Source organism: Linepithema humile, chromosome 8 (assembly GCF_040581485.1).
Source record: "Linepithema humile isolate Giens D197 chromosome 8, Lhum_UNIL_v1.0, whole genome shotgun sequence".
Lineage (NCBI taxonomy): Eukaryota > Metazoa > Arthropoda > Insecta > Hymenoptera > Formicidae > Linepithema > Linepithema humile.
Genome location: NC_090135.1, coordinates 270771 through 342655, shown reverse-complemented (window position 1 = coordinate 342655; position 71885 = coordinate 270771). Strand labels below are relative to the sequence as shown.

At 33.3% G+C, this 71885-nt stretch overlaps 9 protein-coding genes across 11 annotated transcripts in view; 3 read left to right on the top strand and 6 right to left on the bottom strand.

Moving 5' to 3' along the window:
* Positions 1 to 4122: 4122 nt before the first annotated feature.
* Positions 4123 to 9444, bottom strand: LOC137001511 (uncharacterized). The gene has a single exon (XM_067360505.1). It carries the CDS (start codon positions 9442 to 9444, stop codon positions 4123 to 4125), a length of 5322 nt encoding a protein of 1773 aa, XP_067216606.1.
* A 4671-nt stretch (positions 9445 to 14115) lies between these two features.
* Positions 14116 to 17892, top strand: LOC137001379 (proline-rich protein 27-like). 2 transcript variants are annotated; one of them, XM_067360122.1, is made up of 4 exons: positions 14116 to 15853; positions 15920 to 16301; positions 16485 to 16611; positions 16686 to 17892. In XM_067360122.1, exons 1-4 carry the CDS (start codon positions 15782 to 15784, stop codon positions 16693 to 16695), a joined length of 591 nt encoding a protein of 196 aa, XP_067216223.1. In that variant the 5' UTR covers positions 14116 to 15781; the 3' UTR covers positions 16696 to 17892. The 2 variants fall into 2 exon arrangements, with proteins under 2 accessions (XP_067216223.1, XP_067216222.1); XM_067360121.1 differs by having other exon boundaries at positions 14116 to 16301.
* Positions 17893 to 30002: 12110 nt separating this feature from the next.
* LOC137001380 (ATP-dependent DNA helicase pif1-like) lies at positions 30003 to 31874 on the bottom strand. Its single transcript, XM_067360123.1, has one exon. The coding sequence runs from the start codon at positions 31800 to 31802 to the stop codon at positions 30153 to 30155; it is 1650 nt and encodes a 549-aa protein (XP_067216224.1). The 5' UTR covers positions 31803 to 31874; the 3' UTR covers positions 30003 to 30152.
* Positions 31875 to 36747: 4873 nt separating this feature from the next.
* Positions 36748 to 45086, bottom strand: LOC137001510 (uncharacterized). Its single transcript, XM_067360504.1, has 5 exons — positions 43745 to 45086; positions 42875 to 43393; positions 40908 to 42694; positions 37189 to 37412; positions 36748 to 37123 (listed from the first exon to the last, which is right to left on the bottom strand). Exons 1-5 carry the CDS (start codon positions 45084 to 45086, stop codon positions 36748 to 36750), a joined length of 4248 nt encoding a protein of 1415 aa, XP_067216605.1.
* A 4637-nt stretch (positions 45087 to 49723) lies between these two features.
* On the bottom strand, positions 49724 to 51169 carry LOC137001601 (disheveled-associated activator of morphogenesis 2-like). Its single transcript, XM_067360711.1, has 4 exons — positions 51086 to 51169; positions 50700 to 51026; positions 50543 to 50614; positions 49724 to 50473 (listed from the first exon to the last, which is right to left on the bottom strand). The coding sequence occupies exons 1-4, from the start codon at positions 51105 to 51107 to the stop codon at positions 50397 to 50399; spliced, it is 498 nt and encodes a 165-aa protein (XP_067216812.1). The 5' UTR covers positions 51108 to 51169; the 3' UTR covers positions 49724 to 50396.
* LOC137001602 (disheveled-associated activator of morphogenesis 2-like) lies at positions 51112 to 52644 on the top strand. Its single transcript, XM_067360712.1, has 4 exons — positions 51112 to 51349; positions 51410 to 51736; positions 51822 to 51893; positions 51963 to 52644. The coding sequence occupies exons 1-4, from the start codon at positions 51328 to 51330 to the stop codon at positions 52037 to 52039; spliced, it is 498 nt and encodes a 165-aa protein (XP_067216813.1). The 5' UTR covers positions 51112 to 51327; the 3' UTR covers positions 52040 to 52644.
* Positions 52645 to 58197: 5553 nt separating this feature from the next.
* On the top strand, positions 58198 to 62182 carry LOC137001599 (uncharacterized). Its single transcript, XM_067360708.1, has 2 exons — positions 58198 to 61131; positions 61204 to 62182. Exons 1-2 carry the CDS (start codon positions 60816 to 60818, stop codon positions 62136 to 62138), a joined length of 1251 nt encoding a protein of 416 aa, XP_067216809.1. The 5' UTR covers positions 58198 to 60815; the 3' UTR covers positions 62139 to 62182.
* A 523-nt stretch (positions 62183 to 62705) lies between these two features.
* LOC137001600 (uncharacterized) lies at positions 62706 to 65330 on the bottom strand. 2 transcript variants are annotated; one of them, XM_067360709.1, is made up of 4 exons: positions 64602 to 65323; positions 64137 to 64404; positions 63836 to 63972; positions 62706 to 63485 (listed from the first exon to the last, which is right to left on the bottom strand). In XM_067360709.1, exons 1-4 carry the CDS (start codon positions 64689 to 64691, stop codon positions 62706 to 62708), a joined length of 1275 nt encoding a protein of 424 aa, XP_067216810.1. In that variant the 5' UTR covers positions 64692 to 65323. The 2 variants fall into 2 exon arrangements, with proteins under 2 accessions (XP_067216810.1, XP_067216811.1); XM_067360710.1 differs by lacking the exon at positions 62706 to 63485 and having other exon boundaries at positions 63505 to 63972; positions 64602 to 65330.
* A 4896-nt stretch (positions 65331 to 70226) lies between these two features.
* Positions 70227 to 71885, bottom strand: part of LOC137001509 (uncharacterized) — a 2839-nt gene continuing 1180 nt past the window's right edge. The window contains exons 4-7 of the mRNA XM_067360503.1: positions 71649 to 71774; positions 70872 to 71213; positions 70384 to 70709; positions 70227 to 70247 (exon numbers count right to left, since the gene is read on the bottom strand). Of these exons, the coding sequence (XP_067216604.1) occupies positions 70227 to 70247; positions 70384 to 70709; positions 70872 to 71213; positions 71649 to 71774 (815 nt within the window). The remainder of the gene's footprint in view (positions 70248 to 70383; positions 70710 to 70871; positions 71214 to 71648; positions 71775 to 71885) is intronic.

The following is a 71885-nucleotide window of genomic DNA, read 5'->3' as shown; positions in this document are numbered from 1 at the left end:
TGCCAGGCCCCATAGCTATAAATACGACCCTACGACTTATTTCATTTGATCTATAGGTAGCCATGCGGACTAGGACCAGGACTAGAAACCCAGCGATCCAGGTTCGAACCCGGTTTGGATTTTCTCAATTCGGAAAAAAATAAAAAGTTTACGTCATCCCGCGCCTGCCATAAATACGACCCTACGACTTATTTCATTAGATCTATAGGTAGCCCAGCAGACTAGGACCAGGACTAGAAATCCAGCGATCCAGGTTCGAACCCCGTTTGGATTTTCTCAATTCGGAAAAATAAAAATTTCCGCCATCTTGTCAACATCCGCCATCTTGTTTACCCGTAGCCGCCATCTTTTTTTCCCATCCCGTCAGAGAGGAGTGGGGGAATGTTTTGGCGCCAGACCCACCGCGGGGGGCCTAGACGGGGTAGGTGGTGGGGGTTTGTTGTGACGGCCCATACCTGCCAACATACTACTAAAGTTGTATATACCAAATAAAAATTCGCTATATATTCTGCCTATAAAAGAGGTGATATCAGAAAATGACGCCAAGTTTAAATAAAAAACCTTTCAAAAAAACTTGTATGTATATATTTTAAAAAAAGTTGTATATACCAAATAAAAATTCGCTATATATTCTGCCTATAAAAGAGGTGATATCAGAAAATGACGCCAAGTTTAAATAAAAAACCTTTCAAAAAAACTTGTATGTATATATTTTAAAAAAAGTTGTATATACCAAATAAAAATTCGCTAAATATTCTGCCTATAAAAGAGGTGATATCATCAGAAAATCACGCCAAGTTTAAATAAAAAAACCTTTCAGTAAAACTTGTATGTATATATATTACGAGAAAGGATTAATTTATTGCGCTTATTGCGTTTACAGCTTTTTAGCCAATAAGCATCGATAAGATTGTATTTAGTTATTTTTGCATCTTTATTTAGTTATTTATTTAAAAATTATATTCATATCTACAATTAGTTAATTTTTTTTTAAGTATACATTTTAAAATAATTGCATCTGTATCTAGTTACTTTTGCTTCTATATCTAGTTATTTAAATTTAAAAATGATATTTGTGTTTATATCTATCTAGTTAATTTTTCTTAAGTATACTTTTTAAAATAATTGCATCTGTATCTAGTTATTTTTTTTATATCTGTATCTAGTTAAATAAAATTTTTATATCTGTATCTAGTTAAATAAAAAAATAATTTTTTAAATAAAAGTATTTAATTCAAAAATAAAAAAATTTTTCAAATTTAATCAAAATAAAAAAATATTACAAAATTTCGCAAAAAACTTGGCGCTGCTGTACTGAACTATTAACTTACATAAGATTCGCATCGCAATACTTTAACATGCTCCTAATCATTCCAACATACTTTAATCTATAGTATATGTGACGTAATACTATAGTTTAGTTTGGAGTATTAGAGCGAGTAGGAGCATGTTAGAGCAAGCGTGCAAACAAATTTCGGCTCAAACAAACTAGAGCGACGAAGCGGCAAGTGGCGATGCTATAGCCAATCAACTTACAATTTTACCGTAAGAACAAGAGTTTAATTGGCTTTCGCGTCGCCGTTTGCCGCTCTGATCAGTTTGAGTCATTATAACACTTAATCATGTAAATTGTAAAATATTGCTCATTTTCATTCTCTATAATATTTTAAGATGTATTTAACATGTAGTTCAGTACAGCAGCGCCAAGTTTTTTGCGAAATTTTGTAATATTTTTTTATTTTGATTAAATTTGAAAAATTTTTTTATTTTTGAATTAAATACTTTTATTTAAAAAATTATTTTTTTATTTAACTAGATACAGATATAAAAATTTTATTTAACTAGATACAGATGCAATTATTTTAAAAAGTATACTTAAGAAAAATTAACTAGATAGATATAAACACAAATATCATTTTTAAATTTAAATAACTAGATATAGAAGCAAAAGTAACTAGATACAGATGCAATTATTTTAAAATGTATACTTAAAAAAAAATTAACTAATTGTAGATATGAATATAATTTTTAAATAAATAACTAAATAAAGATGCAAAAATAACTAAATACAATCTTATCGATGCTTATTGGTTAAAAAGCTGTAAGCGCAATAAGCGCAATAAATTAATCCTTTTTCGTAATATATATACATACAAGTTTTTCTGAAAGGTTTTTTTATTTAAACTTGGCGTCATTTTCTGATGATATCATCTCTTTTATAGGCAGAATATATAGTGAATTTTTATTTGGTATATACAATTTTTTTTTAAATATATACATACAAGTTTTTTTGAAAGGTTTTTTATTTAAACTTGGCGTCATTTTCTGATATCACCTCTTTTATAGGCAGAATATTTAGCGAATTTTTATTTGGTATATACAACTTTTTTTAAAATATATACATACAAGTTTTTTTGAAAGGTTTTTTATTTAAACTTGGCGTCATTTTCTGATATCACCTCTTTTATAGGCAGAATATATAGCGAATTTTTATTTGGTATATACAACTTTTTTTAAAATATATACATACAAGTTTTTTTGAAAGGTTTTTTATTTAAACTTGGCGTCATTTTCTGATATCACCTCTTTTATAAGCAGAATATATAGCGAATTTTTATTTGGTATATACAACTTTTTTTAAAATATATACATACAAGTTTTTTTGAAAGGTTTTTTATTTAAACTTGGCGTCATTTTCTGATATCACCTCTTTTATAGGCAGAATATATAGCAAATTTTTATTTGGTTATATATACAACAACTTTTTTTGATTTGGTTATATTTACAACTTTTTTTGAAAGGTTTGTTGCGCCTACTATGGTGGCGGTAAGCGCTGCGTATAGATTCGGCATTCGCCGTGCTGGTCAAGGGGGCTTTGGCTCGGAGAGTGTAGAATAATTAAGCACTTCTGAATATATATTTACACAAAAATTCATAAATGATAAGATCAGGCCAAGTTCCAAAAAAGACACTCCAATATGTTTATATTTTAATAATAATCTGAATTTTTAATATATTACCAACATGAAAAGTAACTGATATATTGTTCAAGGTGCAAATTCAAAATAAACATACATAAAATATACATAAAATGTATAAATAAAACTGATCATAATTTGATTCTAGAAAGTAAGTGATATATTATTCTTAGTGCACATACAAAATTTTTTAAAATTTAATTAAAATAACAAAATATTTATTAAAAAATACAAAAACACTTGGCGCTGCCAACGGGCTTCACCATCCCCCCTCCCCCTAGCGCAACCCCTTTACGCCATTTCCCCCTTTCCTCCCCTCCCCCCCCCGTCAAGAGGCTCCACCACCCCTCCACCCCTTTACATCTTTACACCTATAGTATTATGAAACAACGAAAATGAGTAATAATGTAATAATAGCATGATTAACTGACATCATGTAATTAATTGACATTATGTAAGTTAACATGTTGTTCGGTGTGGCAGCGCCAAGTGTTTTTGTATTTTTTAATAAATATTTTGTTATTTTAATTAAATTTTAAAAAATTTTGTATGTGCACTAAGAATAATATATCACTTACTTTCTAGAATCAAATTATGATCAGTTTTATTTATACATTTTATGTATATTTTATGTATGTTTATTTTGAATTTGCACCTTGAACAATATATCAGTTACTTTTCATGTTGGTAATATATTAAAAATTCAGATTATTATTAAAATATAAACATATTGGAGTGTCTTTTTTGGAACTTGGCCTGATCTTATCATTTATGAATTTTTGTGCTATATCACCTACTTTTTTACATTTTGTGCACAGAATTCTATCCCAGATTTTTCTAATTGACCGCCTAGGGCAAGCCTGAATTCAACGCTATTGCAGCCGTAAACGCTATAATTGCGAAAATAATTTTTGTTTGGGGCCCAAAAATAATTTTTTTAATTTGGCACCTAGGACAAGTCTAAACTCAGCGCTATGGCAGCCGATGTTTTAGTTCAGCGCCTACGGCAGCTTTTATGAAGCGCCAGAGCAGCCGATTAATTGTTATAATTTTCCGGATCTAAAAAATTCACGTAAATTTACTACAAAGAAATTCCGACACTTACATTCGAGGAAAGTGTCATTAAATGCAGTTATTTCCAAAATCACTTAATCTGCTCCAAGAACAATATGTACGCCCCTTGTGCTCCTTTGGGCCAGTTTTTCTTAATGACTTTCATGTCATTAGAGCAATACCATTCTGATTTTTTTTCTGCTCTCAACATACACGTGTAGTGACCACGATTCATTTCTTCGCCTTCGTGAAATATAGCGCTTATTACCTTGTACTTTTTTTTATCTATCGTGATATTATTCGTCGGTACGGCGTTAATCCGATTGTTGATAATTTTTTTGCAAACACCGTTCACAAAAGTGTATAAATTGAGCTGTATCACTAAGATGGATAAAGTCGATTCGATTACGGTTTTCTTTTTCAGAACGGAACCTTTACATGCGTTACAACTGCCGTCTATCGTTTCCCATTTGGAAAATTCCGAATCAATCAAAGTTTGTAACGTGACACCTCTTTTCCTTTTTAATGTCGATTGTATAGGTAATATTAGCAAACAACTTTTTTCCAACGTAGTTACCGTGTAATTACATTTGGCATTTGAGCAACATGTTACGTGCTTCAATTCGTGTTCCAATATATCATTGATTTCAGAATACGTCGACATTAGAGCCATGAAAAATTGCGAAGCATCTTGTTGTATTCGTTCTTCGAAGCATTCTCCGACAGATCTTCTAACCGCTTGAACGTTGCAATATTTACGCTCAGTATACGCGCATATAGCATCAGTCAATGCGTTCGATGCTTTATATTTTAGTATTTGTTGCCTGATACGCACGCAATGAAATACACACTGCAATATTACATTAGCGTAACACGAAACATTATCGTCATTAAGAAGGCCGTATATTTTCCACGTAATTACACTTTTTGATTCCTCGCAACCATGATTCTGTACATTATCAATGATACTAGGTATGGTCCATCGACGATCGTAAACTTTTATAGCCTTTTTCTTGGATAAATCGATTTGTGGCAGCTGAGATTTGAACAAAGATCTTAGTCGATTATATTCCGAAATGGCTCCTGAGTGTGCTTGAACTGATGCCGGATTGAAGTTTATCAAATGTAGGCCTTCCAATGTACTCACTCGAGACAAACCTACATAGGCTTGACCATCACTGAATACAGTCGTTCCCAGATCCATCATTGCATTTTTACACGTAACGCCTTGACTTTTGTGTATAGTTATTCCATAACTGAGGGACAATGGAAATTGTTTGCGATGTACCACTATTTTGTGAAATATCTCGAATTTAATGTCTACTCTCGTTATTGCGAATTCTTTGTTATCCGAAGTAACTAATGTGACGGAATAAATATTTCCATCAGCAGCACGATTAACCGCAACTACATTGCCTATTGTTCCGTTGACAAGTCCCAGAGTTACGTCAATGTTTCGTCGAATCATCACTTTAGCACCAATTTTAATCATTATTACTCTTTCAATGCCTGCCGTTTCTGAAACTTTGTCATCTTTATCTTCCAAGGTTTTTTGCACTTTTTTTCTCATTGCTGGAGCACAGTCGACATCATCTTCTGCTATTAGTAGAATTTCCTCGCCGTCGATTTTATTAAGCATTGCCGTGTTCAAAACCTTGCACAAATAACACGTAGGTAATAAACATATTGTATCGGTCGGTAATTGATTCATATAAGTGTAAAGTTCATTCAATCTTTCGTCGCAACTATTTTCTTTGAAAATGATTTTTCTTGATTCAAGTACATTGATGTCAGAATCCGTTATGAGACCTATTCGTATTCTAGAAAGTATATCGCGATATCTGTTGTCGCCTCTTTGTCGCATATTTATCAAGAGTTCGTCGTAATCAAACAATCTCCACAAGTCAAATCCACCCATGGTACCTAAATACTTCTGAACATCTGATCGAGACATTTTAACGAACGGAGGATGTCCTTTTACAGGAGGAAGCTGCAACAAGTCTCCAAACAAGAGAATGTGTTTTCTACCAAAGAAACCATCATTTGTATCTGTCGTATCAAAAATTTCACATAATCGTAGATTGATAAACATAAGTGTCACATTCGAAATCATGGATACTTCATCGATTATGAATAGTTCGACATTCTTCAATTTGTCTCTCAAAATTTTCAAGATTACGTCTGACAATTGCACGTACTTAGGCGTAGATTCATGAGTGACGGGTAGCTGAAACATTCTATGGATTGTCAGGCCATCGATATTGAATGCTGCAATACCCGTGGGAGCAGATATCGCAGTCGTTTTTTTCAAATTTATTTTGATCCAATGTTTGATCGTTTCAATAAGAAAACTTTTTCCTGTACCACCCTCACCGCTTACGTACAATCGTAGAATATGATTTTTATTTTGTAAAACTTGGCATACCCTGTCGAAGACTCTTTTCTGATCTTTGTTCAATTGCGACATCATTTGCGATAAATTAATCGGGGCGTCAATCTTACCAAAATCTTCCAGATTTTTCATCGCGTCGTCAGCTTGTACTGGATTGCAATCCAGTTCATCGTCATCAGATTTGTCTCCGTCTGCTATTTTTAAATCATTTTCACGCTTCTCGATCAATTCAGTAACATCCTCAAAAGCTTTCTGTATTTCTTCGAGCCTTTCGTGATATTTCATTGCCTTCGTCAATCCAGTCTCTGAATTCTTAAAGGCATCCGTGTAAGTTTCGTACGCACCTTTGAGTTCACTCGAATCTCTCCATGGTTTGAACAGAAGAAGCAGCGAGTAAAAGTACTTTTCGGGTTCAGTTTTTACATTGAATCGGTAATGGTTTATTAAACTACCCTTTTTTCGTTTCTTTACAAATAAACGCGATACCAGTTCGTAATATTCGACCTCGTCACTTTTTGGCATCTGTTTTACAATGTCCCAGAATCTAGTAAAATCGTACAAATTCAATGATTCTAGTTCTTTAGGTCTGTTTGGATAATGATCATCGATGAGCGACGGACAATAGATATTCGTAGAATTTTTATCGAGAGCTGTAATTTCATTGAATGTTTTAACTTTTCTGTTTCTCACTTCATTGACGTCGATCCATTTGATAATGGTATCACAATCCGTACCATACAAGGGATGCCCTAATAGTGTATCCGCAGCTTCTAAAGCACCGCATTCTCTGTTATTCAAACGACGCATCGCAAAATTCCACAATTTCGATGCCAAAGGCTTATTGGAATCTATCATTTCAAAGTCTATGTTACATTTTTCCGACTTTGTCGTGTATTTTGTTAAATACGAGTTTAAAAACTCTGATTTTTCTCCAACAAATTGTATGTCCATATTTCCCTCCCAAGCCAATTTGATAGCCGGATTATAATCATTAATAAACCTCTCCGACTTCTTGCGAGGAAGATCGTACAACCTGCTTCTACTGCGTAAATTTTTTCTACCCACTATTGAAGTGACAACGTCTCTTAAAACGAAATTTGTCGTAACTGATCGCGGAAAATCAAACCGACACTTTCTGTAAATATTTGTTTCGGTTTTCTTTGTACGCATGCAATACGAGTTATGTTTATGATTCTGATCACTTGTAACCGTTTCGTACAATGTTGGCGAAACGTTTTTATCTGGAATTTCGCACGTCACGTATTTTTGAATAAACGAAACAACTTCTTCATCCGGCGATTTTCCTAGCACAGGAGCATCTCTTATCCAAATCAAGCAATGCATGTGCTGGATACCTCTAGTTTGATATTCTAATCGCCAGAAGTAGTGGATTACTTCCCCTATTGGGTTATCAACTGAACGAATAAAATCAATCATGGCTTTGAATTTTATGCACATGAATCTAGACGTGCTAACAGGGTCATATGCGATTAGTTCGTTAATGCTTAACTTCTCTTTATCGGGATTCATGTCTCGTAAATATTCACCCAAATCGGACCATTTCCATTCACTAGGACTCAAAGTCAAAAACCACGTTGCTGGGCCGTAATGCAGAGTCATGCATTTCACATTATTGGATGGTTGTCGCCAAAATTGATCCGTATTTCTCAGTTTTCCGAAAATACTCATTAAATTCGATTCCAATTGTTCGTCTTTCAATTCGTTCAAGTATCTATCAGCAGTATATCTCTCTCGTGCGTTAGCAACCATCATCGTATAATATATACCGTTTTTCAATTGTCGGTTGTTGGTATCATGAAGAAGGAAAAACAAGTACTGCGGATTCAATCTGAATCTATTGTGTTTCGACATCAATCGCGTTCTGATGAATAAATATTCCGGTAATGCAAAATTTCTATCTTCTCGTTGTCCATTGATACCCTCTGGATATAAATCGGGGAAACACATGACATCCAGATATTTATAACGATTATCCATTGGAACATCTTCGATTTTTAACATTTGATAAAGTTTGAGTGCAGATTCGTTATCAATCCTTTTCACGCGCATTGGGTATATCGTATACTGATCATTAATACCCGAGTCTTTGGTAATTTGCGTCAGGAAAGCCTTACGTTTCAAAACGATTTGGTCATTATCTTTAATCTGCTGTACGGTGTCCTCAACCACCTCATCTATTTCGTCATTATTGCTCTCCTCGCCCCCATCATCGACGATCTGATATTCTGTTTCTTGCAACTTCTCATTTAATAAATCATCAGATGACGCTGGAAGACGAATTTCCGAATAGTGCGGATTATTTTCTTTTAACCATTGCAAAGCCTTAAACACTTTATTAATATCCACCAAATTTTCCCAAACAACTTTTGATTTTTTAGGCATACCTCGAACGAGAATGTGCAACTCGTGTTTCAAATTTATAGGATTTTCCGGAGGACATATCTTATCCAATGTTTCTTGTAAAGGAAGTGGCAAATGAAATGTTCTACCTTTTACTTTACGGATCATTTGTCTGTGCGGCAAATGTTTGTTCGAAACAGCGCCCATTGTTTGCACTACTTGGAAGCTGCTCATTCTCTTGATTAACATTTTTTCGTAATCATTGAAATCCGACAAAACATCCGGTAATGGTTTTACGGCAAGATTATTCAAAACGCAAGTAGAAGGCAACATGCCTTTCCGAAATTTGCCCAAACAAAACTTACAAATTAATCCAGTATCGCTATTGTGTTCTGTTACGTAAGTCATCAAGTTTTTCCAAAAAGGTCCCTCTACTGGTTTTTTCAGCTTTTTTAGCTCAGAAACGTCACTATTCACACATAGTTTTTCGCAAGAGACACAAGGGAAACGTGGTGTATCCAACAATCTCTTTTTCATAACTGTAAACGCTTCGTAATTTTGCGACAAAATTTTTTCCTCGTCCAAACTAACGGTCAAATTGTTTTTGTAAAATCTTGCTTTAACCTTTGCATCATTGGAAATTTCCAGCAATTTATCCATATTGACAAATCTCAAAGCTGAAAACAAATGATGAAATTTTTTATAATTGCCTATCAATTTGTAGACATTTATTCGAATATTTCTCACGAGAGGAAAATGAGGCGATAAAGTGCTTATCGTTGCAATGTATGATTCGCAAATATTTGGATTCGCATAACAGTCCGGAGGATGTCCCAATCTGCTACTCATATGTGAAACAGAACAATTTTTGAGCCGCGCCATGAATTTAGCATTCATTATCTTCTTTATAGTAGCTCCTTCAAACTCTTCCAACAATTTCACATACTTTTCCAAGGAAATATCACTTATGCGGCATCGTTTCTCGTCACAGTGCCATATTTTTGACTTTTTATCATTGTTATCCATTAACGGTAAAACATTTATCACTCCATGAGAAGAGGACTGTCCTATTATAAGTGGTTGCTCAAACTTTTTCCTTTGCTCGTAAGCAGTTTCAAAAAAGTATGCTTCGGAAGACGAAGTATGTTTGGATGAGCCACAAAGAGCTCTAATTCGATCGCTTTTTGGATATTTCAAAGTCTTACATTCATTGAATCGCAATAGTGCGGTTTCAGCAGCATTTTTCAAATACAAAAACACTTTTCTTGCTGCATTGACGTACGATTTTTTTGCTATCATGCACCACTTGAATATATATTCGGCTTCCAATCGAGCACATATCGCCGGTTTATTAATTTTCCTCGATATCCGTCGAATATAGAACTCTGACCATTTTGGAAAGTTAAAACACTTTTGCCAAGATCGGACAGTACTGAATTTTTCTTTTACTCTCTCGATCGTCTTTGATCTTTGTACGATAGACTTGTTACCACGTTTTGCATAATACTTTTTGTTGTACAGTTTTTTTGAGTCAGAATGTTTGTGTTTAAATTTTCTTCGGCGATCTCTTTCACGTGCAGCATTTTTAAAATAATTTTTTCTTTTGATTTGCCGATTGTACAGCAATTGGTGTGAGTAATTATGGCGTTTTTGAGCTCGTTTATTTTCTAAATCTTTTTGGTACTCGTCGCGTTTTCTTTTACATTGTTCCTCAGGATTTTTTTTGTACTGATTACGCACTCTCTGACGTTGTGTTTCGGGATCTTGTATGTACTGATCACACATTATCTGGCGTTTCGGTTTGGGGTTTTTTTTATATACCTCACACATTTTATAACATTTTATTTTAGGGTCCTGTTTATATTTATTGCGCTTTTGAGTGCATAAAAAATCAGCGTTTTTGGCATATTGTTGTTTGTGAGAAAAAGCATCTTTCTCGAGTCGTTTTGAACGCTGTTCTTCAGTTTCCTTGCTACGTGCAAGCCTTTTTCTCAGTGCATCCGCCTCTCGTATTTTCAATGTCTCCAACGGTAATAACATTAATGGAGCAGTTGAATTACAGAGGTACGGAAAATGAGTGATTGTTTGTCCTGCAAACATTGCAGACAAATGAGGTCTTAGCAAAGATCGATCGTACGTCACAATACAAGGATTTATGCCAAACAGAATCGATGTAGCAAACGCAATCGCCATAGGACCACAATTACAACCGTCGACTTGCGACTGGACTGTAGGAAAGACTATCGGATTGTTTTGAAAATCATGAAAAGGAAATAATCTCTCCACAAAAATTCGAATTTCTCCATTCAAATTTTGCTTATTAGCATTACGACTGCCTTCATGAGAATCATATATAATAACAGACTTTGCGTCGTAATGACAAGTAACCCAATGTCCGCCCGCGAAATTACTGTGCAGTATTTGCAAATGCTTCTTTTTTAGATTTTCGAGTGGAACAATCTGATCAGGAAATATCGTCAATCATACAGGTCGAGGTGCATATTCAGAATTTCTTTCGAGTAACGCATGGAAACTATCTATCATCGTTTCTGTCAACCATTCTTTGGAAATCAAAATGTCTTTTTCCTTATTGCCATAATAGAACTTGTGACACTGATGATGCATTTTGAGCTGGCGCTCGGGGCAGCCTTATACAGATATATGGCGCTTAGGGCAGTCTTTTAGTCATGCAAGTGTCACAATCACCTTAAACGAATAATTAAAGTTACAGAATTCTATATCAGATTTTTTAATTTGGCGCCTAGGACAAGCCAGCCAGGGCCAAAACTCAGCGCTATTGCAGCCGATATTTTAATTCAGCGCTTACGGCAGCCGTTATACAGCGCCAGAGCAGCCGATTATTTTTTCTAATTTTTTTCTGGATCTGAAAAATAAAAAAAGTGTATTAATACATAAAACAAACAAGTTATAAATTTTAGATTAATAATTGTAAACTTTGTACAAGTTTTTTTGCAATAAGCAAGCGAACAGTTTAAAATAATTTTAATAAACATATGCAGAGATTTAAAATTATTATACTAAATAAAATATTGCAGAAAATTTGCTTATAAAGAAGTGAAGCTACATTTATCTTCTGTATATAGTATTTCTGAATAGTTGAAAATCAAGTAATCACATTAACATTTAAAAATAGTATTTATTTATTATCACTAAATCATCAATGCAATCTCCTAAAAATTTTTGCTGCTTTCTATTCTATATAAATAAATCCTGTTTATAAACCTTGCTTATAAAAAAAAAATTATTCCATAAATTCTACACTTATATTAAATATCTCGAAAATAAAACATTTTATAGGAAAATGTGTTAGACAAAAGATGTTTGGTTCGAAAAAGGAAAAAAGATGGACATATTAATTTGGATGAAAGCGCTTCGGAGATTTGAAAGTCAATCTAGTTTTTTTAAATGGAACTCTATCTTAATTTTTTTATAAATCGATTCCTCGCAATATTCGGTGTTAAAAGTTATATAGGTAGAATGGCCACAAATTAAATAGTTTATGAGATATTTTATACGTTGACATAATTTTACTAAAACAATAAAATATCTCATAAAATAGTCATTTTTCCATTACCTTATCTGCATACTTGTATGCACAAAATAATGAAAAGAATCAATTAGTGTAAAGAAATAAATAGTTGTTTAGAAAAAAAATATGTACCTGCTTGTTGCAAATTCATGCTTTTTCTTAAAAACAACTATATGTTTCCTTTACACCAATTTGTTCCTCTCATTATTTTGTGCTTATAAATATTCAGGTAGAAATATTATGTCAAATGAAAATAAACATATGCATATAATATATCTTGAAAACTATTCCATTTTTGACCATCCTACCCTTATAACTTTTAACAGCGTATATTGCAAGGAATCTATTTATATAAAAAAATTAGAGCGCTTCCATTTAAAAAAAAGAGGTTTACCTTCACATCGTCGAAGCGCCTTCACTCATAGTCAAACTAATATCCTTTTCCTTGCTTCCTCTTCAAAGCGAACAAGTTTTTTCTAAAACATTTTCCTATAAATAAAAAAATGTTTTATTTTCGAGATATTTAACAGTTTTTGAACTTTTGGGACACACTGTATATACAACCTACAGGGTGCGGCATTTAAATTGAAACGTCTAAATGCCACCCTAATTTTTTTAAATAAATCGATTCCTCGCGATATTCGATGTAAAAAGTTATAACGATAGAATCTCGTTAAATATTCATTTTTCGATTATCTTATCTCAATACTTTTATGCACAAAATGATGAGAGGAATCAATGTTTAAAAAAAATATGTTACTGCTTGTTGCAAATTATCATACTTTTTCTTAAAAATAACTGTGTTTTTTATATACCAATTGATTCCTCTCATTATTTTGTGCAGAAGAGTATATAGATAAGATAATTGAAAAATGATTATATTACGAAATATTTCATACTTTATGTAAAATTATGTCAAATTAAAGTATAAAAATTCTCCTAAACTATTCAATTTTTGGCCATCCTATCATTACAACTTCTTACGTCGAATATGGTGAAGAATCGATTTATAAAAAAATTAGAAGAGTTCCATTTAAGAAAACTTGATTGATCTTTAAATCTTTGAAGCATCTCCACCCAAGGTGTAACTAATATCTCTATCTCTTTTTCTTTTATGAAGCAAACAACTTTTGTTTAAAACATTTCTTTTCATTTTTATTTTTTATACATGATTCTGAAAGGTTTCCTCAAACTTCAACGGCGTATTCTAGCGGTCCTGATGAAAACAATTCCTATAAACATATGTCCTGCAATGTTTCCTTTTCAAGATACAATCATTTTTTAATTTTTAATGAAATTTTTAATTTTATTGGAAAGTGCAGTATTAAATCCAAAAAACAATCAAAGTAAATGTTCGAAATGTTCGCCAGCCGCAATTCAGCGCCCAAGAACAGTATTGTCGAGAAAAAAGGTATCTCGAAAAGAAAGCGTTGTAGGACACGTTCATAAGAACTTTTTTCATCCTTATGACCGCTAGAATACGCCTTTGAAGTTTGAGAAGACCTTTCAGAAACACCTTGTATATTTTGGAGTCTGAATTAAAATGCCGCACCCTATATATGTATATATATTAATAATAAATAAAATTTTATTAACTAAACAACTGCAATAATTGTTCAATAATAAATTCAACAAATGAATAATAGAAATATGTTCCAAGAAATATGTTCCAAGAAATATGTAAGAAGGCAGTAGACCGTTATATTACAACGATCTCGTTTGTCTAATGCAGTGCTCGAAATTGGTTGAACATTTGAGCCGATTTCCGCGGTAAACGCCTCCTTTCCTCTCCTTACCGCGCGCGCCGCAGCCGCTAGGGCCAGCACCGCCGAGCGTTAGGAGCGGCACTATCTGATTATGAGTGGGTTCTTCTCCCTATTTATTAAAATTTTAAAAAATGTATTAAAATTTAAATATAAATTTAAAAATAAATTTTTTATTTTTAAATTTAATAAGTGGAAATATTTCAATAGATTTCTACGTCACTCATGAGGTACTAATGCTGACGCGTTTTTTTAAAAGTGGTTTCTATCTACATTATTGCATCAATTGTTCATTCTCATAAAAGGCCAAGAAAATCTAATTAAGAAAATCTCTTTTATATATTTTTTTTAAATTAAGAATTTGTTATTTTTATCTTTAGTGGAATAGGCCTACGGGGGAAACCACTTAAAAAAAAAAGCGTCAGCATTAGTACCTCATAGGTGACATGGAAATCTATTGAAATATTTCCACTTAATAAATTTAAAAATAAAAAATTAATTTTTAATAAATTTTAATACATTTTTTTTAATTTTAATAAATAGGGAGAAGAACCCACTTATAATCAGATAGTGCTGCTCCTAACGCTCGGCGGCGCTGGCCCTAGCGGCTGCGGCGCGCGCGGTAAGAAGAGGAAAGGAGGCGTATCCCGCGGAAATCGGCTCAAATGTTCAACTAATTCCGAGCACTGGTCTAATGCATAATATATTACATGGTAACGTAAGCGCGAGAAAATCATATCTACTCAATAAATACCTGTGATAGCTAAGAAAGCATATGTATACAATAATTATACAAGATAATACATAAATAGAATAAATAGAAATGTTAATAATAGTAATTATTTCTTACCTGATTTTAAACTCCAGAAAGTATAGATAATATATAAGTAAGCTTCAGAAAGTCTGTACTATTACAGTTATTTGCGTAAAAATCTTCAAAGTAAAATAAAGCCGCAGATTTATTTTATTTTATAGCTCAGGCTTCTTCTATGTAACTCCCACAGAACAAATTCTAATGGATAGAAAAACAGAATATCAAAAATTGTTGCACATGTGTCTGTATATCTATAAATAAATCTAACTTTATTTATTGGTCAAGCAACGGTTTGTTGAATTTTTAAAGAAATATGTTTTCATCAATGATAAATAAATCGCAGAACTAATTTATTTCCTAAGACAATTGAATTGACTCGACGAACTGTATTTATGTAAGAAGGCAATAGACCATTATATTACAACGATTTCGTTTGTCTAATGTATAATATTAAATGGAAACGTAAGCGCAAGAAAATCATATCGACAAATACCTGTAAAAGTTAGGAAAACATATACAATAATTACAAGATAATACATAAAATAAATGGAAATGTAATGTAACAATAATAACTATGCATTACTTACTTATGTAGCCACTTCTTTATACCAAACACTACTTAAGCAGTTAACCTGGTACACTCTGTCGTCAATATTTACACTCACTGATCAATGAAGTACTGAACATTGACATCCCGAATTCATAGTCGCGACATATAGATCTACTTATATCGATAATCTCGATGATAACTAAATCCATAATGTACATTTACACGAACTTACTCCAAACTACATTACCAGCTGTCGAAGTGATGACAATATTATTGTGAAAGTTTCAAATCTGTACTAATTATCGATTCAATGATCTTCAATGATCTCTGCCCTGTGGGGACCTATGGCGGACCGCTTCGACATTTGTGAACGCATGAGGATGGAGGACGATGTAAGTAACTCCTTTAATATTGTTAATATTTTATTAACAAATAAAATTAATACAATAAAATTGCAGATACTAATGATGAACGAAGAATCGCTCCTCAACGGCGATGTCGACGTCGACGTCGATTTAATCACCGCCCATTCCGTCGCCGCCCGTTCCGTTGCCGCCCGTTCCGTTGCCGTCCGGGACGTGGCTGCTGGTTCCGTCGCCGCCGGTCCCGTCGCCGCCGGTCCCGTCGCCGCCGGTCCCGTCGCCGCCGGTTCCGTCGCCGCCCGTTCCGTCGCCGCCCGTTCCGTTGCCGTCCGGGACGTGGCCGCCGGTCTCGTCGCCGCCGGTCCCGTTGCCGCTGATTCCGTCGCCGCTGGTTCCGTCGCCGCCGGTTCCGTCGCCGCCGGTTCCGTCGCCGCCGGTCCCGTCGCCGCTGGTTCAATGTCGAAACAAAACAGACAAGGTAACATAATTTTAATCTATTAAAGATTGTACCATATATTAGTACTTACATAGTGTATAATTATTAGTACTTACGTACTGCATATTTTCCTACGCACTATTTTTTAGTAATTACGTAGAATATATTTTTCTTTGTACTATTATAAAAACACATATGTAATTAAATTAATTTTAATAATTACAGATTATAGACCGAGAGGTAGAGCCGCAGGAGCTCGCCGACAGCAGGAACGATTTATGAAATTTTTATATCAGCTATCCATGGCACCACATCACTGGGGCAGACACAGGGGAAGAGGCAGAGGAAGAAGGTAAGAAAGCATTAAAAAATTTCTAAAAATTACAAGTTATAGTTACATGTATAGTTATTACATTTATTTTACAGAAACAATTAAGTATTATCAAGTCATGGTGTTCAAGCGGCTCGTCGCATCGCTCAAGAAAAAATTTTTTTTAGTTATTTTCTAATATTACCAATAAAACATCTGTTTCACAGAATGTAAGTGTGATGTGACAAAATACTTGTGTTAGAATGCGAAATAATTTAGTTACTATGTAATTAAGTTAATATTAATGCACAAAATTAATTATGTGACAAAATTGAGATTATTTTTCAATTATTTTTGCACATTTTAGATGTAACATTTATATTAAGTCAGTTGTATATTAACTAAATTATCTTACATTCTAACACAAGTATTTTGTATCACACTTACATTTTGTGAAACAGATGTTTTATTTCGAATATTCAAACTAAACTATTTTTTGTTGTAACATGTCTTCGGTTTGACTGCCCCATTGATATAAAGCCGTGGATAGCTGATATAAAATATCTTTGGTTTGATATTACAGTTTTGTTAAAATTTTTACAAAATATACGAAATAAAACTATAATATCAAATCAAAGACATGTTAAACATAAAATAATTTAGTTAAAACATTCGAAACGACACTTATTATGTTTCATTTAGCGTAATTGTGATATCAAACGCAATACTTATGTTTTATTTCAAATATTCAAATTAAACTATTTTTAGTTGTAACATGTCTTTGATTTAACTGCCCCATTCATATAAAGTTATGGATAGCTGATATGAAATATATCTTTGGCTTCATATCACGGTTATGTTAAAATTTTTACAAAATATGCGAAAAAAACTATGATATGATATCAAAGACATGTTAAACATAAAATAATGTAGTTAGAACATTCAAATGACACTAATTATGTTTCATCTAGCGTAATTGTGATATATCAAACGCAATACTTATATTATTAGTTATTTTTTAATATTATCAATGAAACATCTGTTTCACATGACTTAAATGCTATATAAAACACAAGACGTGTTATAATGTAAAATAGTTTAGTTAATATGTAATTAAGTTAATATAAAAATGTACAGAAATGTACAAAATTAATTATGTGACAAAATTTAAATTATTTTTCTACATTTTGAATGTAACATTTATATTAACTTAATAACATATTAATTAAATTATTTAAATTATAAGTTTTGCGACTGGATCGATGTCAACGTCGATGAGATGTTCTTCGTTCATTAATACTAATAAAATTCTATTATATGGCAGTTTATTTGTTAATAAAATATTATTAACAAGATTAAAGAATATAATTTTTTTTTTCATACTTTTCAGAAGTTTTTTTTAATACTTTTCGAGTTATTTTATATCTTAATCTGACATATTTTGATATAAAATTTAAATTAAAATATCTCTAAAAATATTAAGTTCTGGATAATCTTACCGTAATACTTTTATGATTAGAATAATGAGAATCAAGTGGTATAAAGAAAACGCATAATTGTTAAAAAAGTACATTGTAAATTGCATACTTTTTCTTCAAATAATGGGTTTTTTACACGTATTGATTTGTTTTATTATTCTGTGCATAAAAATATTACGGTAAGATTATCGATAACTAAATATTTTAAGAGATTTTAGATTTTATATCAAAATATGTCATATTTCTCTCTCTCTCTCTCTCTCTCTCTTTCGTGTTTGCGAAATTTTCGTAGTGCAACTTGGGGAAGTCGAATTTGTTGAACCTTGATACCTGGTGCAAAGAATTCCCGTAGCGCAACTCGGGGAAGTCGAATTCGTCGACTCTTTGCACCTAGTGCGAAAAATTCCTGTAGCGCAACTCACGAAAGTCAAATTCGTCGACCCTTGATACCTGGTGCGAGGAATTTTCGTAGCGCAACTCGGGGAAATTGAATTCGACGACCTTTGGCACCAGGTGCGAAAAATTCTCGTAGCGCAACTCGCAAAAGTCGAATTCGTCGACCCTTGACACCTGGTGCAAGGAATTCCCGTAGCGCAACTCGGGGAAGTCGAATTCGTCGACCCTTTGCACCTAGTGCGAAAAATTCCTGTAGCGCAACTCGCAAAAGTCGAATTCGTCGACCCTTGACACCTGGTGCGAGGAATTTTCGTAGCGCAACTCGGGGAAATTGAATTCGACGACCCTTGGCACCAGGTGCGAAAAATTCTCGTAGCGCAACTCGCAAAAGTCAAATTCGTCGAACCTTGACACCTGGTGCAAGGAATTCCCGTAGCGCAACTCGGGGAAGTCGAATTCGTCGACCCTTTGCACCTAGTGCGAAAAATTCCTGTAGCGCAACTCGCGAAAGTCGAATTCGTCGACCCTTGACACCTGGTGCGAGGAATTTTCGTAGCGCAACTCGGGGAAATTGAATTCGACGACCCTTGGCACCAGGTGCGAAAAATTCTCGTAGCGCAACTCGCAAAAGTCGAATTCGTCGAACCTTGACACCTGGTGCAAGGAATTCCCGTAGCGCAACTCGGGGAAATCGAATTCGTCGACCCTTTGCACCTAGTGCGAAAAATTCCTGTAGCGCAACTCGCGAAAGTCGAATTCGTCGACCCTTGACACCTGGTGCGAGGAATTTTCGTAGCGCAACTCGGGGAAATTGAATTCGACGACCCTTGGCACCAGGTGCGAAAAATTCTCGTAGCGCAACTCGCAAAAGTCGAATTCGTCGAACCTTGACACCTGGTGCAAGGAATTCCCGTAGCGCAACTCGGGGAAATCGAATTCGTCGACCCTTTGCACCTAGTGCGAAAAATTCCTGTAGCGCAACTCGCGAAAGTCGAATTCGTCGACCCTTGACACCTGGTGCGAGAAATTCCCGTAGCGCAACTCGGGGAAGTCGAAATCGTCGACTCTTGGCACCTGGTGCGAGAAATTCCCGTAAATTTTAATGATAATGATAATACTCTGGGCCCCGTAAATTCTTCATTCGTCCCTGCGGACAGAGGAGAAGAATAAGGAGACGACGTTTCTTAATTTTTTGCATTACCAACATCACTTTTTGACCGCTTGTATCTCTGAAACGGCTGGACCAATTTAAATTTTTTTTGGCTTAAATTAGTCGTGGCGATGCCGCCTTTAAGGATATACTATGTGTTTTTATAAAATTTTTTATATTTTAGTTGCTACAAACCCCCGAAAAGTCGACTTTGTGCGCGCAGGATAAGAGACTTAGTAGTGTCATTTTCCGAACTTTGCCAGAGATTCTTTTCCTGACTTAGTAGTGTCGTTTTTTGAACTTGGCCGGAGACACTACCGCGTCTCCTGATAATAGCTTTTATTTGGTATCTTCTTATTACACTTGTCACCTCACTTATTCGGCGACCGTACTACCGTGGTTACGCGTGTACGCGACGTGTCGTGCTTCGTCCGGAACTTTGCTGATAAAAAACCCGCGGCGCCTTGTGTGCCGTTTTAATTTATACGGATCAGTATTCGGAACACAATGAGACTTGAACTATATCGATCCATTGTGTTACCAAAATGCTGATCTGTTTAACCTACTTTAGACGCAAGTGATACTCGGGCTTCTAAGAACGAGTGCTCGCGTCAGCGCCTAATTGTTTAATAATTAAATAACTTTTGTCACAGGATTCTCGAGAAGTGGCCTCGATTAATGGCCTTCTAAATGTTTATTATTGTTATTGCCTAATTAACCTATAATTATTACGTTGTGGTCTTTCGACACACAACATCCCTCCCCCGTTAAAAGAAGAAAACGGAGGTACGAAGTTTTCGTTTGTTTAGTGCAGTTGTCTCAGTAGTAACCTGAGTAGTGCATGTTATAATGATTTACAATTTTACGCATTCCGGGGTTGCGAGAGTTCTCGAGTTTCCCTTTTTCTTTTCGCTAGAACAATTACCATTCCTATTAATAGGGTTAACACAATAACTACGATGGCTACAGAACTAGTGACCATAGGATAAATAAATATTGGCTTTTTGAATTGCACAACATTACTTTCTTCTAATTCCTTGTTAATTTCTTTTATTTCTCTTCCTAAATCCATGAGTTCCTTAGGGCTCTGGATGATTTTCTTTAATTTTATTGGTCTGATTGCCTCCTCTGGCTTATTTATGACCGTCTCTTTTATTAGAGTTAAATTAAATTTCGGCAAAAAGGCTTGAATGCTAGTGTCGCTTGTTGACGTTAAAGTCCTGATGGTCATGTCCGTCGTAATTATTTTACAATTATTTACTAATGTAATTCTACCGGTGCGTTCGATTTTGATTCGCATATCCCTTTTATTTTTGCACTGTATAATTATTTCCTGTTCTTTATTAGTCGAATACAGCCATGAATTTTCTTTGCTTAGAGCTATCCAAATCGTTTGGTTAGATTTAATATATCTAACGTCGCACGCATTTTCTTTCGCTAGTCCCGCGTACAACTGTACTTCACAGAGTGCTCTCGGATTTATAGAGTATACTGGACTGTCTGGTTTACAAATATACTGATTTACGATTTTTACACACTTACTTAAATTTTCTACCGTCATGGTTACATAGGAGGGTAATTCCAGATTAACGGCAATTACATGTTGGTTTATTTCCGTAAAGGTAAATAGTTCGCCATGGTTATGGACAGGTAGATGAATTATCTTTATTAACTTATATTTAGGATAAGATACAAGTGGAAATCTTAATATAGTGTACACAGTGTCGTTCGCATAATATGCGTTAACAGTGGTCAATTTCTCTAGTAACGGCCATCCACTATTTTCGAGGGCAAAGGGGAAGTGCGTCCCTTGAGGCAAGTGTGGCGTTATCGCTCGCAATTCGCTAAAAATTTGCTCTACCGGAACTAACCTAGGGTGTATAATTCCGTGTGTAGCGTAGGACAAGTAGTCATATACGTTCTGTACGTCACGTTGTACATCGGTTAACATTTTATTAATAATAGTATAATATTCGTTTATTTCTTCGCTTTTGATAATTAACAATGTGCCGCTGTAGATACGCTTATCTAGATCGTATAATCTTTCGTTATTCTGTTCGATGGTTTCTTCTAAATCACTGATATGCGCTATTGTAGTATTTAATACTTTTAATTGGTTATACGTTACGTGCGTCAGCGTCTTCTGGTTACTTTGTATTAGCATCAGTTGTTCGTTTATTTGTTTTTCATCGTCGGCATCCATAGTGCCGAATAACGATTTAGCTAGCGAACCTATTCCGTTAATCAGTCCGCGCTTTCTATTTGATGAATCCTTATAGATACTGTTTAATCTGTCTATTAGTGCAGCTAATCTAACTTCATCTTTCTTTATTAATTCTAACAGATTCGCGAATTTGCTTTTCTCTGGACGATTCGGATGTATCGTGTCCCTCGCGCTTTCGGCTCGCTCGACCCATTCTCTGATATGCTCATGACGCTGACCTAACGACGATATTTCGAGTTTGATTACTAGTTTCCAGGTAGAGTCTATAATGTTCAGGTCTCCAATCTCCTCGAAATATAACCCAGGCTCTTGCTGGAATCGGTCCACGGTGACGGGTAGGTTTGTCTCAGGTTGCGTCGCAAGCGCTTCCCGGAGAATTAGATACCTGTTATCAGGTGGTTATAAAGTTACATTGGATATGAATGAGCATTTTTTTTTTTTTTTTTTTTTTTACCGGTGGGTCGTTATAGAGCGAGTGGCGCGTAGTTTAGTACTACGCGCCACTCGCTCTATACCTTGTCGCCTGCTCTAAACGTGCTTATATTAGCCTTTTTGTCGTAGCATTCTTTTGATTTTGCTTTCTCCTCTTGCATGTTCGCTTTCGCTACCTGGTGTGCTGCGCGCAATCTTTCTTTGAATTCGGATACGTAGTCATCATACGTATACGTTAATTTCGGAGGACATGTCAGGGCCGTAGGGAGCGTAACCTGGTGTCCGTACAACAGTTCAAATGGCGTATAGCCTGTCGCTGTATGTGGTGTAGTATTGTATGTGAACATCGCGTAGGGCAGCCATTCGTCCCAATCGGTCTGATCTCCGTTTATGTAGTGTCGCAAGTACTCTGCTAGTGTCCTGTACGATCTTTCGAGCGCGCCGTTACTTTCCGGGTGGTACGCGCTTGTACAAATCTTCTCAATTTTTAACAGTTTGCAAGTGCTCTTAAACACTTTGCTCATAAAATTCGTTCCTTGGTCGGTGAGAATTTTATCAGGCACTCCGTATTCCAAAATTATTTTTGTAACGAATGCCTTCGCTACTGTACCAGCTTCCTGATTTTCGATGGGCATTGCCTTGCTCAGTTTCGTGAAATAATTTTGGAATGTTAGTACGTATTTGTTTCCGGTTAGAGTTACGGTTAACGGTCCTACTATATCTAGTGCGCATTTTTCGAATGGCCTATCCGGAGTATCGGTAATAATCATTGGCGCTTTACTTCGCCGTTTTAATTTATTCTTTTTGCAATGCTCGCATTTGGCAATGTATCGTTCTACGTCTTTTGTTAACCCTCTCCAATTGTGAGTCAAACGGATTCGATTTATGGTGCGTTGCACGCCTTGATGCCCGCCTTGATGCCCGCCTATCGGTGCATCATGATACTCATACAATATTTGCTGTTTCTCTTCCTCCATGTACCTTTTTATCTCTTTTTCGCTATCTCTTTCTTCTTCCTCTTCGTCACTCTCTTTCTTCTTGTCGATTATATGTATATCGTGAGCGACGTTGCGACTTAGTGCGTCAGCATTTGTATTGTACTTTCCGGCTTTGTGTACGATTTCATAGTCGTACTCTTCCAATTTCAGTCTCCATCTAATTAGACGAGATCCTGGATCTGTCACGTTAAACAACCAAATTAGCGGTTTATGGTCGGTGACAATTTTAAATTTGGTCCCGTATAGGTACGGTCGAAAATGTTTGACCGCCCACACAATCGCGAGTAATTCTTTTTCCGTCGTGTTATAATTTTGTTCTGCACGAGAAAGAATTCTACTAGCATAAGCTATTGGTCGGTCTTGTCCTATCACTCCTTGTGACAAGATACCTCCTATCGCGAAATCCGATGCGTCGGTAGTCAGTATAAATTCATCGTTAAAATTTGGATACTGCAAGACGGGAGCGGTAATTAATTTCTCCTTTAGATTGTCAAAAGCTTTTTGCTGCTCTTGTGTCCACTCGAATTTTACTCCCTTTCTAATCAATTTCGTGAGTGGTTTGACTATTTTCGAAAAATTTTCGATAAATCGTCTATAATAGCCCGCCAGTCCTATGAATGATTGCACATCCTTGACTCGTTTTGGCGTAGGGAAATTCTTTACTGCCTGGATTTTTCCAGGGTCAGGCATAATTCCGTGTTCGGTAATTATGTGTCCTAAATATGCCACTTCTTTTCTAAGAAATTCACACTTGTCCGGCTGTAATTTCAGATTATTGTCGCGTATTTTTTGTAATACTTCTAATAGTCGCCGGTTGTGGTCTTCTAAACTAGCGCCGTATATCACGATGTCGTCTAAATAGACCAGACACCGTATTCCTTGTATGCTCGCCAGAATAGTATTCATTAATCTTTGAAACGTTGCCGGGGCATTCTTTAGCCCGAACGGCATCCGATTAAATTCATAATGCCCGTAGGGCGTTGAAAAAGCCGTTTTTTGTTTATCTCTGTCTGCCATGGGTATTTGATGATAGCCCGATGCCAGATCTAACGTTGTAAAATATTTCGAATTCCCTAGTTGGTCCAAAATATCTGTTATATTTGGCAGTGGAAAAGAGTCTCCGACTGTTAGGTCGTTTAATTTTCGGAAATCGACCACGACTCGCATTTTAGGTTTTCCCGAAGCGTCTGTTTTCTTCGGTACCACTAAAAGTGGTGCGTTCCATTGACTCGAGCTTGGACGTACGATATCGTTTCTTAGCATTTCCTGTACCTGTCTATTTACTTCGGCCTTATGCTTTTCCGGTAATCTATACGGTCGCGTATTCGCGGGTGCCGTACCGGCTCGAGTTACGATCTCGTGTTGCAGTGCCTCGGTGCAGGTCAGGGGTTCTCCGTCCAAATGGAATATGTCACTGTATTTTTCGCAGATTGCCAATATTGCTTTTTCTTCTTCGCAATTCATATGCTCGGTCCTTATTGACTTCTTTATTTTTCCAATACGCGATAAAGGTACTGTATCCTCCTCTTCGCATTTTCCGGTGATTAAGATTTGTGCTTATTTGCACCTTATTTTCTATGGGCTCAATATCGACGTGTGGGGCTTGTATTTCGATCTCTTCGTCGGTGGTGTTTATTACGCTTACGGGACAGCTATAGTCACTGGCGTTTACTAAACAACCGCCGATGATCACCCCTGGTCGTGTTTCCAATACGTGCACGACTCCTAGAGCGTTTTCGCTTGTCGTGGCCTGCACGACTGTTTCACTTCGTGGTGCCAATGTTATTTTCTTATAAGGAAACAGCTTGAATGTAGTTTCTCCTATGGTTAATCGCTTAGTGGGATACTCCCAATGCGTCACATGCCGTTTCAAAAAATCTGCGCCCAGAATTCCTTCATGTGTTATGGGGAAATCATCTCCCACTATATGTATCTTGTGTCTTATGCGCTTGTTGCGCATGGGTATATTGGCTTCAATTATCCCCAAAGTTTCCGTTTTTCTTCCGGTGGCGCCGATTAATGTAATTTTTTTAAACTTTATTAATGTTAATGTAGCGCCGGTATCCACTAGCATGGTAGATATTTCTCCTTTTGCTTCTTTAACAGGGATTTTAATCAGATCCAAATCCGTGTTTGTTTGCGCTATTTTATCAGTATGTGCGACTTGTAGAGTTTTTGCTGGTCGAGCTGTTCTCTTGGCAGTGACCTCGCTCTCGTTGTCGCTATCGTCGCCCTTGCCCTTATCACTTTTAGTGTATTTAATGGCTCTTGGGCGTACATTATCGTTTGAGTTGGCCCCCTTTTCGGGTCGGCCGTTTAGCAGCCAACACTCGTCGCGCAAGTGTCCTGTCTTTTTGCAATGCTTGCAATATTTTTCAAGAGCGTTTACTCTTTGTCCGTCCGCCTTGGGTAAGTTGAATCGGTTAGCGAAGCGACTTGTGCGGCATTCGCGTCCGTGGTGGTCCCATTTGCCACATTCGGCACATTGCGGTGATTTTTCTCGCGTGGTACCTACCGCTTTGTAATTAGGCTTATTCATTACGTTTGGGCCTCTCATTTTTTCTTCTGAGGCAGCCACTGCTATCGCCTCTTGCAGATTGCTGTAGTTCCGCGATCGGACTATTATTGTTATGTCCTTCTGCAATCCTAATTGAAAATTTTGCAGGGCCTGGCCTTGTATTGTTCCCTTAATCGTGTTCTTTTCGGCCACGGTGTGTCCCTTGCCTTCAATCGTTGACTCATAGAGTTTCATTGCGAGCTGATCCACTCGCAGGCCATATGCTTGAGCGCCCTCCCCCTGCTTTTGCTTGAGTGTGTTAAACTCTAACTGCAGGTGAGCAATGCTTTTACGGGTCGTATAGCATACCTCGAGTTCTTGCTTCAGTTCCGCGAACGTTTGTATGTTTCGCGTCTGGAAATCGAGCATGACCTTTCCCTTTAGCTTAGTGCACAATATGGCCTTGAGTAACTGTGACTCTTCTGTAGGATTTATGCTTTCCATTGCATATGTGCTTGCGCTTAAAAATTCTTGAATTTTGTGCTGCGAGGTACCGTCAATTTCCGGTATTATACTCCGCGCCTCTTTTAATTGCATGTAGCTGGTCGCGGGTAGGGACCTACTTCGTATATCGGATGGGCCACGTCCGTATGTCACGTTCGTCTCTGTTACACGTCGTGGTGAAACCTGTGCCCTATTATCAGGCCCGAACGCGACTGGTCGGATCGTGTTTCTTATATCGCGTTGCTGTTCTTGTAGATCGACGAACTGTTCTTGTAAGCGTAGTATTTGCGTGTGGAAGTGTTCCTGTATCCCTTGTAGTTGAACTCGCATGTCGCTCATAAATTCGACCATTATTTCCATCTGCTCAGTTTCGCGATTTCTATGCGTTCCAGCCTCTATTACGGTCTCTTCGCCCTCGTTACTTAGTTGTTCGCGTAACGATTCTATATCCTCGTCTATCGCGCTGGCAGTTATGTTGCGCGGTGCTTGGGCCATCGTGCTCCGGTATCTTATCTCGCGCGGATCGAATATACTGCTATCGTATGAGGTCAGTTCGGACTCGCTATTTGCTGACGCGCGACTCGGTGTTCTACTGCCTATTTGTCTGTTTCGACGCGTTTCCCTATCCTCGCTTTCGGGTATTAGACTAGTATCTATTTCCCCGAAAGAGTAGTGTCGATTTATTTCTATATTCTCGTGGACTTCCGGATTCTCGCTCGCGTTTTCGGTACTAGAACTCTGTGTTTCGAGTTCGCGATTTCCGCGTGTCGCACGCTGTGTTCCCTGACTCGGGTTTATAAGTGCGCTTATCGCTCGTTGGCCCTGGCTGCTGAATAGCCAGGATCGATTAAGTTGCACGTTGGGGTTATCGCGTTCCTCGGACATTAACGCCGCTTAACTTTTAGTGTACAATTTTTGTTAGTAACTTACAGAATTATTATTGCTCGCATGTTGAATCGCTGCTCGTACCGTTGCGTCAGGCTGTCTTCTGCGTCCGGCTGTCGGCTGTTGAGGCAGGTCGCGGTTCGTCTCTGCGATAAGGCCGCTCTGCTCAGGTTGCGCTGATTCAGCTCCTGCGGCGTTCTGCTAGGCTCACGCTGTCCCTCTGCTGCTTGCTGCTGCGGGTTGCTTCGGCCTTGTCACTTTTTTGGTCACCAGTTTCAACACTTTAACTTTCGTTTTTGCGTTGCTTTTAGCTCTGGCGCCTGTGCTTCTAACTCTTCGAGTTAGGCTTCTTGGTCCAGCTGCAGTGCCCAGGTCATCAGGGTATTCAGAACATCCAAGTAAACGGTAAAGATGGCGAATCCCACCGCTGCCACCAATTTGTTGCGCCTACTATGGTGGCGGTAGGCGCTGCGTATAGATTCGGGATTCGCCGTGCTGGTCAAGGGGGCTTTGGCTCGGAGAGTGTAGAATAATTAAGCACTTCTGAATATATATTTATAATAGCTTTTATTTGGTATCTTCTTATTACACTTGTCACCTCACTTATTCGGCGACCGTACTACCGTGGTTACGCGTGTACGCGACGTGTCGTGCTTCGTCCGGAACTTTGCTGATAAAAAACCCGCGGCGCCTTGTGTGCCGTTTTAATTTATACGGATCAGTATTCGGAACACAATGAGACTTGAACTATATCGATCCATTGTGTTACCAAAATGCTGATCTGTTTAACCTACTTTAGACGCAAGTGATACTCGGGCTTCTAAGAACGAGTGCTCGCGTCAGCGCCTAATTGTTTAATAATTAAATAACTTTTGTCACAGGATTCTCGAGAAGTGGCCTCGATTAATGGCCTTCTAAATGTTTATTATTGTTATTGTCTAATTAACCTATAATTATTACGTTGTGGTCTTTCGACACACAACAGGTTTGTTATTTGTTAATATATATACATTTTTTTGTGGAAGATAAATTTTTTGGAAGGTTTATATATACAACAACTTTTTTTGGGAGGTTTGCGTGTATACAACAACTTTTTTTTGGTATACAATAACTTTTTTTGGAAGGTTTGCGTGTATACAACAACTTTTTTTTTGGAAGATTTGCGTGCACTTGGCGCCTTTTCTTTACCTTTTTTTAAAAAGGTAATTTGTTGAAACTTTTTTGTAAGGTAAAATACACAACAACTTTTTTGTAAGGTTTGCGTGTTTATATATACAACAACTTTTTTTGGAAGGTTTGCGTGTATACAACAATTGGAAGGTTTGCGTGTACTTGGCGCCTTTTTTTTACCTTTTTTTAAAAAGGTAATTTGTTGATTAATGGATATCATTTCTTTTTTTCAGTAAAAATATTACTAAATATATAAACTTTATATTGATATTTCAGAGTGAAATAACAAAACAATTGTGAAATAATTAATTAGATTTTACTAAAGAGTCCCACCACCACCCCCGTCATATAAAACGGTCCTCTTTGATTAATGTTGTAATAATACAAAGTTATATATAATTATGTAAATATCAAACAAATCGTTTCTAGGCCATTGTATTTGTCTAATTTAAGCGTCATTGGCTTAACTTTCTTTATTTTCTTTTTTTTACATATATTTGATTATCCATAAAGATTTTCGTCATCAGTGAACATATTTTAATAAAATATTTGATTATATATGACAATTCTTTTTACCATTTATTATCAAAAGATATGATCAAATAATACCACCAATTACTTATCAATTTTCTGTAAGAAAATGATACAGATATCTTTAGCGCCTCTAGGCCATTGTCTTTTTCTAATTTGCGCATCGTCAGCTTCAATCCAAGTATTAGACATTTCTTCTCTACATATACTTGTGTAATGACCATTTTCGATACATGATCCATGATGGAATATAGCACTCATAACTTTGTAGAATTGTCCAGCAATATTTATTTTAGTTGTTGGGACAGCACGTAAAGTAAACTTATCTGTTTTTGTTGATATACCGTCTTGAATTGCTATTAAATGCATGACAATTATATCTCCGGTTAATATTAATTCACTTTTACATAATATGTCATTTCCTGTACAATTTTCACATGATTCGTTGTGTAATTGACACCAATGAGAAAATGTAACATTTAATAATTCATTAAGATCAAAACTTTTTTTCTTCCGTTTATTAACAGGAATTGAAAGAAGGATATTTTTATTAACAATAGTCGTCGTATTATGACAATTTTTACATTGTTTAATGGAAGTGACTTGATGCTCAACTAAATTTTTTATATAATCGTATTTCGTGCAAAGAGCTATAAGAAATTCACATGCATCTCGTTTAACATTTTTGGAGAAAAATTCTCCTAAACTTTGTCGTATTACATATGTATTCAAGTTAGGCAGTTTGTTTTCATATTGATTTATTAAAATACCTAAAATACTTAATTTATCATACTCAAATATTAGTTTTCTAATAATATTTAAATGTAAAAAGCATTGCAATACTGCATTTGCATAACACGAACCCTTATCTATATTTTGAAAACCATGCGTGACCCAAGTAATATTTTTTCGAACTTTTGTATGTGATTCTTGAACAGAACTAATTATTTTGGGTTGTATCCATAAAATATCTTTTATTTTATGATACTTTTCTTTTGAAACAGAAATTATATCTGTTTTGGATTTGTGTATTCGTTTTAATCGATTATATTCAACAATAGCTTCTTCACTAGCTTCTATAGATGAAAGGTCAAAATTGATCAAATGCAATCCATCTGAAGATGTTACTCGTGACAATGCAACATAAACTTGGCCGTGACTAAATACAGAATTACCTATGTCCATAATAGCATTCTGCAAACTCAGGCCTTGGCTTTTATGAACAGTAATTCCGTAACTTAGACACAATGGAAATTGTTTTCGAATAACATATGCTTTCTCCATCACCGCAAATTTGACATTTAATTTACTTTGACGTTTAATTTACTCTTTCAATTAAATATTCTAAACCTGATGGCAAAAGAAGCTTAATTTTTTCTATATAACCGTTAGAAATATCTTGTACAACTGAAATGACTTTAGCAATTGTACCATTAACAAGACCGAAACTAGCATCAATATTACGCCTTATCATAACTTTTGCCCCAATTTTTATAACAATTTGTTTCGAAAGCCCAGCTGTTTTAGAATTATCATCATCATTATTTTCCAACACTTTTAATATTTTCTTTTTTATATATGGAATACATTCGATTGTATCTTCAGCAATTAATAATATTTCTTTCGAAGCAATACGACTTAACATTGCAGCATTCAAAACGTCACACATGTGACAAGTGGGCAATAAACAAACGGTATCTGATGGCAAATTGTTAATAAAATCACATAATTCATTTAATCTAGATTTGAAGGAATCTTCTGTAAAAGATATTTTCCTATTTTCCAAAATTTCATAATCAGACTTTGTTAATAAACCAATACGAATTCTTGACAATAATTCACGATAAGACTCATCTTCTTGCTGGCGCATATTAATTGTCAACTCATCGTAATCAAATAATGTAGTCCACAAATTTACAGTCTGTAGGCAACCGATATATTTGTTAACTTTTTCATTTGACAAATCTTTAAAGACAGAATCTTCATGTACAGGAGGCAATTGAAGCAAATCTCCAAACAAAAGAATATGCCTTTTACCAAACCAGCCATCATCACAATCACTTGAATCAAATATTTCAGACAATCGAAGATGTATGTACATTAAAGTCAAATTAGATATCATTGATACTTCATCGATTATAAAAAGAATAACATCTTTAAGTTCCGCTCGTAAAAGTTTTAACACATGATCAGACAATCGTTTATATTTAGGAGTATTACCATGTTCAACAGGTAATTGAAGCAATCTATGAACTGTCAAACCGTCTATATTAAACGCTGCTATGCCAGTAGGTGCTGCTACAGCAGTATCTTTTTTGAGATTTTGTTTTATCCAGCACTTAACAGTTTTAATTAAATAACTTTTTCCAGTACCACCTTCTCCACTAACATATAATCGCAATATTGATTTATCTGACCCTATAATAGTAATAACTCTATCGAATACTCTTTTTTGATCTATATTTAATTTCGCAATCATTTCTGGTACATCAATATCTTTAATATTTTTATCACCGAGATCCTTAAAATCTTGCATCGCTTCACCAGCTTCTATATTTTGAACACCTATTGGATTGTCAGGATCATCTTGCGACTCATGTTTTTGTACTTCATCTAAATGTTGCTGCACTAACTCTTTAGCATTTTCAAATGCTTTTTGCAATTCTTCTAGTTTTTCGTGATATTGTAATGCTTCTGTTAAATGTAGTTTTACCTTGTGAAATGATTCTGCATAAGTATCACATCCATTTCTAAGCTCTTCTAATTCTCTCCACGGTTCGAACAGAAGTAATAACGCAAAGAAATACTTTTCCGGTTGTGTATTAACATTATATCTATAATGATTAATAAGATATCCACGCTGTCGTCGTCTAAGATATCTATTTTTAAATTTATAGAATTCAACAAACTTATTTTGTGGTTTGATTTTTGTAATATCATACCATTTTGCAAACTCATAAAGAGACATACATTCTAATTCTTTTGGTCTCTGTGGATAGTGGTTATCTATCAAAGATTCACAAAATATATCTGTCGATTGATCATCAAGTACTTCAATCTCTTTACGAGTTTTCAATTTTCTACATCTTATTCGATTAACATCTAACCATCTAATAGTTGTATTTAGATTAGTTCCATATAAAGCAATACCCAGTAATGTATCAGCAGCTTCAAGAGCTCCACATTCTCTATTACTCGTGAATCACAAGGCAATACTCCAAAGATAGCTTATCAATGATTTATTCGTATTATTTTTAGTATTAATAATAGTATCAGACAACTCACATTTTCCCGCTTTATTCATATATTTAGTAATGTACCAGGTAAGCAGTGACGACTTTTCGCCAATAAATTGTATATCCATATTTCCTTCCCATGCAGTAAGAAGAACAGGATTATAATCATTTATATTACTTTCATCTTCAGTTCGCGGAAGATCATAAAGCCTGTTTCTATGTTTTAATTGCTTTCTACCTGCTATGGCAGTTGTGACATCTCTTATACTTAACGTCTCAGTAACAGGACGAGGAAATCCAAAACGACATCTCCGAACAACTTTACGTCCAACTTTTTTAGAACGGAGACAGTAATCATTATGTTTGTGTCGTTGATGCGTATTAACACGTCTGTACAATAATGGTGAAATATTTTTATCTGGCATTTTACAGCTTATATATTGTAAAATAAATTTGGAAACTTTTTCAATAGAAGATTCACCAAGAATTGGAGCATTTTTTATCCAAATTAATAAATGAAAATGTTGTATGCCTCTACCTTGGTATTCTCGTCGCTAAAAATAATGAGTGACTTCTCCGATCGGATGATCTTTGGAACAAATAAAGTCAAGCATCGCACGAAACGTATTATCGAGAAATCTCGATGTTGACACAGGATCTCTAGCAACAAGTACACTGGTGCATGCCGAAGAATCGCACCATCCATTTACTTCACGAATATATTCACCTAACTCTTCCCATAACCATTCAGCGGGACTTAATGTTAGAAACCATGTTGCAGGTCCGTAATGTTGTGTCATACAGTTTAAGGGGGAACACCACGGTGACGGTTTCAAAAAATCGATTTTTTTTTTTGCATTTTTGTGATGTTTGGAGTCTTAAAAATATGTCCCTATAATATTATGGTGAAATTCGTAACGGAACTATAGTAAATATGTCATAGAGTAGAACTTGGTCAGATGCCGCTAGTAGAACCGGCCGCGCGCTACCTGAAAAGATTCGGCAGTCCCCTTGATCTGTCTGTAGGGAGTTTTACCGGTATTCTTTTGTTGTCTACGTGCTTGAGTTCTATTGCTTCAGAAGGCACTTCATATGCACCCGGATTGGACGCACTTTGGTTCGTTACAAAATTTTATCGTTTTATATGAACCAATTAGTTGTAAAACTTTAAACGCGTTTTTCTCGAAACCACGTTTTCGTAACTGGGCGCTCTCATATCTCGGCCAATTTTTATCCGAATAACTTGAAATTTGGACAGAATGTTTACAACAAAATTGTCTTCAGTTGCACGTACGGATTTTTCAATCGGATTATTAGTTTTTGAAAAACAATTAAAGAAGTAACGAATTTTTGTTGAAAAATCGAAAACTTTTTTTTTAAACAGTGCCATTTTGTCAAAAATTATTTTATCAAAAAATCCGTACGTGCAACTAAAACATCATTCATATACTTTAAATCACAATTTAAAAAATTTATTTCAGAGCTCCCGTTCAGATGCAGCACGAGCGCCCGTGCACCCATGTTTTTTCAGACGAGGTGCACATCAATTACCATAGTTATTATAAATATGAATATTATTTTATGAAATTTTTTTGTAACATAATATAAGTATGTACTTTTAACATATATAGTTTATAAATTAAACAAACTATTAGATAATGAAAAAAAAATTCACGAAAATAGCCTTTTTTTTCGGCCGTCACCCTGGTGTTCCCCCTTAACTATGAACACATAAAACACATATACACAATAAATACGGCAGACATTTTGTCTCATCTGTCAGTCGACAGCCATAGAGTCACATTTATATAAATGACATAAATGCTACGCCTCAAAAGTATTCAATTGGTGTTTTCCGTTAACCAATCGTTTCTAATGACAGCTGACAAATCACAATGCAGCATTTCCATTTCTCTTTATGACAATGGCCGGTATTCGTAGTCGGTCACAACACTCAATATTCTGTGATTAGTGGACAGAGAACAGAAAGTGTACTTTGTGCACATAGTGGAATCTGCAGCTAAGTAAGCAGGTATGTAATGTTATTATGTGAAAATTTCACAACTGTAAAACTAAAATAATATTTATTTGTCTGTCTAAGCGCTGTCACAAGTATCTCTGCCCTTACTGGTTTTGCCAGAGCAGTGTCATCATCAGTGTCATCAGTGTCATCAGTGTCATCAGTGTCATCAGTGGCTATTATTTTTTTTCGATATGCCAAATCTAAGCGCTGTCACAAATATCTTAGCCCTTGCTGGTTTTGCGAGAGTACGCCAAATTTTCAATCAAGATTTTATCTAGCTAGCTGGAGATTAATTGCAAATAACGTGCAATATATGGTGCTTTACATCTGACGTGGACTAATAATAATGGTGCTTTACATCTGACGTGGACTAATAATAATGCGAAGGAACGTGAATTTAAGCGACAATATGTTGCGCATGCAATAATAAATAAACAATATAAATATAAACAAGCTACGATAAATTTTGTAGATCTGCAAATAGCAGTCATCATCAAATACAACAGTAAGTTATATATAAAATATATATATATAATTTTTTATGTAGAATATATATATTTTTTCTAAAATAATATTTCTTATGATTATGTAGAGAACTCTCCAGCACATTTGCGCGTCTGTCATCATTTAGTGGATGAAGCAACATCTGAAATGGACACTAAACTTAAAATATTTACATCTGACGTGGACTAATAAATAATAATAATGCGAAGGTTTAAGCGACAATATGTTGCGCATGCAATAATAAATAAACAATATCATAAATATAAACAAGCTACGATAAATTTTGTAGATCTGCAAATAGCAGTCATCAAGTACAACAGTAAGTTATATAATATATAAAATTTATATATATAATTTTGATGTATAATATTTCTTATTTCTTATGATTATGTAGAGAGTTCTCCAGCACATTTACGCGTCTGTCATCATTTAGTGGATGAAGCAACATCTGAAATGGACACTGAACTTAAAATATTTACATCTGACGTGGACTAATAATAATAATGCGAAGGTTTAAGCGACAATATGTTGCGCATGCAATAATAAATAATGGTGCTTTATTGGTGCTTTACATCTGACGTGGACTAATAATAATGCGAAGGAACGTGAATTTAAGCGACAATATGTTGCGCATGCAATAATAAATAAACAATACCATAAATATAAACAAGCTGCGATAAATTTTGTAGATCTGCAAATAGCAGTCATCAAGTATAACAGTAAGTTATAATTTAATAAACGAAGTTGGAACATTCGACGCAGCTTATATGAAACTAATTATTATTTTAAGTAAACAATGTAATAACAGATATAAATAATTTTATTAAGTAAACAATGTAATAACAAACGCGAGACACTACCGTGTCTCTTGATATCATATAGTAATAAGAACCTTGTGTACATAGAAAATTTATTATAATTTTATTAAGTAAACAATGTAATAACAGACGCGAGACACTACCGTGTCTCTTGATATCATATAGTAATAAGAACCTTGTGTACATAGAAAAAAAATTTATTAAATAGATTCTTTGAAATAAAGTTGTTGTTAGCTCTTTCCATGCTTTTTCTACTTGTTCCAGTGTATTTTTATATTATATATATTATGAGTCCACAAAGTGCATATGACAACATTAGCTTCTTTATCCGTTCTGTATTACTCCGGTTGTATTTCAATTCGCGACTTAGCTGCTTCCTCAGATAATTGATTTCTATTCATTACACGTTTTATTTATTCATATAGTTATATATTTATTCATCACGTCACGAAACGAGAGGTCATACAGGTGGTTGGTGCCCCACTCTTGTATCAATAAATGTTTTCTCAGAATTACTTATTCTCTGTAAATGGAAATGGAAAAAATATATACTGGTTCTCTTACTCTTCTCAGAAACTAATGTTATTTGAAGCGAGTTCTGTGTGATAATAATAATAAGGAACAGGATACAGATATAAATAAATCATGTCATATAATCATATATATAATAATATAAGTATTACATGAACAATTGCACAGGATACAGATATAAATAATATGATTTATTTATATCTGTATCCTGTGCAATTGTTATATAAGTAATATTTATTTATATATTTATTTATGTCTATATCCTGTGCAATTGTCATATAAGTAGGAAATAAACAAAAAGTGGTAAGTAATATATAATATTTATTTATATATATATTTTTTTATTTATACATATATATTTATATAACTTTATATATATTCTATATAAGTAATATTTCAAAACATTCAAGACGGTATATATAAGTAATTAAGTATTAGAAATGGAAGTGAATGTGGCCGCGAGTTTGCCCGCGACTTCCACCGCGGCTTCCACCGCGACCTCCTCGACGACCGCGACCTCCTCCTCTTCCTCTGCTCCATCGTGGTGCTGTAATAGAACAAAACAAATTAAATAATTTATTTTCGAGGATAAAATAAAATAAAAATTAATAAAATATATATAAAATAAAATAAATAAAATAAATAAAATAAAATAACTTAGTAGCACTGGTATGTATTCTTGTCCCTCCTGCTGCCACTGCTGCCACTGCTGCCATTGTTGTTGCTGTTGCTGCTGTTGCTGCTGTTGCTGCCAATTTTTTATCTCTAAAAAAAAATTTAAATATTAAATTTATATTTATTTTAAGAGCGGATATAATTTTTACCTTTTGTAATATGTGGCGGAAGATATGGATATGATGATGCTGGTGGCGGCGGCGGCTGCGACTGTGGCTGCAACGCTGACAGCAGTGGCCCCGGTGACAACGATGACGGTGGTGGTCCCGGTGGCAACGATGACGGCGGTGGCCCCGGTGGCAACGATGACAGCGGTGGCCCCGGTGACAACGATGACGGCGGTGATCCCGGTGACAACGATGACGGCGGTGGCCCCGGTGGCAATGATGACAGCGGTGGCCCCGGTGACAACGATGACGGCGGTGGTCCCGGTGGCCCCGGTGGCAACGGTGGCAGTGGCGGTGGCCCCGGCAACGTGTCACAAGATTCGGTACGACCCAGACTGGCGAATTGTATGGCGATGTAGAAGGCTCAACTATGTTGCTCTCGCATAATTTATCTACTTGCGCGTTAATTTCCTTCCTGTGCATAGGAGGATATCTGTATTGTTTTGTATGTACTGGTGTCTCGTCTGTTGTGTTGATTTTATGTGTTATAACGTTTGTTTTGTCTAGATATTCTCCTGGTATGTAGAATCTGTCGCTATGTTTGTGAACTAAGTCAATGATGCTTTCTTTTTCTAATTTATTAAGATGCTCTAGGCGTAGTAATTGCAATATGCTAGTAATTCTCTGTGAGTCAAAGTGTATTTTAATTAAAAAAAAAGTTTTTATCATAAAAAATCTTTCAAAAAAATTGTCTTCTTAAAAAAAGTTTTTCTCATAAAAAATTTTTCAAAAAATCTTTTTCTCATAAAAAAAGCCTTTCAAAAAAATTTTTCTCATTAAAAAAAACCTTTCCAAAAAATTGTCTTCAGAAAAAGTTTTCCTCATAAAAAAAACCTTTCAAAACAGTTTTCCTCATTAAAAAAACCTTTTAAAAAAATTGTCTTTTCAAAAAAAGTTTTTCTCATAAAAAAACCTTTCAAAAAATAGTTTTTTTAAAAAAAGTTCTCATAAAAAAACCTTTTCAAAAAAATATTTCCTCATAAAAATCCTTTCCAAAAAATTGTACTTTTAAAAAAAGTTCTATATACTAAACAAATTAAAATTTGCTATATATTCTGTCTATAAAAGAGGTGATATCAGAAAATGACGCCAAGTTTAAATAAAACCTTTCAAAAAAAGTTGTATTTATATATATTTAACCAAGCATCGATAAGACTGTATTTAGTTATTTTTGCATCTTTATCTAGTTATTTAAAAATTATATTCATATCTACATTTAGTTTATTTTTTTTCAAGCAAAACATTTTAAAATAATTGCATCTATATCTAGTTACTTTTGCATGTATATTTAAAAATTATATATCTAGTTACTTTTGCATGTATATTTAAAAATTATATTTCTATTTACATCTAGTCAATTTTTTTGAGGTATACATTTTAAAATAATTGCATCTGTATCTAGTTACTTTTGTTTCTATATTTAGTTATTTTAAAATGATATTTGTGCTTATATCTTATTACATAGTTGATTTTTATTAAGTATACTTTCTAAAATAATTGCATTTGTATCTAGTTATTTTTTTTATATCTGTACCTAGTTAAATAAAAAAATTTTTCAAACTTAATCAAAATAAAAAAATATTACAAAATTTCGCAAAAAACTTGGCGCTGCTATAAAATAGCCTTAAAATTTCGGCTCAGACTAGAGCAACGGAGCGGCGAGCGGTGACGTTATAGCCAATCAACTTACAATTTTACCGTAAGAACAAGAGTTTAATTGGCTATCGCGTCGCCGTTTGCCGCTCTGGTCACTTTGAGTCATTATAATACTTATGCCCGATTCCACCAACGTAGATTAACTTTAATCTCGGTTCAACTTACTCTTCACCTTTTTTTAATTCTTAGAACTAGAAAAAGATGAAGAGTAAGTTGAACCGAGATTAAAGTTAATCTACGTTGGTGGAATTGGGCATTAATTATGTAAATTGTAAAATTATTGCGCATTTTCATTGCTCTATAATATTTTAAGATGTATAATAATAATATTTTAAGGCTATTTTATAGCAGCGCCAAGTTTTTTGCGAAATTTTGTAATATTTTTTTATTTTGATTAAGTTTGAAAAATTTTTTTATTTAACTAGGTACAGATATAAAAAAAATAACTAGATACAAATGCAATTATTTTAGAAAGTATACTTAATAAAAATCAACTATGTAATAAGATATAAGCACAAATATCATTTTAAAATAACTAAATATAGAAACAAAAGTAACTAGGTACAGATGCAATTATTTTAAAATGTATACCTCAAAAAATTGACTAGATGTAAATAAAAATAAAATTTTTAAATATAAATGCAAAAGTAACTAGATATATAATTTTTAAATATACATGCAAAAGTAACTAGATATAGATGCAATTATTTTAAAATGTTTTGCTTGAAAAAAAATAAACTAAATGTAGATATGAATATAATTTTTAAATAACTAGATAAAGATGCAAAAATAACTAAATACAGTCTTATCGATGCTTGGTTAAATATATATAAATACAACTTTTTTTGAAAGGTTTTATTTAAACTTGGCGTCATTTTCTGATATCACCTCTTTTATAGACAGAATATATAGCAAATTTTAATTTGTTTAGTATATAGAACTTTTTTTAAAAGTACAATTTTTTGGAAAGGATTTTTATGAGGAAATATTTTTTTGAAAAGGTTTTTTTATGAGAACTTTTTTTAAAAAAACTATTTTTTGAAAGGTTTTTTTATGAGAAAAACTTTTTTTGAAAAGACAATTTTTTTAAAAGGTTTTTTTAATGAGGAAAACTGTTTTGAAAGGTTTTTTTTATGAGGAAAACTTTTTCTGAAGACAATTTTTTGGAAAGGTTTTTTTTAATGAGAAAAATTTTTTTGAAAGGCTTTTTTTATGAGAAAAAGATTTTTTGAAAGGTTTTTTATGAGAAAAACTTTTTTTAAGAAGACAATTTTTTTGAAAGATTTTTTATGATAAAAACTTTTTTTTTAATACAACAAGGCGTGTACTTGGCGCCCTTTTTTTTACTTTTTTTTTAAAAAAAAAGGTTTATTTTTGTGAGATATTATTTCTTTTTTTTAGTAAAAATAATGGTAATAATAAACTTTACCAATGAGGTCCCACCACCACCCCCGTCATATTTTTTCAATACGACGGTCCTCTTTTTAACTTAACAAATCTAATAATTTTTTTATACTTTACAACATGTTTTATAAAGAAAATTATTTATGATCATAAAAAGGGTATAAAAAACTATTTGCATTTCTAAATTATTGCATTTTTTATATATATATTTATAAAAGCAGATTACTTTTACTGATCAATTTTCTGTAAGAAAATAACAAAAACATCTTTAGCACCTCTAGGCCATTGTCTTTTTTTAATTAACGCATCGTCAGCTTCAATCCAAATGTTAGACATTTCTTCTCTACATATACTTGTGTAATGACCTTTTTCGATAGATGGTCCATGATGAAGTATAGCACTCATTACTTTGTACAATTGCCCAACAATTATTACTTTAGTTGTTGGAACAGCACGCAAAGTAAACTTATCTGTTTTTACTGATTTACCGTCTTGAATTGGTATTAAATGAATAACAATGATATCTCTGCTTAATGTAAATTCACTTTTAACTAATATTTCATTTTTGGTACAATTTTTGCATGATTCGTTGTTCAATTGACACCAATGGGAAAATGTTAAGTTTAATAACTCATTAAGATCATAAGTTTGTTTCTTGCATTTATTTATTGGAATTGAAATAAAAATATTATTATTAACAATAGTTTTTGTATAATTACAACTTTTGCATTGTTTAATGGTAGTAACTTGATGCTCTATTTAACTTTTTATACTATCGTATTTTGTACATAGAGCTGTAAAGAATTCACATGCATCTCGTTTAACACTTTTGGAAAAATACTCTCCTAAAGATTGCCGTATAACGTATGTATTCAAGTTGTGCACTTTATTTTCATAATGACACATTAATACATTTAAATCGTTTAGTTTATCATAATCGGCTATTTGTTTTCTAATAGAATTTAAATGTAACAAACATTGTAATACTGCATTTGCATAACATGAAACTTCATCTACATTTTGGAAACCATACATGTTCCAAGTAATATTTTTTATCACCTTCTCATTTGACTCTTGAATAGAATTAACTATTTTTGGCACTGCCCATAAAACATCTTTTATTCTACGATATCGCTCTTTTACAAGAGAAATAGTTTTTGTTTCTGCATTGTTTAATCGTTTTAATCGATTATATTCAATAATAGCTTCTTCACTAGCTGTTATAGATGAAGGATCAAAATTAATCAAATGTAACCCATCTAAAGATGTTAGTCGTGACAAAGCAACGTAAATTTGACCATGACTAAATACAGAATTACCTATATCCATAATAGCATTCTGCAAACTCAATCCTTGGCTTTTATGAATAGTAATTCCATAACTCAGAGACAATGGAAATTGTTCTCTAATAACATACACTCTATCCATTACCTCAAATTTAACACTTACTCTTTGAATTAAATATTCCGAACCTGATGGTAAAAGAAGTTTAATGCTTTCTACGCGATCGGTAGATATATCTTGTACAATTGAAATCACTTGAGCAATCGTGCCATTTACAAGACCTAAAGTAGCATCTATGTTACGTCTTATCATAAATTTTGCTCCAATTTTTATAGTAATACGTTTCGAAAGCCCAGCTGTTTTAGAGTTGTCCTCATCATTATTTTCCAATACCTTTAACACTTTCTTTTTTACATATGGACTACACTTGACCGTATCTTCAGCAACTAATACTATTTCTTTCGAAGGAATACGACTTAACATTGCAGCGTTTAAAACATCACACATGTGACAAGTAGGCAGCAAACAAACAGTATCTGATGTCATATTATTAATAAAATTACACAATTCGTTTAATCTAGACTCGAAGGAATCTCCCTCAAAAGATATCTTTCTCTTTTGTAGAATGTCAGAATCGGATTTTGTTAGTAAACCAATACGAACTCTCGATAACAATTCACGGTAAGATCCATCTCCTTTCTGACGCATATTAATTGTTAATTCATCATAATTAAATAATGTTGTCCACAAATTTGCAACTCCTAAGCAACCGAAATATTTATCTATTTTTTCCTTTGAGAAGTTTGCAAAGATAAAATCTTCACGTACAGGAGGTAATTGAAGTAAATCTCCAAGCAAAAGAATATGCTTTTTTCCAAACCAACCATCGTCGCAATCGCTTGTGTCAAATATTTCACACAATCGAAGATGTATGTACATAAAAGTCAAATTAGATATCATTGATACTTCATCAATTATAAAAAGAATAACATCCTCCGTTCGCAGAATTGGTAACACATGGTCAGACAATTTTCTATATTTAGGAGTATGACCATGTTCAACAGGTAATTGAAGCAATCTATGAACTGTCAAGCCGTCTATATTAAACGCTGCTATACTAGTAGGTGCTGATACAGCAGTATCTTTTTCGAGATTTTGTTTGATCCAACATGTAACAGTTTTGATTAAAAAGCTTTTTCCAGTACCACCTTCTCCGCTAACATACAGTCGCAATATTGAATTATCTGACTGTATAGTGGTAATGATTCTGTCAAATACTCTTTTCTGATCCATGTTTAATTGTCCTATCATTTCAGAGACATCAATTTCTTGAATATTATTCTTATCACCGAGATCTTTAAAGTCTTGCATCGCTTCACCCGCTTCTATATTTTCAACACCTATCGGATTATCAGGATCATCCTGTGATTCACGTTTTTGTGCTTTATCTAAACATTCTTGAACCAACTGTTTAGCAGCTTCAAATGCTTCTTGCAATTCTTCTAGCTTTTCGTGATATTTTAATGCTTCCGTTAAATGTAGTTTTACTTTGTGAAATGATTCTGCATAAGTATCACATTCATTTTTAAGATCTTCTAATTTGTTCCACGGTTGAAATATAAGTAATAATGAAAAGAAATAATTTTCCGGTTGTATCTTAATATTATATTTATAATGATTGATAAGATATCCTCGCTGTCGTCGTATAAGATAGTAACCATTGCCCATTTTATAAAATTCACCTTTGTTATTTCGTGGTTTGGCTTTTCTGATATCATACCATTTTGCGAACTCGTAAAGAGACATAAATTCCAGTTCTTCTGGTCTCTGTGGATAGTGATCATCTATCAACGATTCATGAAATAAATCTGTCGATTGACTAGCAAGTGCCTCAATCTCTTTACGAGTTTTTAATTTTCGTGATCTAATTCGATTAACATCTAACCATCTAATAGTTGTATCTGAATCGGTTCCATATAAAGCGATACCCAGTAATGTATCAGCAGCTTCAAGAGCTCCACATTCTCTGTTACTCGTAAATCGCAAAGCAATATTCCAAAGACGGCTGGCCAATGATTTATTTGTATTATTTTTAGCATCAAGAATAATATCAGACAACTCACATTTTGCCGCTTTATTCATATATTTGGTAATGTACCAGGTAAGCAATGTCGATTTTTCGCGTATAAATTGTATATCCATATTTCCTTCCCAAGCAGTTAAAAGGACAGGATTATAATCATTTATATTGATTTCTTCTTCTGTTCGAGGAATATTGTAAAGCCTACTTTTATGTTTCAATTGTTTTCTACCTGCTATTGCAGTTTTGACCTCAATTATTTTTAAAGACTCAGTAACAGAACGAGGAAATCCAAAACGACATACTCGAACAACTTTACGTCCTACTTTTTTAGAACGAAGACAATAGTCGTTATGTTTGTGTCGTTGATGTGTATTAACACGCCTGTGCAATAGTGGTGAGATATTTTTATTTGGAATTTTACAGCTAACATGTTGTAAAATAAATTTGGAAACTTTTTCCATACTAGATTCACCAATAATTGGGGCATCTTTAATCCAAATTAATAAATGAAAATGTTGTATTCCTCTACCTTGATATTCTCGTCGCCAGAAATAATGCATTACCTCTCCAATTGGATTATCTTCCGAACAAATAAAATCAAGCATTGCCCAAAACATGTTATCGAGAAATCTCGATGTTGACACAGGATCTTTAGCGATAAGTGCACTGGTGCTTAACGATGTATCACACCATCCATTTACTTCACGAATGTATTCACCTAATTCTTTCCACAACCATTCACCAGGACTTAATGTTAGAAACCATGTTGCGGGTCCATAATGGTGTGTCATACAATTTAAATCACTTCTCGGTCTACGCCAAAATTGTTCCGTATTCCTTAGCGACGCAAATATTGTGCTCAAATCAGATTCTAATAAATCTTTGGACATTGCCTCTAAATATTCCTTAGCCGTATAACGAGCTCGTTGATTAGTAGTATACATTTTATGATAAATTCCACGTTTTAACTGACGTATATTGGTACCGTTTAACAAATAAAATAGATATTGTTGATTTAATCTATACTGCGGATGTTTGGACATTAAGCGACATTTAATGAATTCATGGTCATGAAGCTTGACCTCCCTATCTGCATGCTCTCCATTAATACCGTAAGGATATAAATCAGGAAAACATAACAAATCCAAACATTTTTTACGATTATCCATAGGTATATCCTGAATTTTTAACATTTGATATAAAGCCGTTGCAGTTTTATTTTCCCTTTTTTCATATAATGGATATATAGAATATTGCTCATAGTTATCATTATCATTAATAATCTGAGTTAGTAATGCCTCATGTCGACTCAATGCCTTATCTTCAACGTTTTCCATTTCCTGCATTTTGGATTTTGAATTACTTAATAATTCATGTTCCTCATCAAATATATCTTCTTCAACATTTTCATCCTCTTGCATTTGGAATTCCATATTATTCAATTGCAAAACTAAATCATCGTGTGAATTTGGTATTATTATTCCAGAATATAAAGGATTGTTGTTCTTCAACCACATCAATGCATCAATTACTTTTGTAACATTTACCATCTCTTCCCAGATAACTTTAGATTTTGTGGGAATACCTCTAACTAAGATATATAATTCATGATTAATATTTATCGCATCAGTTTCAGAACATAATTTGTTTAATGTCTCTTGTATTGGAAGTGGTAAATGAAAGGTTCTACCTTTAACTTTTTGTATCATTTGTCTTCCAGGTAATTTTTTATTCATAACAGTTCCCATTTTAACAACAGTTTGAAACGCTTTAGCTCTCTGTATAAGAATCTTTTCGAATGTGTTAAGAGATGATATCACATCCGGCACATGATTTGTACAAAGATTATTCAAGATGCAATATGCAGGCATCGAACCTTCACAAAATTTTCCTTTACAATAAATACATATGTACTGCGAATTAATTTGTTGCTTTTTTACATGTTCCATTAAATCTTTCCAAATTGGAGTATCCATTTTTATTCTAAGACTTGTGATCTCAGAAACGTTTCTTCTATAACAAAGTCTTTCACATGATACACAAGCATGACGCGGTGTATCCATTAAGCGTTTTTTCAATATCTTAAATGCATTCTTATATTTAGAAAATATATTATCCTCATTTGCAATTGCATCGCTTTGCTTACGTTTGTACATATCTGTTATTTCTTGTGCTGCAGTCACAATTTCATTTAATACATCTAAATCAGCACAATTTAATGCTTTATCTAACTTAAACATTTGTCCACAAACACTTGTGAGTTGATAAATCAAACGTTTAATATTTCTTACTTTTGGAAAGTGAGGCGATAGCAATACAACTGGTAAAAGCATCGCTTTACAAAGAGTTAAATTGATGTAACAACTTTGCGCGTGACCCAATTTTAAATCTGAAGTTTTTACTGTACATTTATACATATCTTCTACCAATGTAGGTATATTTTTTAAAGCACATGTATCAACAGTTTCAAGAAATTTTTGATAACGTTTAATCAAAGCTGGATTATCAATTTTACATAAAGTGGGACAACACGACCATGACTTTTTCGCTTGTGCTGTTGTCAAAGGTAACACATTTATAACTTGACCTTCCATATTCATTGCTAAAGATTCTTGTAAAGTTGCTTTACAATACATAGAATCTGCAAAATAATTTTCGGATGAAGCTGTATGTCTAGATACTCCACACAAAGCATTCAATTGTTCATCAATTGTATGACATTCAGCAACAAGAGTCAAACATACTTCTGCTTTCTTTTTAAGTCTATATAATATTTTATTCATGTCGTCAATATAATTATTTCTAACATTATTACACCAACGTACTATTTTCTCAGCTTCTAATTGTTTTTCGATATTACATTCAATATTTAATTTTTTCGAAATATTTTTAATGAATGTTATCAAAGAACCATTTTTTAATTTTATAGAATTTTTGCACCAAACATTTCTATATTTTTTAGTGATGTTATTAGTAACATTGCAATTTTTTATGTTATGTTTATATTTCAATGTTTCATTCTTTTTTTCTCTTTCTTCTTTCTTTTTCTTATAATATTGTTTGTTATAATTCCATTTACGTTCTAATATTTTTTGTCTACTTTCTTCCTTTTGCATCAATTTAGAATAACGTATGCGCTCTTGCGTGCATCGCATTGCAAAATTTTTATCATATTGTTGCCGCTTTTTAGCACGATTATCTTCTACATTTTCTTCATATCTGCGCTTCTTTTTAGCGCAATTATCTTCTAATTTTTTTTTATATGTGCGCTTTTTTTTAACGCGATTATCTTCTAAATTTTCCTTATATTTCTGTATCTTTTTAGCACGATTATATTCTAAATTTTGTTTATATCGATGTCGTTCGTAATGCGCATGATTTTTTAAGTAATCACATATATCTTGATTTTCCTTTTTGCAACTTTCTTTGTTATCAACAAAATTGTTAGTCAATGTAATATTATCATCTATATTTATTATCTCTTGGTTATCCTTGTTATTAATTTGATCAACAAAATTGTTCTTTAATGTATTTGATTTTTGTTCTATTTTATTTTGTCCTATTGTACGTAAAGGAGCTACTTTTTTTGGTTTTATTATTGCTAACGGAGATACTTTTTGAATAACTCCATATATTAAATCTTGAGGAAAATGCTCTATTACATTAGATTCCAAAATTTTTACTAAATGTGAACGCATTAAGCTATGATCATACTTTACTGTATCAGGCTTGATATTAAATAGTAATAAAGTTGCAAAAGCTATTGAAAAAACACCACAATCATTACCGTTTGGTTGTTGCTGCACAGTAGGAAATCGGACAGGCCGTTGATCAAAAGAATAAGTCGGAAATAATCGTCTTAAAAATTGTTCATGATTTTTATGCAACTTCTTTTTATTCAATGAATCATAAATAAATAAGTTTTGTGCATCATAATAACTGCATACCCAATGTCCATCTAATGCGCCAGGACCTGACGAACTATATAATATCTGTATATGTTCATTATTGTCAGGTATAGGTTGTATTTTATCAAGACATTGTAATAGCAATGTTTTGACAGGTCTATAATTAGAACATCTTTCTAAAAGATGATTAAAATGTTTTATATGCAAATCTGTTAGCCATTCACCTTGAACAATAATATTTTTTTGTTCGGATGACAAAACTATTTTTGTCTCAGTTTTTATAATCATTTGATCTCGATATCTTTCATTTTGCATATCATTTTCTAAGTACACCTGTATACGTCCTTCATTCTCTTTATAATCTTTTTTATAAACTTGATCAATACGATTATTATTAATTAATGTTAGATCTGCAATTTTGTCTAAATCTGCTATGTTTTTTTGCATTTTTAACAAATCATTATTTAATTTCTTTAATTTACAAGGACGATTATACTGTTTCAATTGATTTAATTTCTTTTCATTTGTTTTATTTTGATGTATCATACGCTTACGAGTTGTTTCAGCTTCTTTTGCTTTTATTAATGCCAATGAAAGTACTTTTTGAACACCATATTTTGGATCTTGAGGAAAATGTTCGATTACATTAGATTCAAAAATTTTTATCAAATGTGAACGCATTAAGCTATGATCATACTTAACTTTTTCTGGTTTAATATTGAATAGTAACGAAATTGCAAAAGCTATAGCGAAAACACCGCAATCATTACTATTTGGTTGACATTGCACAGCTGGAAATTTGATAGGTCGTTTTTCAAAAGGATAAGTTGGAAATAATCGTCTTAAAAATTGTTCATAATCTCTGTGCAACTTTTTATTATTAAACGAATCATAAATAAATAAATTTTTTTTGTCATAATAGCTACATATCCAATGTCCATCTAATGCGTTTAGACCTGACGAACTAAATAATATCTGTATATGTTTTTTATATTCTGATGCACATTGTATTGTATCAAGAGAATACAATTTTTGTGTTTGCACAGGTCTATAATCTGAACAAGTTTTTAAAAGATGTGCAAAATGCTTCATATGTATATCATTTAACCATTCGCCTTGAGCAATAATACGTTTTTGATCAGACGACAGCGTTATTTGTTTTTCCATTATAAATATTTTTATCTTTTAATTAAATATATATTTTAGATTATTATTTGCAAGAGCACAGCAATTGCTTTTTACAGGTGCACAGCAACTCTTCTTTTTATAACAAGTGTTTAAAGACGCACAGCAGTCACTCTTGAAGGTGCACAGCAACCCTTCTTTCTATAAGCGCACAGCGCAGTAATACTTTTTATGTTTAAAGACGCACAGCAGTCACTCTTGAAGGTGCACAGCAACCCTTCTTTCTATAAGCGCACAGCGCAGTAATACTTTTTGTAAGGTGCACAGCAACCCTTCTTTTTTGTAAGCGCACAGCAGCTCTTATATAAAAAAAAATATATACTTACACCTAAACTCCTCCGGAATCCAAGAAACAAAAAAACTTCTCTGGAAATCCAAGAAACAAAATAAACATTTAATAAAGTAATGATGGCTATACAATCTTTTATTTCAATTTTTAATGTTACAGTAATTATACAATTTTGTATTACCTATTTAATAAGTTTCCTTCTTCCTCGTTTCCTCTAATTGGCTCCTTTTCTCTCTGTCTGTCTGTCTCTCTCTCTCTCTCTCTTTCTCTCTCTCTCTCTCTCTCTCTCTCTCTCTCTCTCTCTCACTGTCTTTCTCTGTTTCTCCAATAAATGACATATATAGTTTGTATTTAACACGATAAATGTTGAATTAAATATTAAATACTTTAAAATGTTAATATATACTATAAATATTATCGTGATAGATATATGTCAGGATAATACTACATAGTATTTATAGTAAATATTGTTCACATAGACCATATCATCACTATCACGACCATATTGTAATATGTGAAGCAATATTTTCGGATATATATTATTATTATAAATAAACAACGGAAACATACCTTAAGTAATATACTGATGCAGTTTTTAATACAAAAACACCATAAATATTTCCACCGCTTCACTGTAAACACAAACATCTGTCAGTTGACAGCCATAGAGTCACATTTATAAATGACTTACAAACTGTGCTACGAGAAGTGGAAATGCTGCATTGTGATTTGTTAGCTGTCATAAACAAGATTGGCTTACGGAAAACACCAATTAAATACTTTTGAGGCGTAGCGCAGTTTGTAAGTCATTTATAAATATGACTATGGCTGTCGACTCTGATAGACAGATGACACAAAATGTCCGCAGAACCAACAAAAAGTAAGTAATTAGTATAATATAATATATTATTAAAAACATGAAAAATAAGTAATTATTCGTTTTGTTACAGCACCACGATGGAATCGACGAAGAGAAGGCCGCTGTGGAGGTCGCGGTGGAAACCGAACGTTCCACCTCCACTTTTAATATTAATATTAAATACAAAAAAAATACATATTTTGTATTTTATTTAAATAAAATGTTAATGTATTTATATATATAAATAAATACCATGTAGTATTATCTCCTGTTTACTATTAACCTGAAATAGAGTATAGTGTAAATCCTGAAATAGATAAAGTCGTGTAAAGACGTTTAATTTTTAATATAATATTCAATGTAAGAGACGTTTATCTTAATTGTTTAATTTGTGGTATTTACTAATCAAACGTCTGTGCACGGCTCTATCTATTTCAGGATATTATCCTGAAATAGATAAAGTAGTGTAAATCCTGAAATAGATAGAGTCGTGTAAAGACGTTTAATTTTGAATATAATATTCAATCTAAGAGACGTTTACATATATTTATTTTATAAATACCACAAATTAAACAATTAAGATAAACGTCTCTTAGATTGAATATTATATTAAAAATTAAACGTCTTTACACGACTCTATCTATTTCAGGATAATATCCTGAAATAGATAGAGCCGTGCACAGACGTTTTTAGTAAATACCACAAATTAAATTTAGTAAATACCACAAATTAAACAATTAAGATAAACGTCTCTTAGATTGAATATTATATTAAAAATTAAACGTCTTTACACGACTCTATCTATTTCAGGATTTACACTATACTCTATCTATTTCAGGATAATAGTAAATCAGGAGATATAATACTACATGGTATTTATTTATATATATATATAAATACATAACATTTTATTTAATATGTATTTTTTTTGTATTTAATATTAAAAGTGAAGGTGGAACGTTTTGTTTCCACCGCGACCTCCACCGCGGCCTCCTCTTCGTCGATTCCATCGTGGTGCTGTAACAAAACAAATATAACTAGTAATTTTTTTCATTTCAAGATGCTTTTTTTAATTAAATAACTTACGTAGCACTCGTGTAAATTGTCCTCCCTGCTGCCACTGCTGTCGTTGTTGCTGCCGCTGCCAAATTTTTATTTCTGAAAAGAATATTGAAATATGTAATTTATGTTAATTTATGTTAATATGTATAAAATAACCGTTTATAATGTATGTTAATCTTACCATTTATAATGTATGGTGGTAAGTTGGATAAGTTGGATAAGTTCGATTCCAAAAGCGATAATGAGGGTTGGTATGGTGACGGTAGCGGCGGCGGAAGCGGATCCGAAGGCGGCGGCGGCGGATCCAAAGGCGGTGGCCCCGGTGGCAGCGGCGGTGGCCCCGGTGGCAACAGCGGTTCCAGTGGCAATGGCGGTGGTCCCGATGGCAACGGTGTATTAGTAAACTGTTGTTTGAAAGCCTTCAGTTCTTCTCGCAATGCAGCGATTGCTACAGCATCAGAAATCGCTGCATTGGGAGAAGTATTTTCTTTTTCTGTTTCGCTCATTTCTGTAATCATATTTTTTTTTATTACATTAATTCTATATTATATTATACTAATTACTTACTTTTTTCTGGCTCTGCGGACATTTTGTATCATCTGTCAGAGTCGACAGCCATAGAGTCGCATTATAAATGACTTACAAACTGTGCTACGAGAAGTGGAAATGCTGCATTGTGATTTGTCAGCTGTCATTATAAACGCGATTGGTTACGGAAAACACCAATTGAATACTTTTGAGGCGTAGCACAGTTTGTAAGTCATTTATAATGCGACTCTATGGCTGTCGACTCTGACAGATGATACAAAATGTCCGCAGAGCCAGAAAAAAGTAAGTAATTAGTATAATATAATATAGAATTAATGTAATAAAAAAAAAATATGATTACAGAAATGAGCGAAACAGAAAAAGAAAATACTTCTCCCAATGCAGCGATTTCTGATGCTGTAGCAATCGCTGCATTGCGAGAAGAACTGAAGGCTTTCAAACAACAGTTTACTAATACACCGTTGCCATCGGGACCACCGCCATTGCCACTGGAACCGCCGTTGCCACCGGGGCCACCGCCGCTGCCACCGGGGCCACCGCCTTTGGATCCGCCGCCGCCGCCTTCGGATCCGCTTCCGCCGCCGCTACCGTCACCACACCAACCCTCATTATCGCTTTTGGAATCGAACTTATCCAGCTTATCCAACTTACCACCATACATTATAAATGGTAAGATTAACATACATTATAAACGGTTATTTTATACATATTAACATAAATTAACATAAATTACATATTTTAATATTCTTTTCAGAAATAAAAATTTGGCAGCGGCAGCAACAACGACAGCAGTGGCAGCAGGGAGGACAATTTACACGAGTGCTACGTAAGTTATTTAATTAAAAAAAGCATCTTGAAATGAAAAAAATTACTAATTATATTTGTTTTGTTACAGCACCACGATGGAATCGACGAAGAGGAGGCCGCGGTGGAGGTCGCGGTGGAAACAAAACGTTCCACCTCCACTTTTAATATTAAATACAAAAAAAATACATATTAAATAAAATGTTATGTATTTATATATATATATAAATAAATACCATGTAGTATTATATCTCCTAATTTACTATTATCCTGAAATAGATAGAGTATAGTGTAAATCCTGAAATAGATAGAGTCGTGTAAAGACGTTTAATTTTTAATATAATATTCAATCTAAGAGACGTTTATCTTAATTGTTTAATTTGTGGTATTTACTAAATTTAATTTGTGGTATTTACTAAAAACGTCTGTGCACGGCTCTATCTATTTCAGGATATTATCCTGAAATAGATAGAGTAGTGTAAATCCTGAAATAGATAGAGTCGTGTAAAGACGTTTAATTTTTAATATAATATTCAATCTAAGAGACGTTTACATATATTTATTTTATAAATACCACAAATTAAACAATTAAGATAAACGTCTCTTAGATTGAATATTATATTAAAAATTAAACGTCTTTACACGACTCTATCTATTTCAGGATTTACACTACTCTATTTCAGGATAATATCCTAAAATAGATAGAGCCGTGCACAGACGTTTTTAGTAAATACCACAAATTAAATTTAGTAAATACCACAAATTAAACAATTAAGATAAACGTCTCTTAGATTGAATATTATATTAAAAATTAAACGTCTTTACACGACTCTATCTATTTCAGGATTTACACTATACTCTATCTATTTCAGGATAATAGTAAATCAGGAGATATAATACTACATGGTATTTATTTATATATATAAATACATTAACGTTTTATTTAATATGTATTTTTTTTGTATTTAATATTAAAAGTGGAGGTGGAACGTTTTGTTTCCACCGCGACCTCCACCGCGGCCTCCTCTTCGTCGATTCCATCGTGGTGCTGTAACAAAACAAATATAATTAGTAATTTTTTTCATTTCAGGATGCTTTTTTTAATTTTAAATAACTTACGTAGCACTCGTATATAAATTGTTTTCCCTGCTAACATTGCTGTCGTTGTTGCTGCCGCTGCAAAATTTTTATTCTGAAAAGAATATTGAAAAATGTATATGTATTTTTTAATATGTACTGAAAAGAATATTAAAATATGAAATTTCTTACCGTTTTTCTTAAATAATACCGGCCTAAGAGTTTTCTTAAATACCGGCCTAAGAGTGTTGTCAGCATGTGTCTTGCTACACTTCTGCACTTCAAGACGAGAAATATACACTTCTGCACTTCAAGACGAGAAAAAATTTTTTTATAAAGCATACTATTATTTTGATGATATACACTATCTCTATTGGTCTCCACAACACGTTATGTATACATTTTACGACCGATATTAATTATATCAATGTGATTAGTATCATCAAAGCTGCGAGCTGACAGGTCTGAGCGCCGCCATGTTGGAAAAGGACAGACATTTTTTAGAAAAAGAAAGGAAAGAAAAAAGACGCTCTTATGCGGGAATCGACATTTCGCGGGCTGTAGAAAAAGACAACCATGTCGCATTTTGATGCTTCTAGTTGGCAAAGGACAAACTTATATATTAGAGAAGGATGACGAACAGACGACGACGACGACGACCAAGACTTACATAGATTTCGGCATATTTCGACTTTGGCAAACTTTGGCAATTAATATATTTTTTTAGAAAGCATGTACAAAAAAAGTAAAGATACTTTTATCATGTATATCGCATGTGCTCTATCGATTGAGCCTATTATAAATTCGATCGGTCCACGCATTATTAAGATATGAAAATCTCGACTCCTATCAGCTCATGTGCTCGCGTAAAGATACACGGTCGGTCTTGCGCTGCGCGTGAACTTGGCGCGAGACACTACCGTGTCTCTTGATTTTAGTATTAATTGGAATATGTGTATTTGTATCTTTCTCGTCGTACTTTTTCGCGTTTGTAGTATCTGTCACCTGTCCGTTTTTCGCTGCTACGCATGAGGAGTTTGCTTCTGCGATTGAGGAGTGAGAATTAGAATTAGTAGAAAAGAAGTAATCGCCTGGATTACTTTGAAAAGGGGGGCGAACCAGTGCGAGAGCGGTATCATCGTGCACGGGAAGCGTAGAGGATCCCCTTTCCAATAGAGTAAATTGAGAATTGTTTTGAGAATTAGTAGGGTTTTCATGCGCATAGGATAATTGGGATTCAGCGTGATCTTGTACCGTATATAGCGATTCGTGTATTAGAGAAGAATTAGTGTATGTTTTATTAATAGTAGCACCTTTGATTTTATTAAGAGATTTATTTGCTTTAGATTCTGTGTTTGTGTCTTCACTAGAGACGTAATTATTTTTATTTTTATTAGAGACGTAATTATTTTTATTTGAGACAGGGTTGTTTTTACTTGTGGGTTCACCAGTTTTAATTGTATTTTTAATTGCGAGTTTTTGCGAGGCTGTTTCTGCGTTTGAGCCATGTTTATTTTTAGTTGCCCCTTCGGGTGTTTGTAATTTAGTACCTTTATTTTTAGTTTTATTTTTAAACATTTGCGGGGTCGTGCTTCCGCTAAGTTTATTTTTATTTGTATTTTTATTTTCTATTTTTTGAGAATTAATTTCGTGATTAATTGCATGTTTGTCCTGACTTTCTTTTTCAGGTTCTGGCGGGGTTGCTGCGCCCTTTACGCTGTGGCATGGAGGTTCGAGTGATACCTCCCCGATTTCGGTAAGTGTAATGGTAGGAATAATCAATTCCACTGCATAATCTAATGTGTTTATCATTCTAATGTAAGCTTTATCATCTATGCAGGTAACGATGGCGTCTCCACCGAATACTTCTTTGCACGTGGATATGCGAGGTAAGTATTTTGTTTTAATTTCTGGATTTGCTACGCGTACTACAAGTCCAATGTTAGTACGTGCAGGTAAGATAATAGATTCGCGTTCTTTGAATGGAAAACTGTAATTTTGCCACGTTATTTCGCGGTATCCGTAATTAATACAAGCGTTGTGTTCTATAAAAAATGAAGATCCTAGAATTCCTTGTGTAGTAATAGGGAATTCGTCTGTAACTACGTGGAATGTAACTGGAATGTTAATAATTTTGATGTTTATAGTCCCGAGAGTGTTAACTATAGTGTCTGTAATCCCGGTGAGTTGAATAATTTTATTATTATTAATAGGAACATCAGGGTTAACGCACCCCTTCTTAATTATATTAGGTTGCGCTCCTGTGTCCAGCATGAAAGCTGTTGGTCCCGCGAATGATGGAGATTCTAGCTCTACTGAGGGTACTGTTCCATCGTCTCCTCTGAGGACGTGGAGGGAACGGGGTTGTTCTCTATGCACTGAATAGGATGGGCTTTCCCGTGGTCTCGGGGCGTCCGGTTGGCCGAGACCTCCAACTGGTTTCCCGAAGGTCGGTTACCATGGTTATTATTATCATTAGTCTTAACGTAATTAGAATTATTATTGTTGTGGTAGTTCCCGCGATTATAATTATTATTGTAATTAGTATTAGTGTTATGATTATTTCTTTCATGATATTGTCTTCTGCGACATTCGCTATATAGATGTCCGACACCTTTGCAGTATCCGCACGTTTTAAATCCGATCGGCGCGGAAGCGTTAGTGACGGGGTCGTTTTGAGGAACGTGTGGTTGGTTATCGCGTGTGGTACGAGCGTTTCTATACCGTGATTCTTCGCGTTCTAACCGTCTATTAATGGTGAGTACCTTAGAACAGGCATCACTAAGATTGTGATATCCTTCAGCGCGTAATTCTATGCGATATTCACGCGGAAGTCCTTCGAAAAAGGCTTCAAGGGCAAACGATTCTATTGACGAGAGCTCTGGCTCTGACAAGGTGCGATTAATGTTTGTTTGGTCCCCTTCTATGATAGCTATTTTTAAATCTTTAACACGTCCTATGTAATCTAGTATGTGCTCGTTTGGTTTTTTGTAAACTATACTTAATTGTCCACGGTAGTAATTCGAGCTTCTACCTGGGCCAAAGGTTCGCTTTAAACAATCAATGAATTTCTCGACTGTAGGGTGAATCTCGTCCTCTACAGCGAGGTATGCGTGATGCGTTAATTTATTACGTAGCATCCGCACTAATAAAGCTTCGTCTGCAAAAGGCACTGATTCTTTTGCTCTTTTGCAAGCTCTAGCAAACTGCCAGACGGAAATGCTGTGCCCGTCGTATTTAGGTACTAATTCAAGTGCGTCGCGAAGATACGATTTTAAGTAACTAGAAGCGTAAGATGAATTGTTCCCTATATTTCCTGGCGTCTGTGGGGAAGGGGGGAAGGTAAATTGGGGTTGCATAAGGGTGCTGGGGTTAGGGGTCGACGTAGGGACGTCGGTGCTCTGCATAGCAGGTAAGTATTGCGCGAAAGTACGCATCATATTTTCGAACATTTCTGCTTTTTTATGTAATTCTTTTTCTTTTTCGTGTAGCTCTCTAAAGGCTCTATCGTAGTTGTATTTGTCTCCTTGTAACGGGCTAGAGGCACGCTCATCTGGAGGCCCGTTTGGATTCATTATTACTTCTAATTAGATACTGATAAAAAAAAAGTGTATTGATTTTAATAGATGGTTGTTTGCATTTAATTTTTAATTTTTCTCTGTACGTTAGCGTTTTATAATGTTTTTTAAGAAAAATAATCTCAGCGAAAATTGTTAGTTGTTATTCTTATTGTTGTGACGGAATTTAAAACAAAAAGAAAAATTTCTTTTTAATCTTATTTAATGTTGCTAGATTTTTTTCTGTGGAATTGGTTGTTAATTTTGCTATTGTGGCGGAACGAAAATCTAATCCCACCTGGTGTCACCAGATTTTTAAACCCGTTGTTACATCCTGTTTAGTTTCCGCGGTTAATTGAACTGAGATTATAGAAAATGGAGAGGAGAAAATAATTGAAGGGGGGGACAGACCGCCCTGTAGTAAGTAATAAAATTATTATAAAATATATATATGTATATTTAGTGCCTAAGTGTCAACAAGCGGGGCCGAGCGGAAACCTGTACGCTTAGTTAACGCGAAAGGCGCTATGAGAAGTCCTTTTTTAAACAGGACGCTAATCGCGCAGGGCGCTTGTAAAAATGAAGGACCCTGGTTGATCCGGTGCGGTCGTTGATCGCACAGGGTGATAATAGATAAGGAGGAACCCTGGTTGATCTGCCGCTAATATGATAAGGTAAGTATATTAATTTTAATTTATAATTATAGGGGTGGTAGCATGGCGCTTTGCATTTGTTTCTTGATAATCATTTAATTAATTTATTATTTTGTTTCAGCTCAAGACTGCTGTGGATAATAAAGGACCCATATTTTCCGGGTATAGATATAATTCGCACTGGGTGATTATCGATAAGGAAGAATGGTGACTTATCGGATACAGGGAAACAAATTTATAGCTTTTATTCATAGAGAATAAAATAAAAAAAAAAGGAAAAGACATCAGTCAGAATACAGGAAATTAAACATAGAGTTATTAGTCTAGAAAGAAATGGTAATTATAGTAGGAACATAATAGTATATATATATATATATAAAAGAAAAATGAGAGAATATAGTAATACGGTAGTGTTCTTATAGATTAAAGAGAGAAAATATCATTTATAACTAAACGCAGTAATCTTAAACATCTACGTTAATTAAATCGAATCTAATACCATTTGTTATTTGTATTTGTTAATTTGTTAATACTTATTTCTTTTATTTGTTTCAGGAGCAGCCGGCGGACATCCAACTGGAATCATCGTGGGAAAACGCGGACGAGGTAAGTATCAATTTAAATTGTTATTTTAATTGTTATTATTTATATATTAATCTTTATTTATTTTTATTTTAGGTATTACTACGATGGAGTCCCAAGTAAGTATATTGTTTATTGATGGTCATTAACCATTTATTATATTTGTTTCAGCTCCAAATCTTAGGAGGAACCAGATCCGATCATTTGCAGGTAAGTATAAAGTAATTGTGTTGTTACGTCCTAACCTGGAGGGAAAGGAGCGGGTCAGGTATACGGACGGACGCAACAATAAAAGTATAAATTTGTGGTGTTTGCTCGCTGGTCGGTATGAGGAGAGGCGACCGCGCGAGCCGAATGATTTTCCTTGGCTGAGAACAGGTCAACGATCGTAAAGATCGATATTACCCTGTTAGAGGCCTCAACCAATCGTTCGTGGTTCCCTTTTCTGGTCAAGAGAATTAACTCCTTTTACCAAGGGCGGAACCTCGTGCAATTTTTCAAAAGGAGAGGTGTTTGAGAGAGAGGGAGGTGAGAGAGAGAGATGATTGTGAAAATTAGACTTACTACTTGGATATCTTCGAAATGTGTTTAGATCTCCAATCCTAAAGTCCAGGTGTAGTCGGCCTTGAGGTGTACTTGATCCTCCTGGGGTCAGTTAGTGGTATCCGCACTGGGTCGATCGGAGATTGATTGCAGCTGAGGGGGATGAGAGTGAAGGGCCACGGCCGATGAGCGTTATATCCTTCACGCCGGGAAAACTGATCGGAGGCGTTGCACAGATCCTCGTATTCGTAGTCAAAATAATTTCTTTGAACACCGATGTATTCTGAATTGTCTTCCGTAATCGGTCTCGTGTACTGGAGAAGTAATTGGCGCGCACGGTATTTTACTCCCCCACGTCGCGTCTTAGATTTGGGCATGAAGGATAATGTCGTCAATCTGAAGATTCCAGGCTAAAAGCGTGCGGTGGTCCGCACCACGATTAGCGGGGATACAGAAACCAAGTACAACGTGCGGTGGTCCGCACCAGAGCAAATAGTTCTGAGTGCTGATTCAGAGAGATAACTGGGTGGTTGGGTGTTAGGTAGGATGTAGGTTGTACACGAGAAAAGAGATCGAATAGTTTTAACAGACACTTTACTGAATCTATTTTATTACAAACTCTTACAGTCACTTAAAAATGTTGCGAATTGTTTCTAAGTCCCAATATTCAAACTGTTCGGGTAATACTAAAAGCCTCTCTCTACTAACTGGCTGACTCTCTAACTAAAAACTGCTGAACTGCTGCTTTCACGGGTGGGTGTCTTCCTTTTATACTCGAAATTTTGGGTTCTGGAAGGGAGACATTCCTTCCGAGGGGTTGTTAATAAAAATAAGATAAAAAAGGTTGTTTGAAGATTAATAAATGGATTGCTCGAATGACATGTATATCGTTCCGTCGGCTTTTCTGTCGGCGAAAATTCAAAGTCTACTATCGCGGTCGCGTGTCTTATCTCGACAAATTTTTGATTGAAGGCCTAAAAGATTATTATGGTACATTCGGGATCTTAAATCATTAAATAATATTTTCGGAACGTTTCTTTGAATTTTCCCGACTGGTCGCGAGAAACTTGTGCAAGGGAAAGGTCCGTACAGGACGTAACAGTGTAATAATGTTAATTAATAATGTTTTATTTATGTTGTTAATAAGTCAATTAATTGTTTAGAAAACTACTGTGAAGATTATTAATAGCTGACTCTAGTTTGATTATTAGTTTCTTTGATTTTTCATTAATAAGAGTCTAGGGAAAATCTAGTGATTTCCTAGAGAGATTAGTTATTAAGCGATATCTTTGTTATTAATAATAGATTTGATATTTAGGGCTGATAGAAAGATTGTTGAACACTTACTGAAGAGATAATATAGTTAATTAATATAAAATTAATTGTTAAACATAAGTTTTATAATAATTTTGTTTGTTGCGGATTTGATTATTATGCGAGAGCCGCGAAAGATGACAAGAAAGGTCTTGTCGCTACTTTGCATTAGATAGTTATTTGCATGGTGTAAAGAATGTAAGGTGAAGTATTGCGCATATGGCGGCGACTTCAAATTTCAACCAATCAAATTTGCCCGATGAGGAAACGCGCCAATTATAAATGTAGTAAGTTATTTAAAAATAATATATTTAAACAATACAATTATTATATGTTTATTAATATGAAAAATGTAAATGCAATGTAATATTTACTAACCACATGTAATCTTTGAATTTTCATCCCTCTGGCAAGCCTGTAACCATTTTCTTCGCAGCTCAGGATCTTGAGGAAACGAGTAATATCTCACTTTTTTGCTGAATATATAATTTGTCCGATTTTTACAATTTCTCACGAAACAACTTGGCATGGTTGAAAATTTGTCGTCGACTTGTCAAAACTTCACAAGTAATATTCACACATGCACACAAGTGATAGCCACCGATGTCAATCATTGTCAAAACTATGTAACTGATTCTATCGTGCGCCGGCCATATTGAATTTTGTATCACCGGGCATATTTGATTGGTTCGCTGTTCCCCACTACTTTTGAACCACTGCGCATTCATCGGAATGCTTCACCTTATATTCTTTACACCATGGTTATTTGTTTGTTAAATAATGTTATTGGGTGCTTTCCAATTGCTTAACACATCTTAACACAAACGTACACAAGAATGCACAAAGTGCAGTGTTGTGCACGACTCAATTGGAACAAAGTGTGTACTAATGTGTATGCGGTTTCGAATAGAATTAGGATTATTTTCAAATGCCATACCCATACCTTAGTATTTTATAATCTATGGTGATGGTAACTGCATTTCCATCTTCTATCTACGGAAATAATCTAAGGAAATAATTATAAAGAAATAATTCTAAGGAAATAATCTGTTTAAAAAAGATATTTTACAATTAATTTTTTTCAATGTTACGTATACTTATGTATATACGTAAGTAACTAATAATTGTTTATTAAATTTTATAGCGAAACATACCTACTATTTAATTATTTATTTAATTATTGATATTTCATAGATATAATATATAAATAAAAAAGCAATGTCACAATCAGAAATAGAAGAGAAAGTAATCATAGCAATTGCTACTGAACTAACGTCCAGCTCTGTTAATACTAGTTCAAGTTCAAATATTTTCAATGATAGTATTAGTGAAATAATCAATTCTAATGAATCTAATACATCTTCCTCAAGTGAAGAAGCTGGAAATGATATACTATTTCCATTATATCAACTTCTCATGCATGGAAGAAGACATAGCAAAGTTCAAGGGTTCCTCGATACTGTCCACTTATACAGTGACATTGTCTTCAAAGAACATTTTAGATTACAGCGACATACAGCATATCTTCAAATAGGTACACTGAATATTATTGTGTATTATTTATATATTTTTTTAATATATGTATCATTCATTTTTATATTTGCAGACATGTTGCAGCAAAGTGATTTTATTCCGTCCCATTCTTCTGGTATGCTTAAAATCTCTGCTGAATGGAGTTTCCTTATATTTTTTTGGTATCTCGCAAATACTGAGCCGTTACGAACCTTGGGAGATAGATTCGATGTATCTGTGTCCTCGATTTTTCGTGTAATACATCGTGTTGTGGAATGGCTTTTATCAAGACTAGACGAAGAGATAAAGTGGCCAGAGGGAAATGATGCCATCCTCGTGACATCCCAAAAATTCGAGGCAAAACGAGGAATAAGAAAATGTATCGGAGCAATAGATGGTACTCATATCGCAATTCGACGGCCTGTTGATCATCCTAGAGATTATTGCAATCGAAAAAGGTTTTTTTCTATCGTGTTACAAGGTGTTGTAGACGCAGATATGAAGTTTACGAACATTTACTGTGGAGAACCGGGTTCATTACATGATGCACGTGTTTTAAGAAGATCATTACTGTATGATACTGCTCAAAATGACATGGAAAACATTTTTCCTAATGGAACATGTATAATAGGAGATTCAGCCTATCCATTATTACCTTGGCTCGTACCGCCATTCAAAGATAATGGACATTTAACAGCACAACAGTCTGAATTCAATTTCTTTCACTCTTCAACACGAATGCCAGTAGAGAGAGCGTTTGGCTACTTGAAAGGGCGTTTCCGTCGTTTGAAATTTTTAGAATTACTGAATATTGAATTTATTCCAAAATTAATAACAGCCGCTTGTATTATGCATAACATTGCTATAAAAGAATATGATGAAAATGAATTCTTTGCTGATGACATTAATAATTTTCTTGATAATGCTGCGGATGATAATTATGAAATAAACAATTTACATATTAATAGAAACAGGAATGAAATAATAGATCGAAGAATGCAGATGTTTCGTGAGTTATTTCCAGAATAAATAATTTTGCATATTTTTTTGTTTACTTTTTAACTTGAAATAAAACTAAGAAAAAAAATAAAGATTCGTAATATCGTAAAATTAAACATTTTATTTATTGTAATGAATGATAAACAAGTTTTTATATCTGCATCTACAACACTTTGTAACATTATATGCATATTGAGGTCTAAATATATAATATTAATCTTATTTAGACTATTTAGAAATATTTTTATTGTATTACTTATGCGACAATATAAATTTAAATATATTTTATGAAATAAAAATAAAGATCTTTAGAGTAAACAAAAACAGAAAGGCTCATACATACACATACTCATTTTCAATAAACTAATTTTATATAATATGAAAATTAAATATTTATCTTTCAAATAATTAGGAAAATTAAGAAAAACAATACAAATAAAACAAGAACATTATTGTCACATATACAAATATCACCAAGTAGAGCAAATCAAATCCGCTATGTTAAACAATTTGCGACGAATGTTTACTACTTATTTAATAAAATGTACTTAAGAAATAAAAATAATAATAAAATATATATGTAAACTATCACATTTTTCAGTCTTCACATGAACTATCCGTATCAGTCTTAAGTTTCTTACTATTAAATGAAGTACGAGTTTCCAATAGCTCTTTAAGCAACCGACATTTCTGTTTTTCAATGTGTAATTTGTCTCGATGCCATTCTGCTGCTTCCTCCAACTTGCGTTTAGCAGTGTTTTGTTTTATATTTAACTGTCTTTCTTTTAATGCTATCAATTTCTTTTTCATTTGCATTTCTTCTGCTTTTCTTTTCTCGTAATTTTCCTGTTTCTCTTTTTTTATTTTATCTTTATCTGCTAAATTCTGTAAATGCTGCAACCACTGTTTTTCCAGCTCTACTTTACGTGCTGCGGTTCTACTCCCTGAGCCATGTAAAGGACGCTTGCTCTTTTGTACATTGCTTACAGATGTGGAATATACAGCTGTTTCTGCGGTTGACAATGGCACTTTTTCGAAAACTTGCTTATTTTTATTTGATAACGATTTTGATAAATTTTCATAACTTTGTTTCTTAGTATTATTAGTACTTCCAGTGCTTGATGTGCTCGGTGTATCGCTTTGTTCTATGAATGTTGATGGAATAGTTGATGATTTCGATTTTGGATTCTTCTTAGCAAAAGTTGATGATATTGTACTTTGACCTTGTACTGTCTTCCGATCACCAAGAATATTTTCCATATGGTCAAAAAATTTAAATGTCATGGCACCAGTACCAGTTCTTTTACTGTTATCAACACAGTCTTTATATTTTCGAGTGAGCGTATTAAATTTCCATCTCACCTGTTCTCCGGAAAACTATAATTTTCAAATATAATCGAAATTAACAAAATATGTATGAATCTTTACGTCTCTAATCTATTGATCCTGTCACTTGCCAGAGATACATTTTTCTAAGTTGCACATGCATGTCAATATCTGTACTTTATATCTCGATGTAATATATGTATATGCACGCACTTTCAGATATGAGGCATAAAATAAATATAAAATATATGTAATTTAAAACAATTTACTTTAAATAAGTGATAGAATCAATGTCCGGAGGTGTATACAGTATAGAGACTGAAGGTCTTTAATATGTATTTAATAGGATTGGAATTAACAAAAATTTTTATAGATGTTTGGAAAAGAGTTTTTAATAGTACCTTATAACCGAGCTCTGAAAGGTCGTCAGCTATTAATATCCATATTTTCCCTCTTTTAACAGGATGATCAAGATCTTCTTTCCTTGCCTCGTAACAGGTAAGTAATGCTAGCGTGCTGCTGTCTGTCCACATAGCAACTGCAAAACAAGTCAGTGATCAAATCATAATATTTGTAAATTTGAAGAGTAAATTATTTTCCTTGTATAGTTTCAAAATTTGTAGTTTTTCTATTTTTGTCCATATTTAATGTGCCATAAATAAAATATAATATAATAGAAAAAATAAAATATAAATAATTTACCATCCTTCTTGGGCTTTTTAGGTGGAGTTGTATGTTTTAATTGAGGGCTATACGGTTCTCGCTCTATATTGATATCATCTGAAATGTCCATGCTACTTTGAAATGTCCATGTTTCTTCATTTGAGTCAATGTCATTATCATTCAAACAATAAATAATGTCCTCATTCGAGTCAATAGCTTTATCATCGAAACAAACATGTTTGAGTAATTCTTTCTTATCCGGCAGAGATAAGAAACATGTTGTACACATAAAATTCGTACCATCTGTCTGTAAGCAATTCCAAATAAAATCATTATTAACGCACGTATATATATATTAAAATATATGAATAAATGTTGAAGCATAATACACTTAACCTGCAAATACGAAAAACAAAATTGACTTAATTTTAATTATTAAATATAAAAAACGATTCATACCAACAAAAATTTATCATTATAATATTATATAATTCGAGTTATTACCTCAGTGATACGCTTTATATTTTCCATTGCTCTTTTTCTTAATCGCCTTTCTATTGATAAATGCCAAAAAATGCCATGTCCTAACCTCATCCCAAGTCGCCGCAGTTAGTAATTTATTTTTCACTAAAAAAACACAAGCTTACACAACCAACTAATAGCCTTCGGGCTGAGTACGAAAGTGTAGTGTTGTGTCGATGATTACAGCAATTGGAACATAACTTGTGTCGCCGTGTGCACGAAAGTGTCTAGGGATATTTCAATTGGAAAGCACCCATTATTTGTTTAATAAATTTATCATTCTCTTAGACATAACAGAATAAATGAGGGATTTTATTTAAAGAAAAGATATTATATCCTGAATATAAAAGCGTTTATGATTGTTAATATTTATATGGTTTTGTGTAATAAATTAACTAGGAAATAAATAAATTAAACTGGGGTTAAGGTTTATTAATTAAATAATTACTGGCGTGTATAGTCAATTGATATTAAAGCAATTGTGTGTATAATATAATAAAATAATGTTATATAATAAAAGTATTTTAATTAATAATAAATGGATAATGTGTATATAGATTTTGGCAAGAGAGAGATGGTGAGCACGGTAATTGTGAAAACGCCCTATGGGAGGCGCTAAGGATGATGAATTTTAGAACGCTCTATGAGAAGCGCTCAAGGAGGTGAGTTTTAGAACGCTCTATGGGAAGCGCTCAAGGAGATGAATTTTGGAACGCTCTATAGGAAACGCTCGAGGTGGAGAGGGAAAAGCTCTGCGGTTACACTTAATCAACTTAGTTATTAATTAACGTTATCATTTATAAATTATAAAATGTAATATTTCAGTTACCCGAATTAGTTGACCAGTAATGCCGTAAATAAAAGAATAATTATTATTCAGAATTGCGCGTGAATGAAAGCGCTTTGCGAATTTGTTTATTAATTATTTATGTGAATTGTCCGTCGATATAGTGTATAATCCACTTAAGATATATTCGCAATTGTTTATAACAATTATTAGAATCTTTCTATTGTTTTCTATTGTTTAATTTTATAATTCTGGCGCAACCAATCGTTGTTTCTTTGCCTTATCTAACTTATTAATAATATTATTAGTAATTTGTTTAAACAATTAAATATTATGACGTAGTTAGTACAATTTTGTAAATATTTTATAATAGAGATACTTATTTATTATTGGTATCGTTATTGCTATAGTTTTAACTGAACAATTATTTATAATTATTATAGAAAGTAAAGTTTAAAAATTTACCGTGTATACGAGAGCGGAAAAAATGTAGAGAGTAGAGTATGGTGACTTTAGGTGGAGTCGCCATACGTAACAGCAATATATCGCACGAAAATCGACATATATCACAATATGTCGCAATATATCGCACGAAAATCGACTAATATCGCAATATATCGCACGAAAATCGACAAATATCGCAATATATTGCAATATATCGCAATATATCTCACGAAAATCGACTAATATAGCTATATATCACACGAAAATCGACATATATCGCAATATATCGCACAAAAATTGACATATATCGCAATATATCGCACGAAAATCGACATATATTGCAATATATTGCAATATATCGCACGAAAATCGACATATATCGCAATATATCGCAATATATTGCACGAAAATTGACATATATTGCAATATATCGCAATATATCGCACGAAAATCGACATATATCGAAAAATATCGCAATATATCGCACGAAAATCGACATATATCACAATATATCGCACGAAAAACGACATATGTCGCAATATATCGCACGAAAATCGACATATATCGCAATATATCACAAAAATCGACATATATCGCAATATATCGCACGAAAATCGACATATATCGCAATATATTGCACAAAAATCGACAAATATCGCAATATATCGCAAAAAATCGACATATATCGCAATATATTGCAATATATCACACGAAAATAGACATATATCGCAATATATCGCACGAAAATTGACATATATCGCAATATATCGCAATATATCGCACAAAAATTGACATATATTGCAATATATCGCAATATATCGCACGAAAATCGACATATATCACAATATATCGCAATATATCGCACGAAAATCGACATATATCGCAATATATCGCACGAAAATCAACATATATTGCAATATATAGCACAAAAATCGACATATATCGCAATATATCGCAATATATCGCACAAAAATCGACATATATCGCAATATATCGCAATATATCGCACGAAAATCAACATATATCACAATATATCGCAATATATCGCACGAAAATCGACAAATATCGCAATATATCGCAATATATCGCACGAAAATCGACATATATCGCAATATATCGCACAAAAATCGACATATATCGCAAAATATCGCAATATATTGCACAAAAATCAACATTATCGCAATATATCGCAATATATCGCACAAAAATCAACATATATTGCAATATATCGCAATATATCGCACAAAAATCGACATATATCGCAATATATCGCACAAAAATCGACATATATCGCAATATATCGCAATATATCGCACAAAAATCAACATATATTGCAATATATCGCAATATATCGCACAAAAATCGACAAATATCGCAATATATCGCACGAAAATCGACATATATTGCAATATATCGCACGAAAATCAACATATATTGCAATATATAGCACAAAAATCGACATATATCGCAATATATCGCAATATATCGCACAAAAATCGACATTATCGCAATATATCGCAATATATCGCACAAAAATCAACATATATTGCAATATATCGCACAAAAATCGACATATATCGCAATATATCGCAATATATCGCACAAAAATCGACATATATCGCAATATACCGCAATATATCGCACAAAAATCAACATATATTGCAATATATCGCAATATATCGCACGAAAATCGACAAATATCGCAATATATCGCACGAAAATCGACATATATCGCAATATATCGCACGAAAATCAACATATATCACAATATATCGCAATATATCGCACGAAAATCGACAAATATCGCAATATATCGCAATATATCGCACGAAAATCGACATATATCGCAATATATCGCACAAAAATCGACATATATCGCAAAATATCGCAATATATCGCACGAAAATTGACATATATTGCAATATATCGCGCGAAAATTGACATATATCGCATTTTTTTTATTTCTTTTTTATTTTTTTATAGATTTAAATATTTTAATATAAATTTAATAATATATTATATGAATAATTAAATAATCAAAAATTCCCATTAAATAATTATTTATATAATATATTATTGAAATTATATTAAAAAATTTAAATTTATAAAATAATCAAAAAAAATAAATCAATAAAAGCAAAAAAATAAATAATATATATAATATTAAATAAAACTCTGCTTCCAATTATTCTGGAATAATACCCCAATAAATAATTTTTAAAAATGTCAGAATCAGTTTTACCTCAAAAAAAAAAAAATAAAATACAATTAATTTTAATGAACAAAAAAATCCAATAAAAACTTTCATTAAAATTATAAATAAAAATATTTTTGATAATTCCTTTTTATTCAAACACATAAATATTTTTCGAATATGAATTTTAGGGTTAATATTTATGTATTTAAATATAAAAAAATTATCAAAAATTTTTTCATTTATAATTTTAATGAACGTTTTTATTGGATTTTTTTGTTCATGAAAATTAATTGTATTTTTTTTATAAAAAAAATTTTTTTTTTTTTTTTTTTTTTTTTTTTTTTTTTTTTTTTTGAGGTAAAACTGATTCTGACATTTTTAAAAATTATTTATTGGTGTATTATTCCAGAATAATTGGAAGCAGAGTTTTATTTAATATTATATATATTATTTATTTTTTTGCTTTTATTGATTTATTTTTTTTGATTATTTTATAGATTTAAATCTTTTAATATAAATTCAATAATATATTATATAAATAATTATTTAATAAGAATTTTTGATTATTTAATTATTTATATAATATATTATTAAATTTATATTAAACTAGAACAACACAGGCGCGCGCTTTGCGCGCGCTATTTAGCTTCGCATATCCACTCTTGTTTACATTTTTTCAAGCTGTCAAATTGTACAGACGTATTCCCTGTTCAAAAACCGAATTTTTTTAAAAAAGAGTGAAAAAAGAGTGAAAAAGTAAAAAAAGGAGAAAGAAAGGATAAAAGAGAAAAGTAAAAAAAAGGTAAGTAATAATTTTAAAAATTCTCATATCTATAGCGCGCACCACTTCCAGTACATGCTTTCCTCTCCGTGCACGCTGTTCTTTATGCTTCTTATTAATCCGAGTGTTTTTTTATGAGTACTTTTATGAATACTTTTTTACATTATTTAAAAATTTTAAAGAAATGAATTTTAACAAATATCCTCTAGCAATTGCAAATATCTCTCAAAGTCGATCTTTCAAATGGAGATTATTGTTTGTATGAAATTAAATCATCAATGTATTATTTGAAAGATCGACTTTGAGAGATATTTGCAATTGCTCGACGATATTTCTTAAAATTCATTTCTTTAAAATTTCAAGTACTTAATTACATTATTTAAAAATTAATAAATAAAGAAATTAATAAATATATCCAGCGAACTCCAGAGCAATAATTAATACATTTAGCGCCATATATGTCCATTTATACATATAAAAAAAAGTAAAACTTTAGTTTGCTTCGAGGAACTAAATAACCGATGGTTCCAATGTCATCAAAATCGACGTATAATATTTGCAATTGCTCGATGATATTTGTTAATTACATAATTAACTATAACATACATCTTTAAATACAGCTTTCAGTTTAATATATATTTTTATTTCACATATATATTTCTTTATATACATAATTTTTAACGTGTCTATTATCTCGTTGATTACCAAAAAAGACTTTTAATGCTTGCCAAGAACGAACTCTTGAGAAAGCAACATATAATTGCCCATGATTAAAAACATCTTTGCGAAGATCTATTCCTACTCTATCAAACGTTTGCCCTTGTGATTTATTAATTGTCATAGCAAATGCTAATTTTACTGGAAACTGTCTTCTTGAAAAGGTAAAAGGATATACATTTTCGCAATATAATGTTATACGATTTAAAAAAACGATATCTCCTGTCTTATCACCCGTTAAGATTTTACATTTCAATAAATGATCTGTAAGTTCTATAATCATTAATCTAGTACCATTACAAAGACCTTCATTGATACTAAGATTTCTAATCAACATAATAATGCAATTTGGCTTTAAACGTAATTCATAAGAAGGAAGACATGATGGAGATAAACTGTTTAAATATTCTGGTAACAAAGCTTCACCAATATCGCCATTATCATCACAATTCATAGTACTATCAACACTTGTATAAATTCGTTCATTAGTTATATCTAATAATTCAACAACTTTTTTATTAATTTCATCTACGTCAGTATTTCTTGCAGAAAGTATAGCACATTTAGCCATTTTGGTAAATTCCTTTTTCCGTATTAAATCGCCATACATATCTTCTACAATATCAGCATTAATAGGTGCTATACAACATTTAGGAATTTGTATGTTATCATTAGAATCATTCAATATGCCATCTCCCATATCTAAAAGAAATTTTGCAAATTCAATTTCTTCTGGAAGAACTCTCATATTTTGTGATAAAGAATAATTTACAAAATGTTTCCAAATAGCACTAAATTTAATAGAAAGATTCACAATTTCATTTCGAGTACCATGTACTTTTATAGGCAGAAGTTGTCTAAAATCACCACCTAATAAAACAATTTTTCCACCGAAAGGTAAATTATTGTTCATAATATCACGCAATGTTCGATCCATAATTTCTAAAGCATATCGTGGTGACATTGGTGCTTCATCCCAGATAAAAATATCTGTATTTTTCAAATATTGAGCTTCCTTTGATTGGATTTTAATAGCAGATGTTGAATCAGCAAATAATGGAACCGACAATCCAAATGTCTTATGAACTGTTTTTCCAGCAGGTAATAATGTCGCTGCAATACCCGTAAAAGCCATTGCACACACGTGTTTCTTTCTAATTTTTGCTAAATGATAAATAGTTGTATATATAAATGTTTTACCTGATCCACCTGGACCATCAATATAAAAACAATAATTATTATTATAAATATTGTTATCTAATTTATTCAACACAAGATCAACTATTTCTTTTTGTTTATCATTTAATTGTTTATATTGTTTGGTACCTATTTCCATAGCTTGTTCAAATATCACATAATCATTCTCTTCGTTTAACAACTCAGTTTCTAATAATTGCTCCATTTGTGGAAAATCAGCAAGACTTTTGCCTTCAGTACAAAGCATATTATTGATTTGTATATATGCTTTCTTCTGTCCTTGTAACATACCAAAATGTCGAACATAATCCTCCGACAAAGCTGTTTTAAAGTTATCCCATAATTCTTCAGGATGTAATGGCTGACAATGTAATAATATTCGTACAAATAATTTACGAAGTTGTCGTGGCATCATCCATCCAACAGCTTCATTCATAGCTCGATTCCATTCATCATCATCTTCGATTAAACCTAAAGCCAAACATGCTGCCGTAAATGATTGACATAATTCTCCATTTACAGTTCTTAAATTATTAAAACTTGTAGCCCCCTTTATTGTAAGTAATAATAATCGTAAATGAAATAATTCTGTTTGAGATGGACTAACAGAATACATTCGTCCTATGCAATTATAGTGACTTTTGCGTTTAACCCAGTGTGACACATTTCTATCATTAATTTTCTCTTTTTTAAATGTATAATAGCGTGGAATTTCAATATATAAATATTGTCTTGCTTCTTCATCACGCAAATTTAATGAAAAATAATCGATTAACATAATAACCTGGCTTAATGCAGAAGTTATTGTGTCTTCATTAGATTCATTTTCAATTATAATATTTTGTTCGTTAGGAAGATGGACTGGTAAACGCATTATAGTATGGCTTTTATCTTGTAACTTCTTACCAAGGATACGCCAACAGGCTTCTACAGGTCCAACATAACGAGTTTCGATATAATTGTGTATCTCATCATGATCAATAATTACATTTTCTGTTATTGGTTCAATGGTTATAGCAGCAACATCGTGCCCTTTATAAATATATTTATATAGATATTTAACTGATTTGATACTTGAAACTACTTCGACATTAATATGACAATTAAATATAATCGATAAAGTAGGACAATATGGAACAACAT

Excerpts from the sequence above, each read along its gene's own strand:
- LOC137001600 (XM_067360709.1), bottom strand. The coding sequence starts at position 64,691 with ATGAGGTTAGGACATGGCATTTTTTGGCATTTATCAATAGAAAGGCGA. Across the intron at positions 64,405-64,601 it reads ATATAAAGCGTATCACTGAG|ACAGATGGTACGAATTTTAT; the intron begins GTAATAACTCGA and ends AATTGCTTACAG. Across the intron at positions 63,486-63,835 it reads TTTCAGAGCTCGGTTATAAG|TTTTCCGGAGAACAGGTGAG; the intron begins GTACTATTAAAA and ends TGAAAATTATAG.
- LOC137001599 (XM_067360708.1), top strand. The coding sequence starts at position 60,816 with ATGTCACAATCAGAAATAGAAGAGAAAGTAATCATAGCAATTGCTACT. Across the intron at positions 61,132-61,203 it reads TACAGCATATCTTCAAATAG|ACATGTTGCAGCAAAGTGAT; the intron begins GTACACTGAATA and ends TTATATTTGCAG.
- LOC137001380 (XM_067360123.1), bottom strand. The coding sequence starts at position 31,802 with ATGTCTCTTTATGAGTTTGCAAAATGGTATGATATTACAAAAATCAAA.
- LOC137001510 (XM_067360504.1), bottom strand. The coding sequence starts at position 45,086 with ATGCCTGCATATTGCATCTTGAATAATCTTTGTACAAATCATGTGCCG. Across the intron at positions 43,394-43,744 it reads CTGGCGACGAGAATATCAAG|AAGAAGAAATCAATATAAAT; the intron begins GTAGAGGAATAC and ends TTCCTCGAACAG. Across the intron at positions 37,124-37,188 it reads CACAGGAAGGAAATTAACGC|TCTGGGTCGTACCGAATCTT; the intron begins GCAAGTAGATAA and ends ACAATTCGCCAG.
- LOC137001602 (XM_067360712.1), top strand. The coding sequence starts at position 51,328 with ATGTCCGCAGAGCCAGAAAAAA. Across the intron at positions 51,737-51,821 it reads ACCACCATACATTATAAATG|AAATAAAAATTTGGCAGCGG; the intron begins GTAAGATTAACA and ends TATTCTTTTCAG. Across the intron at positions 51,894-51,962 it reads ACAATTTACACGAGTGCTAC|CACCACGATGGAATCGACGA; the intron begins GTAAGTTATTTA and ends GTTTTGTTACAG.
- LOC137001601 (XM_067360711.1), bottom strand. The coding sequence starts at position 51,107 with ATGTCCGCAGAGCCAGAAAAAA. Across the intron at positions 51,027-51,085 it reads GTCCGCAGAGCCAGAAAAAA|AAATGAGCGAAACAGAAAAA; the intron begins GTAAGTAATTAG and ends ATATGATTACAG. Across the intron at positions 50,615-50,699 it reads ACCACCATACATTATAAATG|AAATAAAAATTTGGCAGCGG; the intron begins GTAAGATTAACA and ends TATTCTTTTCAG.
- LOC137001511 (XM_067360505.1), bottom strand. The coding sequence starts at position 9,444 with ATGGATAAATTGCTGGAAATTTCCAATGATGCAAAGGTTAAAGCAAGA.
- LOC137001379 (XM_067360121.1), top strand. The coding sequence starts at position 15,782 with ATGATCTCTGCCCTGTGGGGACCTATGGCGGACCGCTTCGACATTTGT. Across the intron at positions 16,302-16,484 it reads GTCGAAACAAAACAGACAAG|ATTATAGACCGAGAGGTAGA; the intron begins GTAACATAATTT and ends TAATAATTACAG.